Source organism: Populus trichocarpa, chromosome 3 (genome assembly GCF_000002775.5).
Source record: "Populus trichocarpa isolate Nisqually-1 chromosome 3, P.trichocarpa_v4.1, whole genome shotgun sequence".
Taxonomy (NCBI): Eukaryota; Viridiplantae; Streptophyta; class Magnoliopsida; order Malpighiales; family Salicaceae; genus Populus; species Populus trichocarpa.
The window spans coordinates 15,159,683-15,230,395 of NC_037287.2; the positions used below are offsets into that span (position 1 = coordinate 15,159,683).

General features: G+C 32.0%; 7 protein-coding genes and 2 non-coding genes across 14 annotated transcripts in view; 3 read left to right on the forward strand and 6 right to left on the reverse strand.

Annotated features, from left to right (window-relative positions):
- Positions 1-11,240: 11,240 nt before the first annotated feature.
- Positions 11,241-14,040, forward strand: LOC7458203 (reticulon-like protein B1). The gene is made up of 5 exons (XM_002303579.4): positions 11,241-11,664; positions 12,652-12,832; positions 12,915-13,056; positions 13,452-13,521; positions 13,605-14,040. Exons 1-5 carry the CDS (start codon positions 11,475-11,477, stop codon positions 13,772-13,774), a joined length of 753 nt encoding a protein of 250 aa, XP_002303615.1. The 5' UTR covers positions 11,241-11,474; the 3' UTR covers positions 13,775-14,040.
- A 4,369-nt stretch (positions 14,041-18,409) lies between these two features.
- On the reverse strand, positions 18,410-25,411 carry LOC7497813 (uncharacterized). 2 transcript variants are annotated; one of them, XM_024597877.2, is made up of 16 exons: positions 24,786-25,410; positions 23,663-23,784; positions 23,454-23,542; positions 23,312-23,344; positions 23,103-23,196; positions 22,726-22,768; positions 22,517-22,617; positions 21,952-22,016; positions 21,299-21,795; positions 21,133-21,220; positions 20,886-21,029; positions 20,128-20,696; positions 19,719-19,854; positions 19,571-19,639; positions 19,300-19,431; positions 18,411-18,697 (listed from the first exon to the last, which is right to left on the reverse strand). In XM_024597877.2, the coding sequence occupies exons 1-16, from the start codon at positions 25,007-25,009 to the stop codon at positions 18,584-18,586; spliced, it is 2,520 nt and encodes an 839-aa protein (XP_024453645.1). In that variant the 5' UTR covers positions 25,010-25,410; the 3' UTR covers positions 18,411-18,583. The 2 variants fall into 2 exon arrangements, with proteins under 2 accessions (XP_024453646.1, XP_024453645.1); XM_024597878.2 differs by lacking the exon at positions 19,571-19,639 and having other exon boundaries at positions 18,410-18,697; positions 24,786-25,411.
- A 4,925-nt stretch (positions 25,412-30,336) lies between these two features.
- TRNAL-CAA (transfer RNA leucine (anticodon CAA)) lies at positions 30,337-30,420 on the forward strand. Its single transcript has one exon. It is a non-coding gene; the product is annotated as a tRNA-Leu (tRNA).
- Positions 30,421-30,906: 486 nt separating this feature from the next.
- LOC7458205 (uncharacterized) lies at positions 30,907-34,148 on the reverse strand. The gene is made up of 4 exons (XM_002304490.4): positions 33,812-34,148; positions 33,437-33,589; positions 32,628-32,699; positions 30,907-31,985 (listed from the first exon to the last, which is right to left on the reverse strand). The coding sequence occupies exons 1-4, from the start codon at positions 33,947-33,949 to the stop codon at positions 31,317-31,319; spliced, it is 1,032 nt and encodes a 343-aa protein (XP_002304526.2). The 5' UTR covers positions 33,950-34,148; the 3' UTR covers positions 30,907-31,316.
- Positions 34,149-39,153: 5,005 nt separating this feature from the next.
- On the reverse strand, positions 39,154-44,823 carry LOC7458207 (potassium transporter 3). 3 transcript variants are annotated; one of them, XM_002304492.4, is made up of 9 exons: positions 44,600-44,822; positions 44,155-44,398; positions 43,813-44,061; positions 43,682-43,732; positions 42,783-43,043; positions 42,657-42,709; positions 42,043-42,157; positions 41,405-41,659; positions 39,154-40,700 (listed from the first exon to the last, which is right to left on the reverse strand). In XM_002304492.4, the coding sequence occupies exons 1-9, from the start codon at positions 44,600-44,602 to the stop codon at positions 39,601-39,603; spliced, it is 2,331 nt and encodes a 776-aa protein (XP_002304528.3). In that variant the 5' UTR covers positions 44,603-44,822; the 3' UTR covers positions 39,154-39,600. The 3 variants fall into 3 exon arrangements, with proteins under 3 accessions (XP_002304528.3, XP_024453636.2, XP_052307502.1); XM_024597868.2 differs by lacking the exon at positions 41,405-41,659 and having other exon boundaries at positions 44,600-44,823; XM_052451542.1 differs by lacking the exon at positions 44,155-44,398.
- Positions 44,824-48,094: 3,271 nt separating this feature from the next.
- On the reverse strand, positions 48,095-53,011 carry LOC7458208 (calcium-dependent protein kinase 1). The gene is made up of 10 exons (XM_024598251.2): positions 52,420-53,011; positions 51,366-51,652; positions 51,012-51,155; positions 50,580-50,732; positions 49,999-50,111; positions 49,652-49,819; positions 49,076-49,203; positions 48,850-48,949; positions 48,418-48,506; positions 48,095-48,320 (listed from the first exon to the last, which is right to left on the reverse strand). The coding sequence occupies exons 1-9, from the start codon at positions 52,806-52,808 to the stop codon at positions 48,423-48,425; spliced, it is 1,566 nt and encodes a 521-aa protein (XP_024454019.2). The 5' UTR covers positions 52,809-53,011; the 3' UTR covers positions 48,095-48,320; positions 48,418-48,422.
- Positions 53,012-56,346: 3,335 nt separating this feature from the next.
- TRNAG-UCC (transfer RNA glycine (anticodon UCC)) lies at positions 56,347-56,418 on the reverse strand. Its single transcript has one exon. It is a non-coding gene; the product is annotated as a tRNA-Gly (tRNA).
- A 5,489-nt stretch (positions 56,419-61,907) lies between these two features.
- Positions 61,908-65,509, forward strand: LOC7458209 (aluminum-activated malate transporter 9). 2 transcript variants are annotated; one of them, XM_002303580.4, is made up of 6 exons: positions 61,908-62,463; positions 62,787-62,927; positions 63,019-63,288; positions 63,422-63,561; positions 63,657-63,803; positions 64,683-65,509. In XM_002303580.4, exons 1-6 carry the CDS (start codon positions 62,253-62,255, stop codon positions 65,313-65,315), a joined length of 1,542 nt encoding a protein of 513 aa, XP_002303616.1. In that variant the 5' UTR covers positions 61,908-62,252; the 3' UTR covers positions 65,316-65,509. The 2 variants fall into 2 exon arrangements, with proteins under 2 accessions (XP_002303616.1, XP_024452873.1); XM_024597105.2 differs by having other exon boundaries at positions 62,315-62,463; positions 62,765-62,927.
- A 4,693-nt stretch (positions 65,510-70,202) lies between these two features.
- Positions 70,203-70,713, reverse strand: part of LOC7497814 (uncharacterized) — a 4,147-nt gene continuing 3,636 nt past the window's right edge. For both annotated transcript variants that reach the window (XM_006385718.3, XM_024596852.2), the window contains exon 2: positions 70,203-70,713. This exon is cut by the window's right edge and continues 2,202 nt beyond it. In XM_006385718.3, coding sequence (XP_006385780.1) covers positions 70,562-70,713 — 152 coding nt within the window. In that variant the 3' untranslated portion in view covers positions 70,203-70,561.

Here is a 70,713-nt window from a genome sequence, read left to right on the forward strand (position 1 = left end):
AAAAATTAAAAAGACCAAAACAACCCCGAGCAAAAGATATTATGATTTTTTATTTTAGGGTTAAATTAGTAATAATATTGTGTAATAAAAAAACAATATGACTAATTTAATTTTATATAATTTGTAAAGAATAATTGTGTCATATAATGAAAGGATCACTTTATCCCCTAATGCCTGGTTTAAATGTTTTGCAGGGAGTAATTTAGTTATCACACCATTACAATAAATAATATTCATAGTCTTGTTAAATAACAATTTTTGTAGGAGATTTTGTGTTTTTTTAATGCTCTACAAATCTTAAGGTGAAAATACTGAATTCAATGTTATCAAACTTGGCTGTGAGTTAACCCGATGACATGTCACTTGCCCATATTAGGTTTTGAATTACACAAAGTGAGAGTTGATCTAAGGCATATGATTCGATCGATCCAACAAGTCAACTTACAAATAATACTGTTTTAAATTAATCCGGGCTAACCTGTTTAAATGACTATCCAGACCCTGCATTGATAGAGGAGCTGGGCCGGTTTAGAAAATTTGTATAGTATAAAAAAAAGAGAGGAAAGGAAGCATTGACCTCTACTATTTCGCGCTAATTCCAACGTGAGTTGATGTAGTGATGCGTGGGTCCATACGGACCATGATCCATCCTCTTGACTGTTACTGATATTATAAATCAACAGATAAAGAATCACTATCTGATGGGCAATGAGAAAAGGCCTTTTTCTTCAAATAGTGGCTGAGTTTGATGGCAACCGTCCGATATCTTAACAACCCCCTACCTGTTCATAGATACGATACGGGGAACTGTTTTCATGGACCCCCAAAACTGACAAACAACCTTCCAAATCCTTCAATGGGTTGAGTCAGGACTCGAGTTTTAAGACTCGTTTATAAATTTGGTGACTCGTGTTTTGGGATTATGATCAATATAAAAAAACAAATCAAAAAAAATTGTAATTTTTTTTTTTCAATCAATTCACAGTTGAATGACGAACATGAAAAAACATTAAATTAAAAAAAAAACCACTCGAGTCAACTTGAATCAATAAGTTAGACCTACGATCATAGTCACGAGATCGAGATAACACCATAAAAAATAAAATAAAATAATCAATTAAAAAAACAGGACAAATAAAATAACCCCGGTCAACCTATGTTGACCTATTAAACTCATAATTCGAGTCATGAGACTGGGGTTACTTTTTAAATAGCAAATAAAATATTTATGTAGCTCCATTTCCAACAAACCCAATATTGAAATTATATAAAAAAAAACTGAATCTATGAGACAGAGATAACTCTACAAAAACAAATTTGAAAAAAAAATCGCAAAATTCAATTCCCTAGCAACCTAATATTGAAGGATAAAACTACAAAAAAAGAAGATTGAGTTATTAGAGGGTAAAATTAAAAAAAAAATCAATTAAAAAAGGATCTAAAAGGTGAATCAAGTCAACCTGAGTTAACCTTCCAAATCTGTAACCTGTAATCTGAGTCATGAGATCAGGATAACTTCATAGAAAGAAAAAAAATATATGAAGCCTAATTAAATAAATATTCAATTAAAAGGGACAAAAAAAATAAGCAGAGTCAATCCCGGATCAACTTGCCTAACTCGCAATCTAATTCATGGGATTAGGATGACTCCATATAAAGAAAATTAAAAAAAAACTACGAAGCTCAATTTCAAACCAATCTAATGTTGAAAAATGAAATTGAAAAAAAAAAATATATAAAAAACAACCTTAAAAAATAACATAAGTTAACTCGAGTTAACATATTAAACACGTAATATAGGTCATGAGATAGATATAAATTCATAGAAAGCAAGTAAAAAAAATCATGACGTCCCATTTCCAATAGATTTAATTTTAAGGATTGAAATTAAAGGAAAAAATATTAAATCCATGAGATCAATATATAACTCAAAAAAAAAATTGAAAAAATTACAATTTTGAAAACAATCTAATATTGAATGATAAAACTGAAAAAAAAAATAAGAAAAAATAAAATTGAGTTGATGAATGATAAAATTATAAAAAAAAACACAAAACAGTATTCAAATTATTCTAATGAGCAGTGTTACGTGGGTGTGGGTAAGATATATATCCAAACCTTTTAGTGTTTTGTTAATTATAAGAATGAATCGATAATTCATGTTAAATTTGATTTGGATTGGATAAGTCTTGATCACCAATCCCAGGTAATTTATAGACGCTCATTGTATGCCTTTTATAGAAAGGAAAAGGAAAAGGAAAAGGGAGAGGGAGAGGGTCTTCATCTCAAGCTTTCAAACTTTACTGCAGGGGAAATGCTCTTTCACAAAGTAAGTCAAAGACCCTTTATGACGGTAGGTTGCCAGGGTGCGAGCTTCGGAGCAGAATTGTGCAGACACCATTTAAGCCTTTTATTTTTATTGCATTCCAAACGCGGCTTGACAATTTGTTTCAAGAAAATCTTGTTTAAAATTAATTTTTATATATATTTTAGATCATTTATTAAAAATAATTTTAAAAAAATAAAAAAATATTTTTTAATATATTGTTTTTAAAAAAACCACTTTAAAAAACATTAAAATTCATAAAACAGCTTACCTTTCTTTTCCTTTACATGTATCATGTGCGCCACAATATTTATTTAGTTATGTTTTAAAGAGTTTATATTTGCACTAAAATAAATCCAACGTACGGTTCATATCGGGAATGGCATCTAAAATCACGTTATTAGATTAAGAGAGAGAGAGAGAGAGAGTATGTTTTAACCATTAAATTAGGATTTTAAAGTTATATGTATAAAAAAAGATGACATTTTCAACATAATCAACGATTAAAATACGCGTTTTTACATAAGAATGTGCTTATATTAGCTATTCCTATTCATGTTTATTAGATCTTAGATTAAGATGGTTTGGACTTTGGAGGTGGATATATAGACCTCGGCCTAGAGGGAAAGGCTTTTTCGCAGCTCCCTCAATTTATGAATCTTAAATGGGCATGAAATAATTTTTTTTATTTTTTTGATTAATTTTATGATTATAAAATTAATAATTATATAAATATCCAATAATCTTAAGATTTATAAGATTCGAATTAATAATTTTTAAAAATTAAATTTAAAATCTTATTAATTAAATTATATTTTTTAAAATTTACAATAATATATTTTTATTCTTAGGCTCAATACATAGTCGGATGAAAGTGATATATGATACAAATATCAAGAACACTGAATCTATCCGGATGCTCGATCAATTGTCTACTTTTCCACTGAACTGACTGAGGGCCATTTTTTGGCTTGAAACTAAATTATGAGGTGTCACGTCCATGGGTGGAGGAAGGAGTTTTAGTTTGGGAGGGTAAAATTTAAAATTTTCTACTTTTAAAATTAAAAAACTAATTTATTAAAGGAGAAGGGCTGGAAAAAAAACTTTTACCTTGAAGGGGCTCTCGCCCCTGCCAGCCCCCCTTTGATTCTGCCCCTGGTCACACCTCAAAACAATAATTTAAATGATAATCATATCTCATAAATTATTGTAACAACTAAACCAACTAGGATCCGTTTCACTGTTTATATAAAACAGTGAACCTCATCTTCATTTCCTCTCATGCTTCACTTGTTTAATTTAATTGGGTGGCATCTCCCTGTCGATTTGTTTTTTTTTTTAAATAAATAATAATGTTTTTATAGAATAAAAATCTTATAATTATAATAATTTTATAATTTTTCATGTAAAATATTTTTATTTTACACACTTTATTTTTATTCTAGATTCATTAATCAAACATTAGATTTATTAATTAAATATAATTAAATATAAAATATAAATTTTTTGTTATTAATAATAAATATATTTTACATAAATAAAATCAATGTTACACATAACTAACTGATTGACTACAGAGTATATTACTAATATTACTTGGTATTTCTCCAATAATCACGAGTTCGAGTCCTCTCGGAATGATTGAAAGTTTACATGAACATTAACTTCAGGGCTCGTAGAATTAGTTAAGATGCGTATAAGCTGACTCCGACAGCCATATTAATAAAATAAAAATAAAAAATACTGGGACTAGAACTACTAGGACTTTTTCACTACCTAATACATTGTGTGAAAATTACTGGGACTAGAACTACTAGATATTACATTTGGAGTTTGGAGTAGAATTGTTATCGGCTTAATTAAGGTTCTGGGTTTTAACTGCTTTTGGAGCAATGAGAGCTTGGGGAGTTCGAGAATCTTTGTACTGTAGATGGTGGTGCTGGGGAATCATCTGAATTGAGGTTTATCGTACCTTAATCCATTGATAACAAATGGGAGTTTTATAGAGTTAAGCCACGTGGCTGGATTGTTACAAGGTAGGTTGAATGTGGTGATGATAACTACAAATATAATAAAGTTGCTTGCGGTGCTAAACATATTAATACAATGATAGAAAAACCAAGCTATTTGGCACGATCACGAGACAAATTTTCCATCTAAGAAAAGTTAAATTACATTACATTCTTTAATATAAAAAAATTCCTTTGTCGTGGATATTTAGAGGCATGTAGGATAAAATCCGCCCCACGTTCAAGGTTTCGAGTAATGTAAATTGTACAATTCTTTTAGGAAGAACTATCTTAACGTTATACTGCAGGTGGAATTAAAAAAAAATAGATTATAGAAAATTATTTGGTGTAATTATTAAATTTAATTTAATAAATTAATCTTGAAATAGTTCATCCTGAGTTTTTATCTAACTAATATGAAAGTTGTTCAAACATGAACTTGACTAGTTGAAAGACAAATCGATTGACCTGTAGAAAAATACCAAGAATAAAATAAAATAAAAAATTGTTTTGTGAATGTTATATTTCTCTTGTAGCATGTTTGGTGTTAACCGTTAATTTTTAAAGTGTTTTTTATTTAGAAATAGATTAAAATAATATTATTTTATTTTTTAAAATTTATTTTTAACATGAACACATCAAAATAATCTAAAAATACAAAAAAAAATAATTTTCAAATAAAAAAAATATTTTTTTTAATAATATTTTTAAAACACTAAAATAAAAAAATTTCTAATTACACACACATATAAAAAAACTTCCATGAGAATCATGATGGTAATCACAACGTCGGCATTTTTCTGTGCCGCAATTACATTTCTTTTTGACGATAAAGGTCGTGCCATTATTGTCTTCTTCTCTCTTTTTTTTCTCACTTTAGTTTTTGTTTGACACCTCTCAACTTTCGTCTTTCAGTCTTGGGACCCAAGGACAATTTCGGCTCCATAATTGTTTCCTTGTACTTCTCCCTAGGTGCGTGCTTTCCTCCCTCCTTTATGGCACTACGTTGCCGATTTTGGGATTAAAAAAACATAGAAAAGGAAATGGTAAGTGATCTCAATACAAGTTGCGTATGAGATTTTAACAATACCAACAAAATGATGCATTCTCAATCAACACCTCCGAGCTAAAAAGATTGCTCATGTTTTCTCTCAACCTAATACTAGAAAGCAAGAGAGCAAGAAGACAATAGATAGATAGAGCATGGAATTTTCTATCTCAAATTGATCTTGACGTTTAAGAATTAAAGACAAAACCCCAGTCCAAACCCGATCTAAGCCGACTGTGTGCATGTGATTTCTACACAAAATCCACATTATTCAGGCCATCTCTTCTTTGTAAGCTTTTGTGTCTTTCTAGTTTATTTTTTTTTAAATAATATAAATCATATTCTCAAAACCTCATTTAACCGCTTAAGTTATTGAGTTAAAATAGTTATTTGACATGGTATCAGAGTTTTGATTACCAAGCGGTCACGAGTTCGAATCTCATCATCCCTATTTATTTAATAATAAAAAATTAAGCACGGGGTAATGTGAGTTTGTACAAGTTTCAAACCTAAAGAGCTTTCACTTGAAAGAAAATGTTAGAGAATAATATAAATTATATTCTGAAAACTTCACCTAAATTATATTTATTTTATAATTTATAATTTATAATTTTGGAGATGAATGGTTCATCATCCACCGAGAAAACTTTTATTAGTGAAATTAGCTCATAAAATGATAACATAGAACACGTCAATAACCTAAAATTAAAGAAAACCCATGGCCACGGCCTAGACTTCTAATGGACAAAAAAGTGCCAACAAATAGAAAATCTAATCTATTGGTCAATATTTGTTTTAACAAGCTGGAACCACTGCCTTGTTGGATTCTCCTCTTGCATGTAGAATCATCTCCACCGCAGATGCACTTCTTGGCTACGATATTTTCAGCAAACGAAGGCTCCAAGTGTAAGCACAGATATTTTCCCTTGTGATCTTTGGCAGCTCAGTGAAGTTTACTGGTAGGGATTGGTTCCCAAGTGCTTTCTGCTCGAGAGCAGTCTGGGGCCAGGAGTGGTAGCAGACAACCAGCAATATCTTGGGGGCACAGCCCAGTTTCCTTCAGCTTGAGTGGACCTTCATTTCCATCCTGAAGCCACCGAGACAGGGCCTTGCAAATGCCTGGACGAATCTGCTCTCCCTTCCCTTCAGCTACACAAGGACCACTTTGTGCCTTTGATTTTGGGTCGGCATGACAGAGGTTTTTTTTTTTTTTTAATTAAGAACATGAGGCACACCTCTAGTAAACAGAAAAATAGATAAATAAATAAAGTTAATAATAACTAGGGTTTCAGCAAATAAGATAGTTTCTGCGAGCGAAGTGCTAGCTTAAGAAGGCCCAGCCTCTTTTCGACTTGTCGATTTTTAAGTTGATATTCAAGACTCCAAAATATTCCTCCATGTTGATTGGATTTTGTCTAAAACAGTAACTTCCTTGAAAAGCCCACAAGGCCCAATCCAAGTCTTTATCATCAGCCCAAGTAGAAAACCAACTCAAGAATCTATCAGCAGCAGCAAGAATTAGATTTGAAGGAATGATTCCTGAAGTACGTCAAAGTCTGGCAAAAATTTAACCCTGAAGAAGCAACTATGAGTACATGAGGATTGGCCTTGGGAGCCTGTGCTGCTGCTTTCATGATGTAATAATCAAACGACAGAGTTGCATCTTGATTCTTGCCGCGTGGCTCATTGTGCAGTTAACAAACCTACAGGGTGTTCAAGATTAGTACAAGAAGACTCATATTGTGGATTAGAACAATGCATTTATGATTTTATCTTTCTACAAAAATCTCATTAGCTATGGTTCTAGAGGTAATTTTGTTTTTATATAGAGTTTATCGGTTATTATTAAATTGAAAGGGAATAATTCAATTTTTATATATATTTATAAAACACAAAGGAATTTAAAACTAGTGCTCAGGAGTTTTTTTTGGTACTTTTATAATTCTAAAGCACAGTGGAATGATTCATTTAACCTTCAAAGCAAAAACAAATTAAAACTAGAATCCAAGGGTTTTTTCATATTTTATTATTTTCTTGTTTTTTTTATTATTATTACGTTGGCTTAGGAAATATATGGTATTTAAATAAATATTAATGTATAAAAGAAAAGTTAGTGCGTGCAACGTGCTGTACAAACAGCGCGTGCAATGTCTCTTAACAACCAAAAACTTCATTCTATCATATCATTGGAAGCACCACGTTGTCCTTTTCTTGTTGGGGTGGTTCATGGTAGCTTTGGTGCTATGATTCGATTTCGACCGTGTTCTTTTTTTTCCCTCTTTTTCTCTTGTTTCTTCGAAACTCATGCTAGCCATATATAGTTTCAGAGTTACTCTTTTATTTATTATAATATTAATTTGTGTTCTTATTCTTTTGGTTTTTAATATTATTTTTGATCTTTTTATAAAATTTTGATTTGTTTTTTATTGATAAATTTATTCTTCAAGGTCCAATCCTCCTGCTCCTCTTTGTTCAGTTTGAATTGGGTAACCATTTTGTTTTGTCTGAGCTTAATTCAAGGTTAGTTCATTTCAAAACATAATTCAAGGTTAGTTCATTTCAAAACATAGCTGGCACTGAATAAAACAAAGTAATAGTCTAAGATTGAATTCATAAATAGTTGATGTTTGTTGTATTTGTTATCCTCCTGGCTCCTGGGCATGAAATAGTTCTTTTCTGTTTTTTTTGTTTGAAAATACGTTAAAATAATATTTTTTTATTTTTAAAAATTTATATTTTATGTTAGCACATTAAAACGATCCAAAAATACTAAAATAAAATTAATTTAAAGCAAAAAAATAAATATATCTGGACAAAAAAACAGATTAAAACTCAATATCAAATATCTAAAACGCACAGAAAAGATATTTTTCTTAACAAACTGGACTTGAATAACTGCATGGCTTCTTTTTGCATGAATGAAGGGCAGCTGAATGGTAGATGAGGGAATATAGTTCGTTAAACGCAATTGCTTTTTTGATGAATGCGTCGGCTGCCTGGAAGCTGGGTGGAGGGTCATGCCACGCTGCCTGATTTTTTTAAATAGCTAATCCATCCACACAGTTTTGATTCTTCTTACATCCTCGTGCTATTGTCCGTTCTTCATCATTTTATTGCCTTCGAATCTATATTGTTAGACCTCTTAACGAAACTGGTCTTAACGTGGACTGCATGTTTCTTGTCCCTGTTTTTCTGCTCGTTGCAGTTACTTTACAATTACATTAAAAATTAAAATTAAATTAAAAACTATATTCCCTGGCGAAAACACTTGTTTTTTTTTGGAGCAGCTCGTATTGCACCGTTCAAATTTGAAACCTAAACAATAATGCTGCCTTTTTTTTTCTAACTTTTCACTGTTCATGAGGCGCCTCTTTTAAAATTTTCATCCTCAAAGTTTTTAGGTTTTTACTTTTGATACCTGCTTCTTGAGTTTTTTATATTTTGGTCCGAAACTCCATTTTATTCACATTATATTCCCTGAATTTAAAAGAAAAGAGAAAAAAAATATATGAAAAACAGAGAAGAACAGACAAAGTAGATGGTTGACCACGTTTCAGCAGTAAAAAAAATTGTCATTAGTGTACAAAAGAAATTTTATTCATGTGCTTTTACCCCTTATTGTCCTTGAAAAAGCATATCAGAGTTAAGAAATATATTTTTTTATTTGATTTTGTATTTTTAAATCGATTTAAAGATGTTTTGAATTGATAAATTAATTTATTGGCATTATAATAATATTTATTATGTGAAAATAAATTTAAAATTGATTTATTGAGTCCAAAAAACCCAAGCCTGATTTTTCAGTCACCTCTCCGGTGATCAGGATCTAAACAAATAGATATCATGTTGCGTGTTGTAGTCTTTTTAAAAAAATAAAAGAGTTAAAACAATACATCATCTACTTTGTTTTTTAAGAAAAAAAATAAAAGTGACATCCACCTTGAGAAAAAAAAAACAACAATAAGAATGTTAGGTTGTTGGCAACAACCTTTTTTTTGGTCGGGCGAAGTGCGGAGACCAATCTCTTTAAATAGTCACCTCACTTTTTTTATTTTGATTAAAATGTACTATAAAAAAATCTTAACATGGTATTTATATTACTGTTTGCCTTTGTCATTATTTTTAAATAATATTATATGTTTTATGGGAATGTTAACAATTTTTTCTCTAATTATTATATACTTAATATACAAAAATAAGAAATAATAAATTTCACATTAATATTCAATAAGAATAAAATTTATGTTCTTTTTATTTCTTGATGTATTTTTTACATGATTTTATCATATTCATTATTTTTTCCTCCAATCAAATATAAAATATTAAGATATTATTTTAATGTTTTTTTTTAACTTACCTATAAGATTATGATAGGTTTTTATATAAAAACAATACTTCCAATATAAGAATTGTTTTTGTTGAAACAATAAAGAGATGTATTAATAAGAAAATAGCATTTTAATTGAAGAGATACATTTTTCTCTTATAATTTTATTCATTGTCTTTCTTGTAAATGTTTGTTTTTATAAACATTTAATTAAATAAAAAATTAATTTAGAAAATAAAGTCATGGTTGATGAGTTAACCCAATTTAATATGGGTCAATTCAAAACATCATTGTTCCAATAGTTTTTTTAAGTCAAATTAAATTTTGGCTAAATTGACTAAGCTAACAATGTATTTATTAAGTCGATTGGGCTATACCATGCCAACCCCTACCCAATATACTTGACACCAAACTTAGTTTAGAAGGAATTGATAAGTCTCCATATGGATCCAACAGGCACATAATAATGTGCGGACAATATGACAGTTAAAAAAAACAAAACTAAAGGAGAAGATGGTTTTATTCTATCCCTCCTCACATATCACCATTCACTGAAATATTGTTTTATTTTTTTATCTAATTTATATATTTTTTTAATTTCAATTCCATCATTCAACATTAGATTTATTGAAGATTGAATGTCATAATTGTTTTTCAATTTACTTCTTACGAGGTCATCCCAAACTCATGATCAGAACTGCGAGTTTAACATGCTAATTGAATTAACTCGAGTTTTTTTTTTCATCTTCTAATTGACTTTTTTTCCCTCTCAATTTCATCATTTGTAATTTGTTTTTGTTTGTTTTTTATAAGACTATCCTCATCTTATGATTCTAGTTATCGGTTTGGTATATTAACTTAATTAACTCGAGTTGTATTTTGTGTTTTTTTAATTCAATTTTTAAATATTAAATTGATTAAGAATTAAACTTAATAATTTAATATTTTTAGATCTTTAATAAATTTTTGAGGTTGCTTCTAGATCTATGAAGATCATTGAATCATTTCAAATTAATATTTAGATGATTTAAATTTTTTAAGTTATTTTTTTAATCTTACAACGTGCTAGTAATCTAGTTATTACTAATCCTCCTATGAGTGATCAATCCTTAAATGCTGCCGTCAACTGTTCTATTTGTTTGCTTAACAGCTAAGGTTTTGCATTCTCGGAAAAGACAAGTTTATATTGAAAGACGAATTAAAAGTGCTTGGTAAATTTATTATATAACCATCCATTTCTAGTTCTGGTTCAAGTTGCAAATAATTTTACTTGGTCACGGTATTAAGAAATTAAATTGATAATAGAAATCGCACGGTGCTTTTTGACTCCACGTGTCAACAAACAAGGAGTCCGGTTATGTCACCCGGTACACTCCAGCAACCCCCATGACTCTCCTTGCCGTACTCTGATTTTCAAAACTACCAAACATCCAGGTGTCCACACGTGTACAAAACTTAACGTTTCCTTACCGTCAAATTTAACACCCGTTTAGTCCTCGGACCTATAAAAAACGTCCTCATTCTGTCATTCATTTACCTCTCTTCACCAGTCCCCTCCCAAACAACTAACTTCGGTTTCCAGATCTGCCAACGGCCAAGATCAATCTAAGTATTTCAGCGGCTCAGATTAAATCTAAAAAAGCCACTCCATAAAGACACTCTCGTTCGTTTCCTATTGTTACGAAAGGTATTAAAAACGCTAACAAGCTTCATTTCCTCCTTTCAAAACGGTAGCGTATTAGGGTTTAGGTCAGGGTTTGAGAGATGGCAGAGCATGATAAGGAGGATTCAGTGATCGAGTCTGTGATGGAGAAGATCCACGACCACGATAAGTCTTCGGATTCTGATTCCGATCACGGGAAACCGAAATCGGAATCCGATTCCCTCAAATCGAAGATTTATCGCATTTTTGGCCGTGAAAAGCCCGTCCACAAGGTTTTAGGTGGTGGAAAACGTATGTTTTCTTTATTCATAACTTTCAATAGGTTTCTAGTTTATTGTGGTTCTTGTGTGCGAAATGTTTGGTTCCGAGGATAGGGAAACTTTTTCAGTGCATTTTTTAATTTTTCTAATGAATACTCTCTTGATGCTCAGTGTCTTGTTAGTGTGATTTTATCGTATGGTGTGTTTGGTTGTGAAGATAGCAAATCTTGATTGTGATCAAACAGAAAACTTCTGCCACGTCTGTGTCTGTCAGTAACCAAACACGTACCTAAAATTTGTGCTCCCCGTGGCATTTTTTTCCTGAAGTTTTTAAGTTTGATTTACTGATTTTTAACTTTATTGATGATTTTTTTTGTGGCTCACTGTTTTTCTCAAGCGTGATTTTGTTGCAAGGTCAACAAATTTTGATTTTGATAACAGAGTTAAAAGTGGGTATTCTTCTGCTGCATGGTATGAAGTTGTGGTTTCCTTTTATGATAGTTATTTGTTTTGAAGATCTAGATCTAGTTCTATGTGTGTAGCAATGTATCTGGCTTTGTCTTTTGACTATTTGGTGCACGCTAGAGGATGATAAGATAGAGAATCTATTATTGTGGTGGTTAAAGAATGTTGATGTGATTGGTTCTATCGAAGTTGTTTGAGTTCTAGAAAGTTAACTTTATGGCTTGATGCGCAAGCCCACCACAAATAAGCTAAATAAATTGTATTAGAAGCTCAAATTAATTTTCTTTCCTTTGTGGGCTTAAATAAGTTGTTGTTAAAGTAACAGTTCAAATATATAAGCGCTTCCTACTGGCTCAATTTATTAGCTTCTAGCCCTGTAAATTTTCTTATTACATAGTGAATCAAGCTTTGTAGTTGAATTGTGATTTGTTGTCCTGCTGCAATGATACTAACAGTTGATTTCTCTCGAATGAATTAGATTTCCTTTGGGATGAAACCTGACAAGTCTTTCTTCTGTGTGTCTAACGTGTGCAAATTGGTATTTGTATAATAGCTGCTGACATTTTCCTATGGAGGAACAAGAAGATATCAGCAGGAGTGCTTGGTGGTGCTACTGCTATATGGGTTTTGTTTGAACTGCTTGAATGCCATCTTCTCACTTTGGTTTGCTACTTCTTGATCCTCGCTCTTGCGTTACTGTTCTTGTGGTCTAATGCCTCAACCTTCATCAACAAGTAAGCTTGTAGTCCTGGCTTATTCACATCGTTCAAGTTTTTAAATTTGTATTTTCTAATAGCGCTTTTTTTTGGGTCTTAGGTCCCCACCACACATTCCAGAAGTTCGCATTCCTGAGGAACCAGTTCTACAGATAGCTGCTGCACTTAGGATTGAGATCAATTGGGCTTTTTCTGTCCTTCGGGATATTGCATCAGGAAGGGATCTGAAGAAGTTCCTTACTGTAAGTTGATTTCTTACATGCAATAACAGTCTTGGTGTTTCAGTACCAGAGTGTTGCCAAACTGTAGGCATATTCAATTTGGATTGCATGTTGCCTTCTACCCAAAAAGACTCTTTATTTTTTATTGTGTCGCACAATGGAGTCGAGATTGCTTTAGTCATCTCAGAGGCATAGAAAATCTGTTTTGAGTGGAAATTCATGACACGTTATATATATTCTGAAACATGATAGCAATCCCATGCGAGCTATTATATTGGGGCATGATTGTTGAAAATACATGGCACTGCACTTCTAACTGCACATCTTATAGTTCTTGTTCCTCTGATGTTTATATGGCCTCAAGTTGTAAGGATACCATGTTAAACTTGGATGGCAATGGCATTCTGTTTCATCAGGTTATTGCAGGTCTATGGGTCTTGTCTATTGTGGGGAGCTGGTGCAACTTCTTGACCTTGTTCTATATTGGTAATGAACTTGCTATTACTGGTTATATTTTCTTATGAATGTTTATGTGTTCTTGATGTGGATTTTTATTGTTTTCCGAACAGCTTTTGTATTGCTGTACACAGTACCTGTTTTCTATGAGAAGTATGAGGATCAGGTGGATGCATTTGCGGAAAAGGCAATGATTGAGATTAAGAAGCAATATGCAGTCTTCGATGCTAAAGTTCTAAGTAAGATTCCCATGGGGCCATTGAAGGGCAAGAAAAAGGATTAGAAGGTTTTCCTGTGGCTGCTAGGTTCTGACGCAAATTTGCTAGCTGGTGTTTGTTAAGTTGAACCTTGTCCAGTGTTCGTAGAATCCTTCTTCCCCCCCTCCTCCCTTTAGATCTCTGGGTTCAAATGTTAATGGATGTGGGATTCTTAATAGTTGTTTTTACACACATGGCAGCATTTCCATGGATCTATCATCTGTGAGTGGTCTTGTGCCTATGTTGTTATATTACATATTTAATTAGATGCTTGTACATTGGGGTTTTGTTATCCTTTCGCAAATTGGTTTTGTTCACGTTGAGGTATCTATGCCTGTTGTTGATGTTTGTGGAGGAACAGCGGTTATGTCAGAATGTCTGGAGAGGATTGCTATGTTAAGAATTCATCTCTGGTCATCTATACAGCTTAACTCATTATATGTGGTCTGTCTTGCCGCCGAAGAATCTCTCCACTTGTGATGAAACTTGTGCATCCTTGAAAGTTTGCCTGGCAGGGTTCTAGGGATGGGCATTTAGAGCATCTCCAATGGCAAAATCCATTTAGAAGATCTAAATTATTAATATGGCATTTTGAGGGCATCTTCAACACAATAGCCAAAACAAAAAGGAAAAAAAAAAAAAACTGTCAATTTAGCATATCATCCCTTATTTTAGTAGCGGAGTCAAAACAATTGCTAAAGAAATGCCTACATATCTTCGAAAAAAACCCAAAGAATGGAGGAGGTAGATGTAGCTGTTGGCCAACAGACTAATATCATCTCTTGTTTCTTCAAAAATCGAGCAAGAACAAGAAGCCTTCACTTCTCATAGTCGTCCTAGCGATCTTTACCTAGGAAGAACAAGAAGCCTTCACTTTGATTGTCATCGGCCTTGCTTGTCAATTAATTATCTCGAAGTCATGCCCTAACTTCTCTATCTCATAATCCAGGTAGTTATTGCTTTACCGTTTCAGTTATTTTGTTTCTACCTAGAATTGGTCCTGTTTCTATTTCTGTTATGGTTATGTTTCTATTATGCTCGCTTCAGTTATTTTGCTTCTCTACTAACACACTGATTTTAGTCATTGATATGCAAAATTGACAATTCTACTGTTTTTTTTTTTAATTATGATCTAAAACATTGATTTTTCTTACTGCCAAACCAAAAGGAACCCTAGAATGTCGTTATTTGTATATGATTTGATGCTTTACCATGATTCTTTTGCCAAAGTTGTTTAGTTGATATTATCAAGTGCAATCGGTAGTTGTTCTTGAGATTTTATCTAGTTTCCTCGGTTCTAAACAGATTGTAATGGAATGTCTTGTGTTGTTAAGATGCAAGAGAAACCAAATATTGATGAGAAGGAGGATTTAATAATTGGGACTGATATTAGAAATAAAACCGTGATTCTGTTGAAGTATTTTATTTTATGAATTGTGGTTCCTTATCTATTATTCTGTTTATAACTTCACAGTATAGAGGGTGTACTTTGTGCTTTATTTTAAGGCAATCGTTTCTATGACCTGTTTTATAGATTTTCTATATATAATAGCTTCGAAATATTCTACACCCTTTTTTTTTTATAGATGGATTAAAATTTTCCGAGCTTTCTCACCGAATTTCCTATGAACAAGTCAAAAAATATTATACATAAATCTAATTATCCTTGTAAAATAATCAATATATTTTTATGAGCGAATCAAAAAATATTATACATAAATCAAAAGATCTTAGTTAAATAATTGATTACATCAAATAATTTGATGACTCTAAGTACTCTAATTTAATTGCCCAACAGGTAAATATAGCATAAAAAATATTTTTTTTTAATTGGAGAAAGATTATTTACTTTTGTCAATATTGTTAAATACAAGCAATGATCTAATTATATGGTTGAACAACAAACGAAACAATTGTATAGGCTTGGGTGCACGCTTACTTTGTAAAAAATAAATGAAATTTGAACAATTATTTTTAAGTAAGCATCTCATCAAGAAATAAATAGAGAAGTTGTAAATTTATTGAATTTATTATTCAAATTGAAAATCTTATAATGATTGAAGAATCAAGGATAATTTTAATATTTATTTTTATGTTAAATTGTTTAATATATTTTTTATTATATTGAATTTCTCTAATCTTTTATCATATTAATTATGTTAAGTAAATATATGTTTTTTGCTTTGAAAAATAATTTTAATTTGAATATTGTTGGGTTATCTTGGAAAAAAAAACCCAAATGACAATACAATTGTGTAAGTCAACCACAACCGCAATGGTTGAACAAAAAACAAAAAGTTCATGCCATTGCAAGTCTCGCTTCATCAACTTCATCTGCACTGATTCTGATGGTTGAGAAAAAGATAGTAAATCTTTGATTTATTACTATCTTTAATTTATCAAGATAGATTAATTGTCAGAATACTCGAAAGGAAAAACTTATACATAAACAAGAAAAAGAGACGGTTAGAGAGAAAACTTTGGCAACAACAATTCAAGTATAATCTAGTTGAAATTAAAGGAAAAAAAAAGACATGAAAGTGAAAGACTTCTTGTTCTTCTTAGATAAAGATCCAAACCATAGAGAAAATTTGGTAGTTTCCAATTAATTGAGAAGCCATGGCACAAATTTGAGAATTGAAGGCTTCTTGTTCGGTTTTTGAAAAGGGAAGCAAGAGACAAGAGATGAAAGAGCCGTTGGCCAACAACAATATCTAGTTATCTACCTCCTCCATGCTTTTGGCTTTCCTCATATATATGTAGGAATAACATTTCAATGAGAGAGGAGTTTCTGCTATTGTTTTGGCTACCCAGTTGGAGCTGCTAATGATCTGCTAAATTGACAGTTTTTCCTTTTCTTTTGGATCTTGTAGATGGCCAAATTGGTAATATAATTTTTTAATAGTATAAATATATATATTTTTTTTTTTATGTATACTTCAGTGAAAGCTAATTATAAGAGCTAATTGTATTTTAATATATTTGATACATAATTATTTTAATAGCTTAATTAACCCGGTTGATTTGATGGGTCTATAAATAACCTTGATGATTTAGAATCAATCCAATATTAAAAAATCAAATTAAAAAAATAAAAATAAACCGAATCAATCCGGATGAACACTCATGATATGGATCATGAGACCAGAATAATTTCATAAAAATTAAATAAAAAATAAATTTAAAAAAATCAAAGAAAAAAATAGGAAAAAAATAAACATTATTATAATGAATAATATTTTAGTATTTTTACTCTATATATAAGAATATCATTTTTATAATAAAAAAAAAACTAAAATAACATTTTATTTAATATTTCTCTAGCATGAAAAATAAACATTAAAAAAATAAAATAATTTTTTATTTTTATTTTTAGCATTTCATTTCGCGATGGAGATGCTCTTAAGAGGGGAAATCAATAGATCTTTTGATGTCACGGTCTCACAATATAGCTAGGCATCTTAGGTGAAGTGTGCGAGGAGGGTTGAATCTGCATATCCACAACTGCATTTTAAAAGGCTACCACTTGTGGGTGATAATTTAACCACCTGGGATATTAACCCGAACAAGTGAGTTTTTTTAGAATACGTAACAAATATTGTTAAACTCAATTAGAAATAAAAATAATAATATTACCATCCGCAAATAATTATATTTGTATTGTATATACATAAAATAAAAGTGTGTGTATATATTAAATTATAAGATTATAAAAATTATAATTAAGTGATGAATATTCGAATAAATATTCAAGATTTCTTAAATAAAATATAGATATTATAATCAAGTCATTGCATTCTCTAATGTAAATGTGTGAAGGAAGGGTGTTCGAATGGGTGGGCTCGTGGTGAATTATATATAAACAGCGAGAGGAAAGAGTCAAAAACCTACAGCAGCATGTGTTGTCTGCTCAGCAGCATTCTGACTGCTTCTGTAACACGAGACCTTAATTTTCACGTCTTTTTTTTTTTGGGGAACGTGCCGTTGGTTGTATAACAAAGTAATTATTATTATTATTTTTATTATTTAGGGTGTCCGGACCAACTTGCGTGTATCTTGATTAATTTCACGGATTCTAAAATTAATGACCATGTAAGTCTCTAGTGGCAAACAACTTTGTGAGACTCGAACTAGTGACATCTAGAAAACAAACCTAGAACCTAATCAGTTAAATTACACCCCTTAAAATTTATAACAAAATAATTATTGGTTTGGCAGAAACGATATGCCCTTGCTAGATTTTACTAGTCTCTGTAACCACTCTTGCTCTAAATAATTTTTTAAAAATAAAAAAAAAATATTCAGATACAAAAACAACCAAAAAAAAATATAAAAACTGTTTATGATAAATATATAAAAATACTAATTAGAGTTAAGTTAAAATGCGATTTCTTGTCAATTCCATGATGTATTATATTATTGGAATAATCCAATTAAAAATAAAAATAATTATAATTTTTTTTAAAAAAATATATCAACGTTTTTAAACTTATAATCCGAGTAATTACATTTGAAGTATCTAATTTAGAAAAATCATGAAGTTTAATTCTAAAAAATAAATAAATATTAAAGAATAAAATTGAAAAAAAAATTAATTATACATTTTTTTTTAAAATAACAATTTTAAAAAATAAAAATAAAAATCATTATTAATAAGTAATCATTTTGGGTTTTTTTCCCATCATTTTCCTCCTGAGATTGCTCAAATTTTCTTCGCTCATCTGCTCAATTTAGTCAAAGGCCGAAAAGAGAATCTTGAGGACAGGAGAAAGCTTTCACAATCCTTCAGTTTATGGGCACAAACTTCCATGGTTGTGGGTTCTACTTCTATCATCTTATAAGAAATAGGCCAACTGCTGCTTTTTCCTTGAACCTCCTTCCCCATACAATTCATTCCACTGCTTCAATTCGTTCATTGAAGCTCCTTCTGCTGCAAAGCTAGCAGCAACCTGCATCACCAAGAGCGATATTTGTTAATGATGTTCTTAATACTAGCTATTTTGAACTATACACGCAATGAACAATGAAGAGAATCATCGCCAAACTATCCCTAAAGCATCACTCATGTTGATGTTTGAGAATGTGGTTGTGGTTGCTTTTTAAAATATTTTTATTTTAAAATATATTAAAATAATAATTTTTTATTTTTTAAAAATACTAAAAACTATTTCAAGTAAAAATAAATTAAATAAATTTTAATTTTTTTTTAAATACTTTTAAAACATAAAAATAAACAGAACTAAACCAACTCAATTAACTTCAATTTCTGCATTTGCGTTTATTATCCATCTTATCACAACGAAACACTCCAGAGGAAACGAAACTCACGAAGGCGGTTGGAAGTAACAAACAACTTTTAGCACAAAAAGAGTAGGAAAAAAGAAGAAGAAGCTGCTATGTCTTTTAATTGATCTATAAAGCAACCTAGAATCATTTAAGCTGCTGCTACAAGATCGTAGCTTCTCTTGTTTCTTCCTCATCTTTCAACCTTGAATCATTCTTGTGCTATTTCTGTCTGTGTGCTCAATATACAGAAAGAAAGCAATATTACCTGATTCTTTGCAAGCTCAAAGTCTTCCATAGTTAGTGGTCTGAGGTTAATGACTCTCTCCTCCTTTTCTTCTCCTTTTGTATCAGTAGCTTCCCCTGATTTTTGTGCTGCCTCAGCTCTTTGGTTTTTCACCTGCAAATAAAGAGAGGTGTGGAAAGAAAAGAAATTTGAATTTAATCTTCAAGCATTCTTGTAAGAGTATGGTGGTGCATAAAATTTTCATTTCTAGATACATAGAATAGTTGAAGCGATAAAAGAAAAAAACACTTACTAAATCCTTTAATATTTCTTGCTGTATCAACTCCCTGACAGGCCGATAGGCAGCAGTAGTGCATAAGTTCTGTTTTAAATAGCCATCACATGTCAATAAAGACCTGAATGATGCATCAGATACCAAAAAGACTCTAAGCAATACGCACCTTAAGATCACTTCCTGAATATCCTACTGTCATAGTAGCAAGCTTCTTGAAATCTATTCCTTCTTCCTTTTCTTTTCCCAAGAGAGTTTTCAAAATGCTTTCCCTGTGCTCCGAGGAAGGAAGCCCCACCATAATTCTGCATTTTATGTCGACACAGTCAGCGCAGACAATTATTTAGTTGTGGTATGAGATCTACATCAGATAATCTTAACATTGTATTTAGTGTATTTTATTAATCTCATAATTCAGAATATTATGATACGAGAGCTAGAAAAGTAGCAGTACTCCAAATGCTACCTCTCCGTCTCTGAGATAAAGCAAGGCAATGTGCAACCACAAAGAAATGAAGAGTGAACAACTAAAGACACAAGGATTGACAGGGCTGTAAGCTATAAATAAAGATAACCACCTCCGCTCAAAACGCCTAATCATTGCTTCATCAAGGTCAAATGGCCGGTTGGTTGCAGCGAGCACAAGTATGCGCTGACCCTGATGTGTCAAAAGTCCATCCCAATGAGTCATGAACTCATTCTTTATCTTCCTCATTGCTTCATGCTCTCCAGCTCTACTTCGCTGCCCGAGCATGCTATCAACCTCATCTACAAATATAATAGTTGGGGAAACCTTTGCTGCCAGTGTGAACAAAGCTCGGACATTCTTCTCATCTTCACCAAACCATTTGGAAGTGATGGTTGACATGGATACATTAATGAAGCTCGCTCCAGCTTCCTTAGCAATAGCTTTGGCAAGCATTGTCTTCCCAGTGCCAGGAGGACCAAACAGCAAAATTCCTCTGCAAGGCTTTAGCAATCCTCCTTTAAAGAGGTCTGGTCTTCGAAGAGGAAGCATCACTAGTTCCTGGAGAGATTCTTTGGTCTCTTCCAAGGCACCAATGTCAGTAAACGTTACATTAATCTCATTTGATGGTATAACCTCTGGCCTTATGCGTTTTTCAAATTCATTGTCAGGAGGGACTCCCTGAATTCAGATAGATATTTGTACAGTCAGAAAAAAGGAGAACTGCAGATATGAAATGGAGTGAAGAAGTCTGTCCTGAAACCAAGGGATTTTGTACATTATCCAAAACTGTGGAAATCTATATTAATGTGATTGCAGATGCACAGACATCAGATAGGTGACATTACTCAGTCACAATTGGAAACATACCCGAGCTTTTGATGCTGATAAGGAATCTTCACCATCTGCCTTGACCGCTGAAGCTTTTTTCTCTACTTCACTTTTATTTTCAGCATTTACACCTTCAGCTTTTGTTCCTGGCTTCATAGTAACAGTCTCATTCTTCCCTTTTTCCTATAATTATTCACAATAAGCAAAGCAAGCATTGGTGCTCTATTAGTTCTGTTATTTTGCAATCCCTCAAATTCACGTTGAATCACAGACGAGTGCATAATACCTTCGATGTTTCTGCCTTGGCTTCCAATTTCAATGAATCTTTTCCAGTGGACTTGCTCTCCTGGAATATACTCAATCCATGTGATAAACTGTTTCATAGCTAAAATGGTGAGTATCTGAAAATAACACTTCAAATGCATGAACACCAATCTAATTACATAAATTACCTTTTGGATGACACAAAAAGTTTTCCATTCCTGTACTCCGGATACTTGTTGTTCATTAAATGATAAGAGATTGCAGACAACACAATCTCTTCTATGTAGTTACTGAGAGCCATTGTGTCAGCCACACAGACTGAATCCAAATCATCACAATCAAGATCATTGGCTGAAAGTACTTCCATGACGTGATTTCTATTATCGCGAACCTGGATCATCTTCATATCCTCCTCCAGCCGGTTTTTAAAGCTGACAAGATGGGTTTCATCTTCAGGAGGCTTGATCTCAATGTTGTACGGGAAAAGAGCAGTAAGCCTCTCATCCACCTCTCTGGAGTCATTACTCAGATTCACTACTCGTGAACCAAGGATCAGTACTGATCCAGACAGTTTATCGAACATCTTCTGGAACAAATTGTATATCCTGTTCGATCTGAATGAGATCTTCTCTACATCCCTCAGGTACAGCACAATGGGACTAGTTTTAGACACATAAACCAGAACCTGCATGTGAAACAAAAATCAAATGGATCAAGAAGTTCTACGAGGACTGAGTGGTGACACAAGACAAACTAATCCCCAATATTGGCAACAAATATGCATAAAATGCATAGCAGCACAATGTTGCTGCTAAATATCGATAATCCAAAGTGCCAGTACCTTGTAAAGAGACTGTACAAGAAGCTTCTCGTCAAAAGACCAACTGCTCATATGCCTCGAAGGAGCTTTAAAAAAAGTGTGAAGAATTATAAGCAGCAGAAGAAATTAGATGCAAGTATGCCTAATCCTGCATAAAACGATTTCCATCATGCAGCTCCTGGTAGCACATCACCTCCACATTCATGACATGTAAGCGTGTGAAAGAAATGGTAAATTAGCATCTGGTCTCTACTACATTTTATATAAATATCATTATCAAAAAAAAAAGAAAAAGAAACGAACATACAGTCCATTGTTGGATATGCATAAACTGAAAAGTCAAAGTCAACTACATATCGAAACAAAAAGCATCTGTGACACCCCTAAACAAACCCTAGTTTTGGTAACAGCAATGCCCTAAACCTTGCTACTATATTTACACCAAAAAAGTTAGTAGATAGCCAGACACAAGAGAAGGGAAACTCTTAAATTACCAACTTTATTGCATATTGCACCCTTTAGAGGTCAATATAATTAATATCAACAAGAAAAAAATGTTGAGAATGTCAAAATCTCAAGAAAATACCTGTATTTGCAGGAGTGCTTTGTGTAATCTCATTGCTTAGATTAGCTGCAGCAGAGGAATTTCTTCTTATCTTGGGAGGATTATGAGAACTGTCTAGCCCCCTGAAGTGATGGAGTGCCACACATAACATAAGGGAAAAATATAAAGCCAATATATAAAAATGGGTCGCACATTCCACGAGATCCATCAAGAAATCTAGCCTACAGTACCTTGACGGAATATCCACACCACTGGATTGCCTACGCAGTGTGCCTACAAGATATCGACTTGGTCAGGGCTTCGGTAGAAGGTGAGAGATATAAACCACATAGAAATTGGGTTAGCTATGACAATACATTCTAACATTGCCTAAAATCATGATACCATGCATGAAGGTATCTTTAAATTGCTCTTAGCAGACTTCGACATCCTAAAAATAATCAGATGGATTTCACAAAGATATCCTTAAAGAGTTTGATAGACTGAAGGAAGGACCATTCCCCACTTTCACTAACTGTAGTTCATTAATATCAATGACGCCTTCCCTATTTGCTACTCCTTAGTCATATTTCATTTACGTGACAACAAAGACATTTTGCAAAAATACCCTTAGGCTCTTCCTTTTGTGGAAGGATTGAAAATGATCCAAAGAAACCAGACAATCGCTCTAGTGTTGTCTCTGAAGTGGATCTTCTGAACAACTGCGATAAAGATCATACAGTTAGAGAAAACTAAGTTAAGACGTTTTTCTTAAACAAGGACAAAAATCCATATGCCATACTAGAGGGTGTTCGGGATAAACTAGGGAAAGCTTACAGATTCTTTGTTTGCACCGTATTTGCTCTGAATCTGCAAGAAACCAAGATTTCGGATATTAGTACACAGAAAGAAAAGGGAAAAAAAGAAAAAAGAGAGGAGGACCATCAGACTGCTACGGAAAGCAACTGCATGAACTCGCCTTAAGAGAAAAGTCGGTTGCATCTAACAGCAGCAATTTGGCTTCAAAGAAATGTGCCAAAGCTTTGGCAAGCATTTGCTGGTAAGGTTCTTCAAGAATTAAAACAAGAAGTTGCGATTAAAATTTGTCCCATATGTTAAAGCAGGTACATGATTTTTTATTTTTTTTTCATTATAGACCAAGCAAAATATAAACTCCAGATAACCAACCTGCAGGTCCTGAAAGCAAAATGGTCCGACTTGCTGGTGAAAGGTTCCTTGTATACTTGGAAGCTTCAGCATGCTTCAAGTAGACATAGGCAGCACTTGTTAGTAATACTCTGGTCTGCTCGCTGTCATTGCAATCAGGAAAGATGTCAGAGAGCGCAAAATTAGACACCAGGTGGTACTTGAGCAACTGTAAGAGAGTTTCACTTATGAAGAGATTTCTCATTAAGCACAGTTGATAACAAAAATAGGAAAAAATTAAATAAAAAGATTTGCCATGTTGTATAATTCTCTATTCGATCTTTGGCTGGGCTTGAGCTCCTGAGAAGGGGCTTATTTCTACATTTAACACCACCAGCTCCAAGACAGGATTAGCAGGGTTATATTTAAAACGAAAGCCCGGTATCATAAGACGAATTATAACTAAATTACACTAATCAAATTATTATGTAATTATTTTTTACATTATAGGGACTAAGTAATTATTCTTTCCAAACTACAGGGACTAAGTTATTATTAACTTAAAAAACAAATAAAGGAACAGGGAATGGATGAAAATAATAAAATAATAAATGAATTTAAAAATATAAGAACTAAATATATAGTTTCTAAACTACAAGGATTAACTATATGAACTCAGTTAAAATTAATCATAACGAAATATGTTATTGCACTCTCAATTATTTCACGCGCGCGCACTTTCATTCTCAAGGCTTTGTAATGCTCGGCACACACTTGAAACTGTCTAGAATAATATCATTTTTGACCATTATTAGCTCTCAAATTAACACACACAAAAAGCTCACCATAAATTAATTAATTATGTAAACAACATCACCGACCACAATTTCGCTTTCGAAAAGCAATTTAATCAAATCTTGATGGTTGTAATTCAAAAACTTATTGTTGGTCAAGGTCATATTCTCCTTTGAACAAACTATATAAAATGTTAAAAATACCAAAAAGAAATTTACTAAGCAAGCTCAATATAACAGTACCAACAAAAAAACAAACCTTGATGTAACGAACCAAACGGAACACCAGGCAAAAAAAATTTTAAAAAGGAATACATGAAATTCGAACAGAGGACTGAGAGAGAGAGGGAGAGGAGAGAGGAGGGACCGACCTGAGGTAGTAGGGGAATTGATCGAAGGTGACCCCGCTTTCTCTTCCATCAATGACTTGCTTGAGCAATTCTTGTTCCATCGTCTCCGAATTTATACCTTTGGATGCCGAAGCGGCGTCTCCTCTCCATTTACTCACTGTTTTTCCTGACGCCAATCCTATTCCAACCCCTACCCCTACACTCAACGCCGATAACACTATATGCTTCTGCTCCATAATTATCATAAAAAGTAGAAAAATAAAAGAAAAGTGATTTTGCAAGTTTCTATTCCGAAACGAAGAGGAAGATTTTTTAGAGAAGGTTTAGAAAGAGTAGTGGATAATTTAGAATCACACAATGAATAAACGGTAATGGATTTATACGAATGAAGCTTTCCTTTTCTTTTTCTTTTTAATATATATATTTTTAAGACAGAAACCGATTTAAGCGACTCTTATTAACCGCTACTCTGTTTTTCTTCCTCTCTCTCTGTTTCTAAAAATATTTCTGTTTGGTTAGTTTTCTTCACCTAACACTAAGGAACGAAAGCAGCGGATCCTAAGACACGCAAAGTTTGCCTAGAGAAGTTTATGAGCGTACGGAAATGGTACGGCGGCGGCTGTGATGATGAGTGGTTGCCGCGGTGAAAGGAGTGTGTTTTGTATTTTGACGGCAATTATGGTTGTATTTTGAAAAAACTGTTTTTATAAAAAGTACTTTAGAGAATTGGTGAAGGAGTGCTGAGTTTTTATATAAACTTTTTTTTTTTATTTTGAACGCTGACCTTTTTTATTTCGTATTTACATTAGCTTGGGTTTAATATGTTTAGTATGTTATTGGTGTTGATCATGGTATTGGATTTATGCTTAATTTTATAAATTTGGTTTTGTTGCTGGCTCAAAATTGAGGAACCAAATTAGACGATGAAGTAAGAATGCAGGTTTTTCTTTCTAACATTGGTGTGAGGTGTTTTTTTTTTACAAATTTAGCCTTTTGGATTTTTTTTCATTTTTGATCCCTTTAATTTTTTCACGTTACACTTTTTTTTGTTGAGAAAATGGAGAGATTCACTAAAAAACAATGAAGAAGGGAAAAAGTTGTTGATTATTCATATTTCAACAATTAAAAAATTCAATTTTAGTATTAATGGGTTTCATTTGATAAGAGAAGTCGTGTTTAGGTGTTTTGACCTCTCAAAAGAGATAAGTCATGAATTTTTCTATTTGATATATTTTTTTACTAATTAAATCCTGATTAAGATTGGAAATGGGGTGTTTTTTAAGTGTTTTTGATTGAAAAATAGATTTTTTTAATCAAATTAGTCAGAACACGACTTTCTTGTCACTTATGATAGTTGAAATCAGCATGTGTAGATAATGCATTGTTTACCACTATAAGCAATGTGTCACCTACTTTATTTTTTTATTTTTTTTAAAAAATAGGACGGACTACTTATCATCTTGTCTACATTATATACATATAAGAAAATAAATCAAGCAACCATCTAGGTGGTGGTCCAGTGGTAAGAGTTTGGGACCAAGAGGTTTGCTCCCTCTGTGATCTCAGGTTCGAGCCCTGTGGTTGCTCATATGATGGCCACTGGAGGCTTACATGGTCGTTAACTTCAGGGCCCGTGAGATTAGTTGAGGTGCGCGCAAGCTGGCCTGGACACTCACGTTAAAAAAAGAAAAAAAAAACAAGTCAAGCACACAAACCTAACTTGCAGGCCCGCGCACACCTGGCTTTTTTTTTTATTAGTCTAGTCACGCTTCCCCCACCAAGCTTAGGTGACAAGGCTCTTTTTAAACAATCTTTTTTTTGTTTTTTGTTTTTAAATTTTGATTACAATTAATTATACTAAAATAATTTAATTTATATTTATGGTTTTATTCCATTAAATATCATTCAATTTTATTTTATTTTCAAATAAGTCTATAGCATCTTGTTATAATATTAGCAAATACTCTTTTTTATATAGCTACTTGCAATTATTATTTTTATCCTTAAAGTGTAGTCAAAATTCATTATGATCAAGTTATTACAATTATATTCAAGATTTTATTTAATTGGATTTTCCCCATATAATTTTCCCCGTGTATTTTTATGTGAAACATACCCGGTTGCTAACCTAAATCATAAGGCTTTTTTTATTTTTGATTGATTTGAAATCTTAATCCAAAATAAAATAATATGTTAGGAGACTCTTTATAGAATTTCAACTCGATCCAATAATTACATTGAGAGTTATATTTGATAGTATAAAACTGATCATAAAGTAATTTTACACCAAAATTCAAATTTTCTTGTTTAATTCTTTGCATAAATCATATCGATTATCCCATTAAATTCCTGAGACCTTTTTTTTATTTCAAAACATATTCATTTTAAAATTTTGTTATTCTTCGAAACTCATTACCAGTTTTTAACTAAAATTTATAATTCTTATTTTAACTTTATTAATACCTGTAAATTTAATTATGAAAGTTGTCATCTTCATTATATATTATCTTTATTATTATTTTCACCCGCAAATAATAGTACCCTCGAAATCTCATTTTAATTGATATCCGCGACTAGTCGTTTATAAATATGTATTTTTAGAATATATAATTTACATTTGAAGGATACTACTTCAATACTTCATCAAATGAAAAAAAAAAATTTCACAACCTCAAAATTATAATTACAGATCACTTCGAGAGGACAATATAATTAATGGCCTAAACTCTAAGTTCTTAAACTTTCACTCGTTCAGGTCATTTCATGTTCATACGAAATGTCCATCGCTATCCCAAGGTAAGCTCTTCTTTTTCTTGATTAGTTTAAATTTTACCAGATAATTTTAAAAAAGTCAGCTAACTATAACTAAATTAGAAAAAATCTCAAATTAGGTTCAAAAGATTATATATATATATGAATTATTATCTACTTAATTTCATATATTAATTACTTTTTTCTACTTAGTTTTAATTTAAAAGTGCAAAAATATCTATGCACCAATGTTGTTATATTGATCATTAACTTGTGATTTTTTTCTTCCCTCCCCTGTCAAAATCAATTAATTTTAGGATTATAAAATTAATTAAGGTATATATAAACACGTCTAAATATCTATGTTAATAAAAAAATAAACACGCTCCCCTATTTAATCTCTCTTCTACTACCATGGAGTTCAAGTCTCAAGTTGTAGACAAAAAGGTCATTGTTAATGTAATTCTTTCCATCCTCTAATGTCAATTATTTTTACATACAAGCATGGCAAAGTCTATACAATTCTCTTTTTTTACCTTTCATTTTTTTAAATCTTTTTAATATAGTCTGATCAGTTCTTGAGTCGTCAGTCCTATTTTTAATATTGTTTATTTTGTTAAAAAAAGATTTTGAAGTTTCACCTTTGGAAACAACACAACCTCAACAAATTATACGGGTTGCAATGTTTCCAATAGAATATGCTATTTATTTAAAAAAAATTAAGGCTTTGCTACTTCTAACATAAGAGAAACAAACAACTACACTATGAATGCGAATGGGTTTTCATTATTATGTTTTTTTAACTGAGAAACAAAAAAATATTATTTATGCTTTATAAAATAAATTAAAGAATATATAAATTAATAAATAAATTTTATATTAATTTAATACTAAAACAAGAAGTTAATCTTCAAAGTAGAAACAAATAATAGATGCACATATAAATGTTTTAAACTAGTTGTTTTTTTTTATTTTATATATTTTCATTTATTTTATTTTAAAAGCTAATTGGCGTTGCTAATAATGAAGGATTTTGGTCTCAATAAATAGTTATAGAAATACAACTAATTTATATAAATTACAAGAGAAAAAATTAAAAACAAATTAAACTAATCTCTTCAAAGCATTATAAAATAAAATAAAAAATGATAAAAGATCAATCGCTATAGTTAAACAAAACAATTTTTTTTAAAGAAGAAGAAGAGAGAGATAACGGGCATTAATTAATATTTAAATAAAAAAAATTTAATAATAAAAAAAAAGAAATTAGGCAATAATAGATTATATAAGCTAAGCTCGTGAACCTAATCTCTAATAAAAAAGCATAGGTGTGCCTGGGCTTAGAAGCCTGGGCCCACATTAGCATTGTTTTTATACTCTTTCTTTTTAAGCGGATGACGGGTTGTTCGCTTTAGTTTTTTTATATATATAACCACATGAGTTGTCCCTTTGTGGATAATTTTCTAGTCACCTATGGTGAGTGGAATACTAGGGCACAAGTTCTTGAATTTTAAAAACTTAATTTTTAATTTGTTTTCATATAAAAACATCTAAAAAATAATATAAAAATCTCAATAAACAGATTTTTAACCCCAAAATACTCTAAAATTTAAATGAATAAAAAAACTAAACGAACCTTAAGTTATTTTTTTAAACATGTATATAAGGGGAAAAACACATCTATTAAACTTCTCTTGAGAAGACAAATTCATTAATACAAATATCAGTTTTTATAGTGCTTGGAATATGGTCATCTGAACAGTTTCTCTCTTCTCAAATTTTTAAGATAACCTTTTTTGTTTATCTCTCAGGAATTGAAAAATAAAAAAAAAAGTGAAATTTTTTACCAAAACATGAATTTCCGAAACAATAGTAATTGTAAAATAGAAAAGTTGAAACTTTAGGGAAAGAATTGAAGCTTTTCGTTCAAAAATCTAAATGAAGGTGTTTTTTTGTTCTTTATCAAATATGATCCTTATTCTTTTAATTTCTATTTTCATATCTATTAAATTTTGATTTCGCAAAATCAAAACCGAAATTCATCTCCGAATATCTGCAAAAATTTAACACATACGAGATAATGCAAATTGAAAGGAATAAAAACAAAAGAAACCATTATATGGTAAATCTGGAGGATGAATTAGCTAAAATTAAAAGTTTGATGACCAAAATACAAAAAAAATTGTTTATATGAACATTTGAATCCACACTGAAATGTTTGACACCAAAATAAAACACCTATTTGTTTAAGTTATTTCTCAAATAATTAGTGAACCCCTCTCTCTCTCTCTCCATAATAAGATCCTGATTGATATAAAATAAGGGCCCGTGTTAGGGACGCTAGCTTGCAATTGGTTTTTCAAGAAACAAACCATATATTAAATTAAATTGTATTTCATAGTGTAAACATTGTATGATTTTTTTATAGTTTATATTTTTATATATTTTAAGTGTTTTTTTTTTAATTTTGTTTTATTTGTTTTATTTTTAGATTGTTTTGATATGTTGATATTAAAAATAAATTTTAAAAAATAAAAAAAATATTATTTCAATATATTTTTAAATAAAAAAATATTTTAAAAAATAATAGATGCCAAAATATCATTCAAGCTTTTAAATTTAAATTCATATTTCATCCAAATTTGAATAGTGATTTTGGTATAATAAGCTAAGATGTGACAAGATCGACGTTCAGTTTGGTTAACTATTTTCGAATAAATTCAAATGTAGTATCTTTGATCAAAATTATGGGGGCGAATTTAAGCTTAAACAGAATTTATTAGTCTAAATGATTAGTAAATAAGCAATATGAGCATCCAACGTCAGGATGGCCGAGTGGTCTAAGGCGCCAGACTCAAGTTCTGGTCCTCGTGAGAGGGCGTGGGTTCAAATCCCACTTCTGACATTTTATTATTATTTAGAAATAGAGAATTCTGATTCTTTTTTATTTTATTTTTTTGTTTCCTGCTTCAAATGCAGACACTTCTTTGTTATGTTCTCTAATTTGAATTGCCCGTTTCTTTAATGTAAAGCTCTACTTTTACTGTTTTCACTAAACCCCTTTGTTTATTTCCATTTTTAAAATCTATTTCTAGGCTTCTCCATATCCAGCACCAAACCCTGGGAGGCTGGTGACCGGTCAGACAGCATCCACAAGGGCTGGTTTCCGGTGGCACACACTGTAACATCTTGTTGAGAAGTGGTATCCAATCCTATGAGGCGGACAGTTTGGGTCTTTTAATCGCTATTCTTTTGTCCAAAGATATCCATCCTCAAATAATATTTTAAAAATCTTGCTAGTTCACAAAACCCATTTCAAATTCATTTCCTTCCTTGGCTTTACTCTCTACCGTGTCAAAGAGGAACAGGAAATTAAAAAGACCAACAAAACAAAACAAAACAAGAGAGGATCTCGTTTAGTGAGAAAGAGTAGTTTGCAACCTTAACCAGAAGGATATTGCAGGGAACAAAAGGATTATCCTTTTTTCCCTTATTGTTCCTGGTATAATTACAGGCCTGCCTGACTGAAGATGTAATGGACTAATTCTACAAACAGACACATGATAGATAGAAGCCATGAATCTCTGTCAATTAATACTACTTGCATTATGTTGGTGTGGGGCCTATATAGAAGAAGACATTGGTTGATCAACATTGCCAAAAGCATCAGTCTTCTCACGAACCCTATCCTCAATTTCCCTTTGGGGAGCATATGGCTCCACAACGTCAGCCCGCATCTATATTGCAATGGGAAGTGACCAACCGATAAATGATCTACATGTGAGGTACAAACCTAAGGAGCTATTTCATTAAATCTAAGAATACAAAGCCATTCCAGAGGCTATGAAGAAGCATAGATGGCAATAAATTTCGTGACCGTGCAAATATAACACCCATAACCACCCCAAGAAAAATAAGTGGTAGCATTCTCTGTACATTAAAATGCACTAGTGCAAAGGCAACCGAACTCACCAATATTGCACACCAGACTGGCATGTACCGAGTCAAGGATGGGAGGAGGAAACCACGGAAGACTATCTCCTCCCACACAGGAGCACACACTGAAACCACTATTGCATACAGTACCATTGCCACCGGATCCCGTGCTGCAATTGACTGCTCAACACTTGAGAGAGTGACCGGTGTAGAAGGCAGAATAGGCAATAGGCTAAGATTGAACTGTGACAGCCGGTTAACTAGTGGAAACATGAGGCAGCCAAGAGCAACGTCAAACAGCCAGTTCCCTTTCAGTCTGAATCTAAACCAATCAGATGAAAGGGGATGAAATCGAGACAGGCAACAATGAAGGATTGCAATTCCAGCAAGGCCTTCAGTCACATCAGTCACAAGGCTGAACAAAGCTTGACCTCTAAATGTTAGGGATTCCTTGTTGAAACCTGCAATGTGTGCCGCAAAAGGAATCAACCAGGACCCTATGAACCAGAATGAGACAACCCAGAGAAGCATCACCTGCATCACCAAATATTTTGCTCAGTTACTGTCCTCGCTTTCAATCTTTAATTAGTACCTATGATTTAAATTCAGTGAATATATATTCGAAACACAGGGTCCAGCTTTTAGTTCTCACTAAAGAAAATTCAAATAATTCTACTTCACTTATTTTATTCTCCACCACATCCTATAAGTTTTAGTTTCAACTTGCAAAGAAGCTTTGCATGGTAGAAGACCATTTCATTACATATTGGCATTGCTGGATAGCATCATGTATTGTTTTGTTCATTCATTTCCGTTCCTAGGAGTCATAATCTAAATAAGAATTTAGCTATTTGTTCCACAATGTGAGATCAAAACAACAATTGCCACAACAACAAAAGAAGATATTCTAGAGAACAATGTTCAAAAAGTAGGCAATGCACAAAAGCTCAACTGTTGCACCTGCTGATACAAATCGAAGATAAATCCGTGACAATGCCAGTAAAAGCCATAGAGGCAAAAACTTCGACCGTCATAAATTTATAGTTCTTGTGTACCTCATTTTCATTTTCTTAAAACTCATAGCTCTGTGTTATTTATTTGATTGCCACAAAAGCTTATTATTCAGTTTCTATTTCCCTTTGCTCCATCATAGAGTAATTAAGTGGAGAAGGTAACCTGAACTATGGTCTCTGCTGTCCATGGTACAGTCCACGAGCTCCCAAATGCCCTCAACACTACATTAGCAGCCTGAAAAATTAACAAACTAAATAATGAGATGTACAAATAGTTTGCTGGAAGCATGTATATTTATCAAGATAGCCAAAATTATATCCCTATCAAGAGCAGTAATTACATTGTTTCAATTTTCAGAAATAAGACAAACTCAGCACCCCATTTCATTATTCTGAAAGTGGAAGCTTTTCTTTCTTTATTCCTCCCTTTTCCATCAATTTTGCAGAAAAAAGATTGCAGTCTTTGGTATTAATAGGATTAATTTCAAAATGCACTCTTTGATCAAATACCAATCCCATCCTGGTGAACCAGCAATAATAACGGTCAAATCTATACTATTGATTTATGAGATGAGGTCGTTATGCAAGTCCTGGTTATCAAAATGAAGAATCTCTCCATAAATCAATTAACTCACAGACTCATCAACTGCAAAGGTATTTACTTGCCTAAGTGGGAACATAGTAGGATCTTCAGTTACCTTAAAACATGTTAAATACTATAAGATCTGAGTGGAAATCTACTACGTCTTCAAATAAATAGCAGGAAAGCCATGCATTACATGAGTCCACAACTAAAATTCACCCAGGGCACGACCATAAACTAATACAATCTTGATTTTTCCCCACTTCTCAAATCCACTACTCTAAATTCAGTTCATTCATATAAGAACATAAATAAGATTGGAATGGCATCTATCACAGCAATTAAAAGTACCATAAAATCAATCAATAAATAAAAAAATATATATGTACCTCTCGAAGACTCGATATCCAATCTCTTTTAACATTCGTAGAATTATCCAACTCAGGCTTCACCAATTCCTCAGGTACGTAACGTTCGACACTATCAGACCCGGAATTTACCTGAGAAATTTCCTCATTTCTAAAACATGAAACTCTCCATTTCTGCATCATAAACCACAAAACGAAAACAATAAACTAATCACTGCTCCATTGATGCATGGCAATTTGGATCAAATAACGGTCTTTTATTAGCTCATTTTTAAGTGCCTTCAGCTCCTAAATCAATAAAATTCCAATTTTCAAGTCCCTTAGCATTTCAAGACCTAACTACTAATCCAAAACCAAACAGCTATTTATAAAATTAGAGAAAAAAATGTAACTTACATGCTTTGGTAGCTTTGAATTGGACTCAAAGATCCGATTATTCCTCGCTGCAAAAAGAGAAGAATTTCGAGGTCGATTAAAAACCCTAAGTTTGGGTATTGAAGGGGTAAGAATGGGCTGTTGAGATAAGCTCAACATCGGGACTGAATAAAAACCCTAGTTATTTACATGTGGATTTTTATTGATTATTGATTTGAATCCAAATACACAGTTCTCGGGAAATTGGAAAATAGAAACCCTAACTCAAGGGTTATTTTTTCTTTTTCTTTTTCCTTTTTTTAAAGGGAACAGAGTGTTTTTGGCAGTTGAGAAGAGGCAGTCTGTAATTATGGATGGGGGTTTTAAAATGTAACTGTGGAGTAAGTTTCTGGACGGCGGGGTCTTTGGCGACGGCGGCTGGGTGTTACCATTATTTTTATGTTTAAAAATATTAAAAAAATAATTAATTTTATTTATTTATTTTAAAATAATATATTTTTTTTATGTTTACTGATTTTTTTACAGGTTGATAATAAAAATAAATGTTAAAAAATAAAAAAATATATTATTTTAATATATTTATAAGTAAAAATTATTTTAAAAAATAATTATTACCACAATAGTGAATGGGTTCTAAATTCAGAAGATTTTGGTATTTTGATCCTATGAAAACTAATGTGGTGAATGACCTATATTTAATTAATATTAACAAACTAGATGTGTTTTATAGTAGTAATAACTAGATTTGTGGATCGTGCTTCGCACAAAAAAAAATTAATCTAAAAAAAAATGATAAAGAAAAAAACTCTGAGACACGAGTCATTGGTTTAATTGGTAATTTAAATAATATAATTTAAAAAATATAATAACAATAAATAAACAGACAAAAAATAACAATGAAAAAATAATCAGATTATAAAACAACTTAATAACAAAGAGTGAAATTAAAAAAAAAAAAGACAACCCAAAAAAATCATAGTTAAACTACGTTAACTTTCAAACCTCGCAATCATAGATATAAGATTGAGACAATTTATAGAAAGAGACACAAGAAAAAAAAGTTTGGAGACCAATTTCTAATAAATCAAATGAGAACATGATAACTCAATAAAAAAATTAAAAAGAAAAAAAGTGTGAAACTCAATCTCTAGCAAATAAAATGTTGGAGGACAACAAATACAAAAAAAGTATAATTTTTTTTTAAAAAAAATCGATCTGAGCTCACCTAGGTCAAGATGAAAAATTATGACCTAATCGTGATACCAGGATGACTATGTTCAAAAGCAAATTGAATAATAGCATGAAGCTTAGTTATCGAACAATAATATTTAAGGACAAAAATGAAAAAATAAATTTAATTTTAAAAAAAGCAATGGAAAACAATATGAAGCAACCCGAATTACGCGTAAACCTCATGACCGCAGAAATCGTGAAATCTTTGAACTGGGTTCGATCAAGAAGCTTAATTCATAATCAATTTAATTTTGAATGATGAAATCATAAAAAAAATATCAATTTAGAAAACTTATCAAAGGAAAAAAAATAGCTATAAAAATAATAGGGATCGAATTTGATAGAAAAAAAACTCATGAAAGAAGAAATTGTAAAACAAAATGATCGGGATAACCCAATAAAAAGAAAATGAAAAAAAAATATGAAGAACAATTTCTAATAAATCAAATATTAAATGATGAAATTAAAATGATTAAAAAATCAACATATTTTAACCTTTTAAACTGATAACTCTTATCATAAACTTGAGATTAACCATATAGCAATCGAAAACAAATTTTAGTTAACTCGGGTTAACCCGTAAACTCTGTGATCATGGACGCATGACTGATATAATTCAATAGAAAGTAAATGGAAAAAAGATGGGAATATTAATTTCAAATAAATTGAACGTTAAAGGATGAAACTAAAATAGATCAATTGAAAACGACCAAAAAACAAAAGTCAACTGACATTAACATTTGAAACTGGTAACTATGGTCATGAATTTAAGACCAATCTCATAGAAGGGAAACCATAAAAAATGATACAGCAAAAATCTAGAAAAAATTTCAAAAATAAAAAACATAAGCTTTTTAAAAAAGGAAAAAACAAGCAAATAAAGACAAACATTCTAAACCCGGTCTATTTTCTAAAACTCACAACCCGTGAAATTCTTAAACCGGATTCAATCAAAAAGCTTAATTTCCAACCAATTTAAATTTGAATGATGGAATTGTGAAAAAACATCAATTTTAAAAACTTGTTAAAGAAAAGAAGATAACAATAAAAATAATGAGGATTAAATTTGAAAAACAAATCCATGGAGGATGAGATTGTAAAATAAAAAAAACAACCTAAAAAATGATCCCAAACAAAATGAATAGAAATCTTAAGAACAAGAACCAAATTTGAAAGATAAAAAAAATAAAAGAGGGTTGAAATTGAAAAAAATTGTAATTTTATATCTTATTAAAAATAAAAAATAGTAATCTAAAAAATGGAGACTAAATCCGAAAGATTAAAAAAATTAAAGGGGGTAAAATTGAAAAAAATTATAATTTCATGACTTATTCAAAATAAAAAATAGTAATAAAAAAGATAGGGATCAAATATGAAAGGGAAATAAATTGCAAGGGTTGGTCTAAATTCTTGAAGGAGCTGACATATAATTCGAGGTGGGAGAAAGAAAAGAGAAAAAAGAAACGACTATTGGCACCAAACCCAACGCGCTGCCCCATTGTGTCAGAGATTCCAAGACCTTTCAAACACCACCTTAGAAGACGATGTTTAATGACTAAACGACACTGCACGCGTCGCCTAAACAGCGTGAGGGTCATCCACACATTGGGGTATGGTACACAAAGTCAATAACTTTTTTAACTGTATTTAATCAATATAATTTATAATAACGCCCTTGAGTACCCTTAAAATTTACAATAGAGCCAATGTAAATTGAAAAAGAAAAAAAAACTCTTGGGTGAGAGTTATGTTGATTTTATCTTTAAAAGCATAAAAGTAATTATATCATTCTAAAAAAATTGAAAAGACAAAATTATTCATGGATAGCAGGCATTATATTATTGTATTTTAGAGTTAAATAAGTAATTTTACTGTTATAAAAATATGAAATTACTAATCTAACCTTATATAATTTGTAAAGGACAATTATATTATAATGAAAAAAATCACTTTGGCTCCCATGCCAAGCTCAATGGTTTTTTTTGTTAAAGGGTAATTTTATAATTATAACATTACAATAAATAGTGCCATCACTGTCATGAGTTTTAATGCATAGTAACTTTTGAGGAGAATCAGTTTTGTTTTAATGTTCACGTTAAACTATTCACCCCACTATTCATACCTATTTTTTTTCCTTTAAAGTACTTAAAGTTTTAATTATTTTCACTTTGCTTATTAGACTTTATTATTTCTATATGCTTTTTTTTTTTTGCAGTAACATCCATCCCCTTACATTAAATTATTCACCTCACCATTCATGTCCATCCTTTTAGATCCTTGAAGTTTTTCACTGTTCTTATTTTGGTCTTTAAACTTTTTTTCTTTTTATTTCAGTCCTTCCAATTTATATTGTCATGATTTTTTGTATTGGATTTTGTTTTGTATTGCATGCTCTCTCATACGTGAAGTGTCAAAGATTATTCCTACATTACATTAAAGATTCACATTACCATATACAATTATGAGGTTAGGTTAAAAAATAATTAAAAGAACAAGGTTCGATATTGACAAAGAAAAACCATCCTTTTCATTTTCATTGTTCAAATAGCATAGAATTCTACACTTTGATCCTTTTAGTTTTTTACATTTATATTTCAACCATAAAACTTTATTTGTTTTGCATTTAAATTAAGAAAAGAGAGAAATTCATTGGAAAAAAAAAAAGAGAGAGAGAGCAAGCTCTTGACTGACCGAATTCTAACCACTTACACTCTGACTTTAAACCACTTATACTCTGACTTTAATGTTTATAGATTCTTCTTCAAAATATAAATCCAATGAAGGTCGTTTTTTTATGTCAGCAAAAGCATATTAAGGTTTGAAATATTTGTTTGATTTGTTTTGATTTTGCATTTTTATACCTGTTAAATCAGTCTTTATTGTTGAAAGTGAGTGAGGTTTTAAAAGTCCATAAGATGTTTTTTCATATTTTTAGGTGAAAAAAATATTGAAATTGTAGTAAATTAAGAACTTAATTTTTTGATCATCTTTAATAATAAAAAAAACTATTATGGCAACGTCCATTACCTTTCAAAAAATAAAAAAGCATGGGCTTGTTTTTCTATGCCCTTCTTTTTTATATACATCTTTAAAATTCTATTTGTGATAAATAATTTTAATGACACTCTTTTAAAAATAATTTCAACAAGCAGTGATGAGCATCGAGGTAATAAGTTTCCAAGGTGCATATCATCGCTGTTATTTGCAGGGAAGACGATTTCCTTCATGAATGTTTGCAAACATTTGACAATCATCAGTCCAAATAAATAAAATAATAACTAACTTGATTTCCAGACCAGCGGCACAATCATGCTTTTTGGAGACCCAACTAGCTTCTCAATTGCCTCCATCGATGATCCAGTTGCCACTCGTTCATTTTTGCAAGAGTAGAAATACATTTAACAGGCAGTGACGTCAAAAAATCATCACAGCCCATTTAACAAAATGAAACACTGGAAAAAAATTACTAAATCTGATATAATAACCAAGCTTGGTTGAAACACTTCACAGAACTAAGATCCAACTAAGCAGTGGTATCTTTGCCAAGCCTGGTTGCCATGATGGTTGGGTTTTGATTGGAGATAAAGAGAGATGGCAGCTGGGTTTTGATCAAAGATGAATGAGAATGGCAATAGAGTTATTTTTGTTGGCGGTGGAGGTGACGAAGCTCAGTAAATTAGATTCATATTTTCATTAAGATTTAAACCTTGTTTTGATCCGCTATGTAAAATGCAATTTTTAAAATTTCAAAGGGAAAGTATAATCATGTAAAAACCTAGAAAGGCAAAATTTAATTTTTTTTATATTTTTAAATTATTTTTAAAATATTATTTTAATATATTTCTAATAAAAAACACCAACATTCCCCGCATTTCACATTTAAAGAAGATATTTACGCCTTTTAAAATCCAATTATTTCTATCCACAGTGTAGCAAAATGAAATCATAACGGCACGTAGTAGAAAGAGGAGGCTTTTGAAACATTGACATGCATTGCCTCCCTTGTCGTAATTTAAAACATCTAAAACGTTCTCACTTCTCCGTGTGCTTGGTAATGTGCAACGTAAGCCTTGTCACTGTTAAACTCCGAAAATGAGATCCTTGCTAGTGGAGATGACAGATCCTTGTACTTTTGGCTATAAACATTCTCAACTCCTGCAATTATTTCTTCAAACAGATATGTTGCAGCCTACAGAGGTCATTGAGAAGCAAGCAAAAAAAATTCATGTAGTTGCATAAAGAAATGCGTTCGTGGAGAAAAACAAGAGAACCATGACGTGACAAAAAAAATCTGGCTTCAGAACCGGAAGCTTGTCTAAAATCCCACTTGAATAATGAACTGGACAAGCATGACAAATCCCATTAGAATAATCAACTCGATGACTTGCTGCTCGAATGCAACCGTGTTCTTCTCTGAAGCAGGTGCAAAAGGTCCCATTCCAGGAATGCTTACAAGTCACCAACTAAAGCCAATCTGGAATCACTGAAATAAAGTGATTGCCAACGGCCCTCTAAGCAATTCATAGCAAATTTCACCAGAAAATGCATCCGAGGAGATACTTCCACAGAAGGTTGCCTTACAGATAGTAGTTCATACCCACTTCAATCAAAGATATATGAGGAATATTCAAACCAACACTAGGGGACCGACAGTTTTTGCGTAAAAAAGAGAGAAAGACATTGATCAGAAGCCTCTTCCAGAATGTTGCATTCCATTTCGCCTTAATATGAGAGTGACCTATTACATATGCTACCCCGGCATCTTTTGCTTCCAAGAGCTCTAAGATTTCTTCCTTGACACGGGAATCCTTGTATGTTGTATCCAATAACTTTAACTGGATCCGACGCCTATTGCAGAACTCTGGTGACTCCAACTCATACATGGACTTCAATTTCTGCAATGCAGCTGACCTGGAGCTACTTCCAGATGCTGGGTAGCTCCAACTGCTGCTCTCCTTATTGCCATCAGATTCTGACATCATGAATCTTTTTCCAAAATTTTCAGATGACCTCACAACTGCCAACCGACCATCCACAGAACCATCAAGAGTTCCACCACCCTCTGCTTCCAATTGGATGAACTCTGCTACACTCATCACAATAGCATTTTCAAAATCATAGTCATCATTTTCATGGACATCTTTGTATCCATATCGAACAATGCAGCGGTACATCTTGTAAGGTTTGGGGCCAATCCGGCCAATAAGATACCGTTCTTTCTGGGAAACATAAGGAATGGGAACAGTCTTAACACAGATAAATACAACCACTTGGTAAAATGTAGGCAAGTCAGTTATGAACTGGGAAAACATGGCTGGGACTCCACTTGCTAACTCAGTGTAGACAAGACCAATCCCAGGAATCCTTACAATCCCGAGATCAGAACCTAAAGTGAGGATCCATTTCATGGAAGCTTTGTTATGCAGATCATATAGATACTTCTTCCTGCTACCATAATGCCACACATACATGACAGACATAAAGACTGCAGAGAGCACAAGAGGAACCCATCCACCTTTGGGAATTCTCATGCATGAAGATGAGACGAAAATTATCTCTATTATTCCGAAGAATGAGAAGTACAAAAGAGCAACCAAGAGGTTCTTATGCCATACGAAGTCAATGATCATTGATGTCAAACATGTAGTCACAAATATCCCAGTTATGCATGCAATCCCTGAAAATGAGATTGCAGTATTAGCTTTTCTAAAGGTAGTAGCAACATCAGCTTTAAACAAATGAAATACTATTTATGTTGTTTAACCAATGAATCACATAAAACTTGTATCTGAATTCCTCATAAATATCTATTCAAAAAGATCAAGTTGATGAGTATTTGCAAAGGTAAGAACAGCTTTCCTATCTTAATGAAAATTGTAAATTGCAATCATAAACTATATCTATTTGAAATTCAGGTTGTGTTTGACATGGCTTCTATTGACTGATTTAAGTTGCTTTTTTTAACTTTGACTCATGGAAAATCGATAAACATGTTTGTTTAGAAATTATTTCTGACTTAAATCAAAAGGTTTCCTTTAGAAAAGGAAAAATAAAAATTTTACGCTTCTACTAATCAATTTTGCTAAAAATTCATTGAATCGAAGCAGTATGACAACAAAGTATGTTAAGAATATTTTCATTACATTCTTACCAAAAATATTATGACTCAAAGTCAGAAACATGTTATTAAAAATAACTTGTGATTCAAAGTCAAAAGTAACTTTTCATAAGTCAAACCAAATGCACTCTAATTACCACATCTATAGATGAATTTAATATTATAATCATATGAAACTAAGCATATCCACAAAATGAAAGATGAAGTTTTGATGTTTTCAAAATTGAATATGAAATATTTATTGAGAAAAAAAAGAGACTGACCATAAGCATTTCCTAAATGAATGGTGTCTTGAGAACCAACTGTAACTGCTAGACAGAGAATCATAAGTGCCCAATTTATCTCAGGGACGTATGTCTGGCGATGTACCCATTTTGATTTGTGTACAATCTTGATGCGAGGGAAACATCCTAATGCGTGGCATTGTTTGGCAATTGAAAATGTGGCAGAGACTACAGCTTGACTGGCAACAATCGCAGCCAAAGTTGCCATCACCGTGACAGGCCAGAACAACGAGTCTAAACCATTTGTAAAAGCATTTCCATAAACAGATAGCCAACTAGAATAACAATATAATAATGAAAAAGATAATAGTAATTATCCTGATTCCTGACTATTAAATCTCTGAAGGGAATAAATCTCAAAATGACTCTGGAAATAGTTCTTGCTCATCAATAACAGCAGTGAGAAACTGTAAATATGTAAATGAAAATTCTAGTAGCTCATAGCACAAGTGCTGAAAAAGATCTAAAACTTATCTTTCTGAGAACAACATATTAGCCATCTGAAATCTCTTTTATTTCGTTTAAGATTATCAAGCACTGAGAAAGCCTCGTGCATGTGTATAAAAATGGTGAAACAAGAGGGACTTGGAACATGTTCAAAACAAAGATCAGCTTACCAGGAATGGAAGAATGGAAGCTCGTGGATACAGAAGAAAAGTTTTGTGAAAGAAATGCAGCCTGCCCCATGTATTGAAGCACCAAACATGGGTACACAACAAATGAAAATGCAACCTGCACATAGCAACCAGTTCAAATGGTTTTAGCTGTTGCAATTTAGTGCCTATAAGAGAATAAAGATATTGAGGTAAGAACAAGATGCAATGCAGATATTAAGCATAATCTGCTATCCTAATAGCAATAAATTATTTCCCTTGTAGATCCAATAAATATCAGATTTTGGCAAATTGACTAAGCTGCGGATTTTTTACATAAGTTTTTAAAAGGCAGTGGTTGTCTGAACAACAGGAGCATCAATTCTGTGAAAAAAAATCGAGAAGACCTTTCCAAGTGAACAGATGACAAGCAGGGATATCTTGATCTACAAATATCTTAGAGGACAGTATCACAGATTATCATCAATATACTGGTAATGCTACCACTAATGTGTTGCACCAAAAGGCTTTTCTCTAACCCATTGCCAAAGAGCTCAAAAAGTTCTATCCATGGATAATATCACCCACAGAATAAGTGCATGCTCCAAATCCATAGGAGAATCATTGGTTGCACATACCCTTATTGATGAAGCTGTGAAATGGCCAAGCCCTGCAAATATAACTTCAGTTCCTGCAGTTAAGTGAAAAGCATACATGAGACAATGACAAAGCTTAATGAACTAAACTAAATTCAAATGTCATACCAGTAATACATAAAAGTATTCCGCCAAGAGAAATCCAACCATCCTTTCCTGTTTCCCCAAAGAACTTGTAGATATAATATGGAGAAAGAGCCTGGTATACTCTTGGATTCCATTTAATGATATTGTAGATACCAACAAAGGCAATGGACAGTAACCATAGAATCACTATGGGAGCAAATATGAAGGCCACCCTATGCATGCCATAGTGTTGCAATACAAAAAGGCCGATCAATAAAAACAAGGCAATGATGACCAACATACCTGTGTGTACATAAAAGTGTTAGAAACTTGAATGGTGAATGCGCCATGGAGGTCGAAGAATGTTTTATAATAGAAGAAATTCTGGCTAACCACACTCCCAATTATTCTCTCCTCAACTATTTCAGCTAAAAGGATCTAGTGGAGACAGTTAAATTGAATGCTACTTATGCCTTCTTTTCTTTATCATTAAGGAATAGCAATACAACTGAACTTAGACAAATGGTTCTCTGTTCAATAAAGACAAATGGACCAGATAAATGGAGCTAAAAACTACAGAACTACATTTTGAATCTTGAGTCTATTTTAGGGGGGCATCCAAGGTAAGCAGGCCATTCATCATTTTAACCCACATCATATTTCACACCTAATGATCATGAAAATGGTTAATCAGTCATGAAATCAGAGGATCTCATCAACCAAGATGCTATCTTTCACTAAGCTAAGCTATATCATGCATCTGAAAAAGAGCATATGAAAGTGGCTTTTTTTGAAGGTTTCAGTTCTTACAAGGTTCACTTTGAGGTCTCACCAGACACTTAATCCTTGACCTGATGAGAATTAACCCTCAAATGTCATGACAACTGAAAATTAACAGAAAAAAGCTTATTTGTTTCCTTTAGTCAGATAGTTAAACTCACCATGATGCAAATTCTTGGCTCGAACCTGCAGCCCTTCAACGGATGAAAGAACTGCAGACGACCAAATATTCATCAGCACAATAGCGCATAAAAACTACATAAAAATGCGTGACAATCATTCATCAACTCACTGGAAATTGCAGGCGTGAAGATGGCGATGGTAATAAACACGGCAGCACCAAACAAAACTAAAACAAGCAGAGCTGTTTTCATTTTCTTATGTCCCTCAACAAACTTCTTGAACCGAGATGAAACCACATTCCTATTTGAATAACCCACACTATGATATGTAGAAATCTCCTCGTCCGCCGCTTGTTGATTAGGAAGTAAACAAAACTTTGCGTGCCTACAAATAACCGAGTACAACGCAAAAATCCCTCCTGCCAATACAACCCAACATGATCACCAAATATCCAATTAAGCAAACAGAACGAAACGAAAACCACATCAACAAACTTGCATTTAACACTCACCTTCGCCATTATCATTTGCACACAACATGAATCCAACATACTTGAACAAGGAAAAAAGCGTAAGAGTCCAAAAAACCAATGAAAAGGCTCCAAAAACGGTGTCTTCATTCTGATAATGACGTAATCTCCCGGAAAATGTACATTTATAAACATATAAAGGTGGAATGCTTAAGTCACTAAACACAATCCCAAAACTCTGATATGCTAATAGTAAAACATGTTTTCGCTGATTCTTACACTCCGCCTGCTCGAAACAGAAATCAAAACGACACAATTCAATAAAATTAACATAAGCCTAACTGAATCAACTCAAGCAAGAGCAACGATCAAGACATCTTCTTTAATTGCCAATGATTGCAATTGAAGACAGATCAAACAAATGTAATTAATTACAGAAAAGCTTGATTTGTTAGGATTTCATGAAAAGAGAGTGATTAATGCGTACCATGATTTATTGGAGAGGAGAGGAGAAGCTGGTTCTGCGGCTTCACCGGCTCGTCGTTTTTAGAGTGTTTTGCGGTCGTTTAATAGAGGAAAGGAAAGAAATGGGGAGTGTTTGGTTGGGATTTAAGTTTGTTTGTAACTGTAAATTGACTCTGTTGATCTAACAAACTGATCCATATCTCTCGCGGGTTTCTTTTTTTTCTTTTTTCCCGACCATACTTGTGTTTTGGGCTCTGCAATAGCTTTTATGTTTTTGCGGTGAAAAAAACATTTTGAAAAAAAAACTTTAAAATTATTTTTTTTTGTATTTTTATATTTTTTTATTAATGTTAAAAATAATTATTTTTTAAAAAATAAATATTATTTTAATATATTTTTAAATAAAAAATATTTTGAAAAATAAATATTATTAAAATATTAAACGGGCTGTTGATAGATGTGCTCCAACATGTTCCACTTCTATACATGACTTTGTTTAAACTATATGCTAATCTTTCTTAATTATATTATAAACAAAACAAAGAGGCTTCAGTTAAACACGGTGGCATGATGCACTTTAATTTTAAAGAACTAAATTATAAAACAAAGAAATTGAGGGACCAAAGTGTAAGAAATCCTGGGGACTAAAAAAGAAGAAGAAGGTGTGTTATTTGAATGAAATTTAATTTAATTGATTTACAATAATAATTAGAGCTCTAGTAACATCAAGAAATGTCCAGTTTTTTTTTACCAAAATTAGGGACTGATTTGCACAATCAAGGGACAAGTTCATGTAATTCTTTTTTTATTTTGCTTCCCTAACTCTTTTTTTTCAATTTGATCCCTTTGTATTGGCTTTATTTGGAATTTGACTTGTTAGGTTGTTCTGGTAGTCTTGATACGAGGATAATACAGTGTTGAGGGAAATTCATGGTGTTCAGTCAATGTTTGGATTTGCAAAATAAAATAGAATTTGGCTAATTTTAAAAAATAAAAATATTAAGGAACCAAAATTAAAATTAAAACAGGTACAAGGACCGGGTAAACAAGAAGCTATAGTACACTTGGGTAAACGCATGCACCAGCGGGTGAGAGGATTTCACGATCATCAGGCAGTGCGTGAGAGAGATGTGCCATGGTGGCCAAACAACGTCTTATATGGTGTTGGAAGCGTCACAGCACACTCTTCTTGATAGTGCGGTGCGTGTTGATGGCGACGCAGTAATGAAGCTCTGATACATTTTTTTTCTTATCTTTTCTCTCTCTTTTTATCGAGAATTGCACCGACCTTCAAAATTTGAAAGGTGCCCTCTAATTTGTTCATTTTATCATATTTGATATTTATCTTGTTTGATTGCTATTTTTTAAATTTTTTTTCAATTTTATCAATTAGCATTTGATTTTTATATCAAAGTCGATCCTCAATTTTTTATTTTTATATTTTTTTTATCTTTCTTCTCAATTGAAATTATTTTTTAATTTCATCACTCATCATTTTGCTTTATTTTATTTTTATATTAAAGTTGGTCCTCATTCTTTTAATTGCTATTTTTTTTTTGCTCTAGACCCTTTTTAGAATTGATTTTTTTTTTAATTTCATCATTCAATATTAGATTTATTGGGAGTTGGGTTTTATCATTTTTTTGGTGCGATGATATGGGTCTCACAACCCGGGTCTCATATGAAATCATTTCAATCTCATGACCTAGGTCGCGTGTCCAACGAGTTTGCCAAAGTTAGTTCAAATCTTTTTTCGAATCATTTTTTTAATATTATATATTTTTTCAGCTTCTCCCATCAATATTTTTTTAAGAATTGAGCTTTATATTTTTTTGTAGTTTTTTTTCTAGTTGGTTATTTCGTTCTCATGACCCGACTCGCAAGGTTTGGCGACCTTACTCGGGTTTGCTGGTGTTTTATTTTTTAAAAGTTCTTTTTGTTAACTGATTTTGATTTATTTCATCCTTCTACTTTTAGATTGTTGGAAATTGAGTATTATTATTATTTGCATTTTATAAAGTTAATCAAACTAACTTAAGTTGACTCGTTACTTTTTCTATCTTTTTTTTTTTTTTCAATTTTTCACTTGAATATTTGATTGTCTTTGGATCTAGACTCGTTATTTTTTATTTTTGACAAGCATTTTTTTTATGCATGTCATCTTTATCATTTCCTTTTCTTTTTAGATTTGTTCTATTATTATAGTTGTTTTTTATAATATAAGTAAATAAAATTATTTTATTAGATCCAATAGGGTTTATGATTCAAGTCGTAAATTTTTTCTTTCTTCTTTAAATACACAATGCCTAAACATTGTTTTTTATGTTAAAATTCAACAATCAATTAATTTGTGTCTATTTTCTTTCTGATATACACCTACGTTAGTTCTTTCCATTAAAAGAAATGGTCTCATGCATCATTACATGTGAATTGTCTCAATAGGAATAGATGAAAGTACCTCCTTTAAATCAAAAGAAATTAATGGTCACCTACACTATATGTCACCAAATTTATCTAGATTCAAACCCTAGCAATAGCATATATTTTATTTCATATTTATTGATTTAAACAAATGTTTTTGTTAATTTATATTGAAATTATTGTATGTTGCACGTGTGATCATAAATTTTAATAAAAATAAACTAGAGGATACGATTGATTATTTTTTATATATGTAAAAGTATGATTGATGAATTATGTAAAATATAAAATTTGGTCATACATTCATAGGTTTCCTCGATTTTATATAAAAAGGTCACGAGAAAGAAAAAATTATTGCTAATGAAAATATGGTATAGAAGTCTACCTAAAACTTGATAATAAAAAAACAATTCCTAGTATGAGTGTAAAAGCTGACTCGAATACCTTAATCAATGGAATAAAAAGAACTCAAGGATTGAAAAATAGTTAAAAAGGGACTCGAAGTTGAGGAAAAAATATTTAAAACATGCAATATTTTCCTGGTTGTCTACAAAATAGAAAGAGTAGATTATAAATCAGTCCCAATAGTTTTGCATAATGAATTAAATAGTTCCTCTAGTTTAAAAAATAATTACTAAGCCCCTGTAATTAATAATACCGGTAAATCACATGGCACGACCCGCAAAGAAATGTTATTCCCAGCTCCTCCCTTTATAAAATAACTGAAATTTTAACTTTTTTAAAATAATTCTTTTAATTTGATCCCTTAATTTTTTTTTCCTCCTCCACCCCTGATTGACCCATGTTTTTTTTATTAATCACAGAGATAATACCAAGGATGGTTCTTTAAGAAAAAAATCTATAATAATAATAATAATTTGTAGATGAGCACAAAAGCCATAAAAAAACAAGAGTGGAAGGTCAAAACACACCATTAACCGGAGATTTGAGAGCTCAACTTTAAGAAGTTAAAATGTTAAAGAAGAATTCCAAGAGAGCATAACTTGCCAGTAAAAGAGAAGAACCATCATTTTCCAATCCTTTCTCCATTGATAGATGAAATGAGAATGACAAGCAGTGTTAGTTCTAAGACGACTGGAAAAAAACACAATTAAAGCGTAAATATAATGTGGGCATACAGGAAGGTTCCCAAGGACAAAATAAAAAACTTCTTATGATCGAAACCCTGATCGGTAAAGAAATATATCAAATATCTCAAGTACAAACAAGAAAAATCATCTCAAAGTGTCTGTGCAATGGCTAAATACGGCAGAAAACAATAGGTTCCAAAGAGCAGTTTTTGTTGTGAGAAGGTGGCGAAGCTGAGGTCAAACATAGATATCAGCCATGATACAACAGCATAAATAAATTAATAAATAGTTGATAAACAAATTGAAGCCAAAAGAGAGCAAAACGTACTGAGCTCATTTGCGCCGTCTGGTTGGGGCCAACTCAGGATTGCCTTTTCTCATCATGGCTACAAACTCTTCATAGTTGATCCTTCCATCCTGCAAAAGGAGTTGTGAACATATTATTCCTGCTATTGATGAAGTAATCATAGCATATGTTCGTATTCTCCCACAGCTTTACACATATTAATTAACATTATCAGGAGCGATGAAACTTCCTTTTAAGAATGATCCCCGGGAGCTTCTTATTTAATTGTGCAAGTATATTGGTTAAACAGGTCCCCGGATCCTTACAATTTTATATAAAAGTTTTGGAACCCAAATTTTCTCAGGCATGAAACATTTGTGCACCAAGTTTTGGTAAAAGAAACTATATCTTTCCGTCCCTTGACCTCAAAAAAACAAAATCAGCAGAAAAGGAAGCTTGAAATAAGAAACGCACATGGTCTGTGTCAACTTCTGCAATGATCTCTTTTATTGTTTTTGTATCACCCATATTATATTTCACAAGGGCTTGCTCCAACTCTTCCATTGTGATGTACCTATATATATAAACAAGACAGGCCGATGCTCACATACAAGTACAGGAAAAGAAATTCACAGAAATACCAAGTACAGGAAAAGAAATTCACAGAAATACAAAGTTTTAGAGAAGTAGAAGTAAATACCCGCTCTTGTCCTTGTCGAAATATTCGAAGGCCTTGTATAAATGGTCCTCTCTTTCCATTCTATTCATGTGCATGGTAGCTGTTATAAACTCAATGTAATCGATTGTTCCATTTCCATCCACATCAGCCTGAAAAAGCAGCCCATCAATTTCAGCTGAACCACAGAACAGGTCATCAAAATGAGAAACAACATGCATCTAAAATACCAGAGGTAGCCATAAAGAACTGCCTCAGAAAAATGCAGCATCTCTCTGCTGTTGCTTTGAGCTATATTCTCTTCATTCTTGAGCATTGTAATTGCATTTTAAAGGTATAAGATGAATCTAAAGATTCTATTTTTCCAATTTATCGGTGTGGGTGACGAATTTCCACATCAGTTCTGAATCCTAATGGCTTCATTCTTTAATCCTGATCTGAAACTAGAGGTTCAGTTTGGGAAGAGTTGACTGCTTAAACTGAATAAGAATTGAGAATGATAAATATTTCTGTAGGGCTACCCTAATACTGTTCTTTGTGCATGAATAGAATAAAAGAATCTGAAGGCACCATTAAGCTCAGGTGGAACAGATACATTACCGCTTCCATTAACTGCCTCACTTCAGACTCAGAAAGCTTAGTACCCAGTTTTGGAAGACCAGCTTTCAACTCTTCAAAAGTGATTGTTCCATTGTTGTCCGTGTCCATAGATTTAAACATTTCCTTCAAGCCCATAATTTCTTCTTCAGAAAGGTTTTCAGCAATTACCTAAGAAAGAAGAGACATTTATCACTACAATAAGAACAGCAAGCATTTTCTTTCCTGCTTATGCCTTTGGTTTCTTTGCATTTAGAACATGGTATCCCACCTTGACCTTTCTAATTTCAAATAATCGTACATTAAAAAATATGATACTACAATCTTCAACCAAAAAGAGAATTTCTCACCTTCAGTGCTACTTTTTTTAGTTTGTTCATTGCCCTAAATTGTTTCATTCTCGTTAAAACAGCAATATCAAGAGGCTTATCAGAGGCACCATCTTCTCGCATCCATGGATGATCTGCATGGCATTTTTAGTCTAATCAAGTCTCCTCCTTCACTTTCAAAGGAAAAGGAGATTAAAGCAAAACTTTATACAAGATGTTTTCAAAAAGTGAACTGGGGAAAGGAGGCATGATGAAAATAACATAGCAGTCCTCAATGCCAATCAAGCAAACACGTGCACACAATTGCTTTACTACACAAATAGAAGAATCTAATCTTCTTGTTAAATGGGGGATGGCTTGGACACTTGGATCAAGCGATGGCCAGTAAAGATGCCAAGTTCCAACCAACAACAATGAAAACAAGCATATGGGACTTCATGCAATCATATCTATAAACCATGAATGACACACTTTAGGGATGAAGCAGGACTAAGAGAAAATGGAGAAGAAGAAATCAGATGCAGAACTTTAGGAGTCAAGAATTGAAAACCTTCAAACCACTTTTATCTCGAAAAAGAACTTGCTTCGCCAGTGAAACTTACTTAGAACTTCAACTGCTGAAATCCGTTCCTTTGGATCAGCTCTTACCATCTGCTTCACAAGATCTTTGGCACTACTAGATATGGAAGGCCATGGATCAGAAGAGAAATCAATATGTCCCCGGAGAATAGAATCAAAGATGACCTGTTCAGTATCTGCATACGAAACAAAGAAAAAAGGTGAGAGGCAAGACCACCAACCACATCTGAGCACTGTACATTACCTATTATTCTGTTCACCATGCACTCAAAAATGGAGTAGAAATCTTAACTACATCAACTTCACTTAGAGGAACTAAATGTATAACCAGCAAAGTTTTAAGTTATGTCAAGTACATTCTTCAGAAAGGTTGCACATGTATAACATACATCAGAACAATGATAATCAGCTGTGTTTCCAAATTTTCTAATCTCAATTAAGTTCGAAAGCCACACCTCCCCAGAATGGTGGGACACCACTGAGAAGAATATATAATATGACCCCTGCACTCCAAATGTCAACCTCGGCTCCATAGTTTCGTCGCAATACTTCAGGAGCTACATAATAAGCACTTCCAACAAGGTCTTTAAACACATCTCCTGCAAACACACAGAGAATTGGAGTTAAGATGTATCACCAGCAAATCATCAAGAATAATAATATTTCTTATCATTCGTAAAATGTAACATTTAACTACATGACAAGGTGATAAGATAGATTCTTACAGTGCAATATGTAAATATAAATAATAAGTCATAACTTTAAGGCATTATAATTATAGTGCCTTCAATTAACCATAAAACAATCACCTGGCTTAAAAAATACAGAGAGCCCAAAATCAGTAGCCTTCAAAGGCGAATCCTCATGAGTACTCAAAAAGAGGAAATTCTCGGGCTTCAAGTCCCTATGAATCACTCCCATTGTATGACAATTGTGCACAACAGTCACAATTTGCCTACACAAATTGGCTGCGGCTCTCTCTGAATAATGCCCTTTTGCTATTATCCGATCAAACAACTCCCCTCCTTCACACAACTCCATTATTAAATTCACTGAATGCTGATCCTCATAAGCTCCCTTCAATTCCACTATATTCCTATTGCAAGGAAACTAAAAGATTTCAGATTCGTATTTTTAACTAATCAAGAAAATTTAAACAGCTCAGATTTGTATCTTTGATTAACCGAAGAGATAGAAAACCCAAATTTTCTGTTTTACTGAATCAACCGAACTAAAGATCAAATTTGGATATTTTGATTGACCAAAATAACTAAAAGCACAAAACGTTGCATTTCCCTAATCAACCAAAAACCTAAAAAGCAAAAAATTCGCATCTTTAACTAATCAAAGAACCAAAGAGCTGAAATTTCTAATCAATCAATATGAGAACTTAAGAATGTCTATCCTTGCAAGCCCCCCTTCAATTTTACCATATTCCTACTACATAGAAACTCAAAGAGTTTAAATTTTGCAGATTTTTAATAAATCAAATTCATAATAAGCACATATTCGCATTATGATTTGACCAACAATAAGGATCACAAATTTTGCTTTTAAAAAAAAAAAGTTAAACTAAGTCCTTAAAAGCTCAAAAAGATTTTTTTCCCCCATTAACCAGAGACAGACAGCTAAAGAGCTCAATTTTGCATTTTTAATTAACCAAAGGAACTAAATTGCTAAAAAAAAATTTCATTTTAATTAACCAAATAATAACTAAACAGATCAATTAAGCTACTCCAATCAATCGAAACGGCAAATAGAAACGTCGTTCAAACCTGCAATTTAAGTTAATTAAGCTTGATTCTGCATTTTGAGTTAATCAAATTAATAAACCGGAATGAGTCGTTTTGGATCAGTGTTGACCTGTGACCAGTAAGGTGATGCATGATCTGTACTTCACGGCGAACATCTTCAATATCATCACGGTTGATGAGCTTCCGAGACGCAATTGACTTGCAAGCGAAATGCTGTTTAGTCTCCTTGTGAGTAACCAAGTACGTGACTCCAAACTGGCCGCGACCAAGCTCGCGACCAAATATGTATGTGTTTCGTACATCCTCCCTCGGCCGGCCAAGGACTCTGCCGACTGCGGTGGATCCGGAGGCCGAGGAGTGGTGGTGGTGCTGAGATCGCGGCGGTGGAGTGGCAGTTGGAGGTAGGACTTTTATAACACCATTGGGAGGAGTGTTGTGGTGGTCGGTGGTGGTGGTGGTGGTGGAGGAGGAGGAGGGGAGGCTGTTGCAGTTTCCCATTTCGTGAGAGGCTATTTTGGTCAAATGAGAGTCAATGACGATGAACGAGAGAGCAGTTAAGAGTTAAGACAAGGGGAGGGACATGGGGGAGTCCTGTCTTGTTGATGGAGGGAGAAGGATTAAATTACCAAAAAGAGCTTGGTTTGGGTTGATTTACGGTGTAAGAGGCGTATGTTGAATTGTGTGTGCGTGGATTCCGCTGGCCAACCAGTTGAGGGTTTCCACTAAAAATATTTTGTGATGCGAATCCCAAAACATAAGTATTTAATCCTCTTAATTAATTTTGTAATTCACATCTTGATTTTTAATTAATTAGAACGGTATTTCCAGTTGATACAACTACTACGGTACTCACTTCTTATCGATTCGATCCCGCATTATGATTTATAAGGAAGACAGTGGCGTTATGAATACTGATAAAATTTGTTAATTGAGAAATAATATATATATCTACACTTAAAACAATGAATTCAAAAATATATAAAATTATAAATTATAAAAAAATATTGTAAATACTAATTAAAAACTATAATGGAAAATTCATTTTCCTAATAATAATTAAAATATAAATGCAAGTGTAGATATTTTATAAGTATAAGCTATAGAAAAACCTATTGTTATAAGAGTGAAATTAAAAGAAAAATGATCAAAATAAGAAAGACACTAAATATAGGTACCATGTTAAAAGTTATAGGAAAGATACATTTTAACTCATTAACTTTAAAAATTATGTAAATTTCAACACCTCAATTTTTTTCCAATTCAATTTTGGTACATAAGTTTATTTTTGTTATGTTTTAGTCTATGGTTGGTAGAGACAAAAGAGAGATCGTTGGATTCCAACAGTAAAGAGAGAAACGTTATTGACATTGATTTAGGCTACCAAAATGTTTGATATTTGTGTCAAATAGTTTGGTTTAATGATGAGGATTCATATTAGGTATTTATTTACCTTAAAATTTCCTGAAAAAACAGATCTAGACTCGGTAGATTTTTTATTTCGAGTTAATTTTGGTTTTTGAGGTGTTTTTTTGGTTTTTTAAAACCATGTATATGTTTATCATGATCCCTAAGGTGTTTTTGTAGGTGTTTTGGGTCAAAATAGATTGGAAAATAGGGCTTTGGATGTAAAAAAACCTCTAGCTTTAATTTTTCGACCACCACAATGGGCGAAATCTGGATATAATAGACGACACGTTGGGTGGTTTTTTTTAAAAAAAAATTGGAAGGACAACATGTTGTTCGCCCTAAATACAACAAAAAAAATAAGAGGCGAGTCATGTGAGCCTTAACAAAATAGGCTAGGTGGGCTGACTTGACTTTACAAGCCCAACAATGCCTAGTCTATTCTTTTATTTTAAATTTTTTTTATTTTTTATTTATATGCAGATTAATACCTCTTTTCTCTGTCATTTTGTTTAGAGAACCTCTTTTAAATGATAAATGTTTTTTTGGTTATGCTTTAAAATTTTGAAGAGTTTTTTTGATTTATCTATAATTGTTTTTTTTTTTTAATCTTTTGTATAGATGAAATTTATTTTTGAAAATAAAAGAATTTTCTTTTCAGATAATATTTTTAATATGTGCAACCTTGAATAATATTTTTTTTCTCTTTTTATTTTATTCAATCAATTTAATTTGTCTCTATTTCTATTATTATTTAATTGAATAAAAAAATATTTTAATAAATAAATTTAGCAAACACAACCGGGTAAATATCTCATCTTGCAAGATTAAATATTTTTTTATAAATAATTTTTTTTCTAATTCTTTTTTAAAATTAATGTTTTTTATATTGTTTTTTTCTCAATCTTTTTATTTATACGTAGATTAATACTCATTCTTTCTTTTATTTTGTTTAGAAAACCTCTTTTAAATGAGTGATATTTTTTTGGTATGAATTTAAAATTTGAAGATTTTTTCTTATTCATCTATAATTTTTTTTTTATCTTTTGTATAGATGAACTTTATTTTTGAAAAAAAATATTTTCAAATAATATTTATAATATGTGAAGCATTGAATAATATTTTTTTTATTCAATAAATTTAATTTGTATCTCTGTTTTTATTATCATTTGATTGAATAAAAAATATATTTTAATAAATTAATTTAAAAAATAAAACCTGATAAATATCTCATATTGTGAGATTAAATATCGTAATCTATATTTGTCTTTTAATTTTTCAAGTTTTATTTTTGTATATCGTTTATGAGTTTTTTTATTTATTTATTAACATAGATAGTTTTTGATTTGTTTGATTACTTGTATGCATAATGTTTTTTTATTTTCACTATTTTTTTATTTAAAAATGAAAAAAAAACATATTAATAAAATTATTTTTAATTTAATCTAACGAGATTGATTTGGTTCACAGGTCACAACCAACTCCATCCATCAAATGTGAATCGTCTGGGTTGTGGAATTATCATGGAGTTGAGCTGTTGCTTCCATTGGAGAGGTTTGGATCCTGCTGCCCATGTTTTATTTACTTCTCATTGAGTAGTCATGTTTTTAAACATTTTTTTTAAATACAAAATATTATTAAAATTAAAAAAAAAACAAAAAAAGCCTTTTGTTGCTGACCCTATTATGCACACAAATATATTTGTACCATGGATTGCACTGTACAATCTACAATGTAATTTTAATTGTTCCTAAGGTGCAAAGATTTACAGTATAGTCCCTATAGTTTTTGTTTATCATCTTTAGTCCTTGTAATCTTAATTTCATACACTTCAGTCATATAATTTTATTTCTATCATGTTTCAATCCTTCAAACTTAAAGAGGAGAGAGAAAGAAATAAGAAAGGGGGAGAAGACACATAAAAAAACTAAGGGCCATAAATAAAATTATTAATTTAATTTTAAAATTAAATAAAAAAATAACTAGGAGGCAAAGAGGTTTTTTAACTTTTTATTTCCTGTACAGTATAATAAATTTACTTGCAAATTTATTTTCTTGAACTTGCATTTAGGGAAGTTTTATTCATTTCATTATGGTTTTTTTTTATAATTATTAAATAGTCCTAGGAGCAATTGAGTATTTTAATATATATATATATATATATATATTAAAAGAAAAAATATTTGACAAGTGTAAAGAGGAGCTGCACTTTTTTGTGCGGCACGTGCGAGCTTCTGCAATAGTTAAACATTTTCTTTTGAAATTGCATCGTTATTATAACCAAGTTGTTGATTTAAGATGCTAACTTGAAGTTATTTTTTTATTTACTTTTTTTTATTATTATTTTTTATTCATATTATTAAAATTACACGAGTTAATTAAACCCAAGTCAATCATTCAATTCTCGATTTTTTTTCTTCTTTAAAAACATTTGGACTGCCTTTACATCATTTATTTATGATGGGAAAAAATTAGGTTGGTCGGCGGACCATCTATCTAGGAACTATCCATTTTAAAGCCCTATCGGATGGATTTGCTTCCGGGCCTTGTTCGCTGCGACTTGCAAGGCAAAATAGGCAACGGATAAAGGAAGAAAAGATTAGACAAACAAAATCTTGTAGAACTTCAAATTTGCGTCTGCCGGGAGTCGAACCCGGGTCTATTGCTTGGAAGGCAATTATCCTAACCGTTGGACTACAAACTCTTCTGGTTGCAATTTAATGATCTGTCAACATTATCATTATAACTACTTTCTGGAGATGAAACCAACGACAATGAATCGTGATATTGGAACATGCAGTATTTCCTTGGGAAATTCGTGTGTTTGGATTCTAATGTTCACTGTTTTTATGATTTGATTCTCCAGCGAAAGATTCATTACTTGATGTGGTCATTACAGCAACTATGAAGCTCATTATATACATCTCAATATATTTGGCAAGTAGATTTGTCTCCATCACTAGAACAAGGCAACGGTCCATGATCTACTTGATTCATGTTTATAACAAGCTTAAAAAGAGGACCATAGCGTTGCATATTGTGTTAGAATAAAAAAAAATTCACAAGTTCTTATAATTACTAACCATGTGATTCATGTTTTGTCACGAGTTGAATAAATCAACAAAAAAAAATATATATACAAGATTTTTCAATGTATTCTTGGATATAAAAAATTATCAATAATAAATTAAAATGCCTATACATATATCTAATTAAATTAATTAATATTTGATTAATAGATAATTAAGATTAATATATTTAAGCTCGCAACATAGATCATACACTTAGTTGTGTCTAATAACTTTGATTCTTAGGATATTTTTTTTGTTCAATCAAATGATGATTATGAATATCAATAAAAGGTATAAAAAGTCATCAATGAAAGAAAATTGAATAAAATTATGAATCATACCTATCAAATAACCCCTTATTGAATTATTAAATTAAAAAAAAAATATGGATCAACCTGGATTAATTTACTAATCTCACAACCAAGGGCACATGATTAAGATAGATCCATAGAGAGGAAAGTAAAAAGAAAAACACAAAGATCAATTCTAAAAAAATTATATGTTGAAAGATGAAATAAAAAAAATACTTTTTTTTAAAAGATCAAAGTCAAACTATGCTTACCTTTAAAACCTGTAATCATGGTCATTAGACCGAGACTGACCACGAAGAAGAAAAATTCAAAAATCAACGAAGTAAAATTCTCAATAAAAAAAATGCTTAACAACGAAACAAAAAACATAATTTAAAAAAGCAACGAAAAAAAAACCCGAGTCAACATAGGATCAAGTTAAACCCACAAAAAGAAAAGTGAAAAAAAAAAATTAAATTTTGAACGATGAAATTAAAAATAAATCAATTTTATAAAAGAACTTAAAAGAATAAAACTCAACTCGTGTTAATCTTTGAAACCCGTAACCTTAATCACGAGAACATAACTAACCCATAGAAGGGTAAAAAACAATGAAGAAAAATTTCAACTAAAAAAATACCAAGGGATTAAATTGGGAAAAAATGAAATAAGAAAATCATCAAAAAAAAAAATAGGGACCAAATTCGATAAAAATCAAATGTTTAGAAATGAAATTGAAAACAAAATTTAATTATTAAAATAGCATAAAAAGATTAAAAGAAATGGAAACTAAATTTGACATGAAAATCAAATTAAACTAAATGATAGGGATGAAATTGAAGAAAAAAATCAATTAAAATAAGACAAAAAAAGATATAATAATAAAAAAATAATGACTAAATTCGATATACGAAATAAATGATAGAACACATCCATACTTTGATAAGGAGAAGAGAGCGAAAAGAGGGAGGAGAAGAAAAAAATATATCGAACTTCAAAGCTCTACAACATACACGCACCACACCACCACGTAGATGATGTCAATGCGCCTCCAATGCTACCTTTGAAGGCGGTTTTTAATCGTCGAACGTCACTAGACATGCACCAATAATGTTTTTTTATTAATATTTTATATATACTAAAAGATCAAAGTATCCCTTATCCTTTTCTAGAATAACAAAAAAAGCCAAGATAAAAAGATGAAAAAGCCCTTGTAAGGAAGCTTTAATTTTTTTGATCATAGGAGTATCCAAGTAATTTTACTATATTAAAAAATAAAATTTCAATAAAGCCCCTCCACTAACCAATTATTACAAAAACAGTAACTATAAAAATATCAAAATACCCCTAACCATTAATGAAAAAGATAATTTTTTTAAAGGTAATCTAGTTATTTTACTGTGCACAAAATAAAAGAATGAAAATTTCCTGATACGACCTTCAAACATTTTGATTCCAAAGAAAGGTAATCATTTCACTTTACATAACATATTTAAAAGGATAAATATATCTTTATTAATATGGAAATAACAAATGAATCCTATAAAATTACAAAAATACCTCCAATAGCTAGGCATTTGGATGGTTTTTAGAGGGGTAAAATAGAAAAAAATACTTTAGACTATCAACATTGTTTTTCGCATGTGTTTTAGTATTTCTTAATATATACTTATAATATAATTATAATTGGTGGAGGGAATTCAAGGAGGTGGTCCATTGCAATTTTTCAGGAACAAGGAATAGTTGGTTTCAAGCTATCTTTCAATCACTTAGGCATCCAATTCCATTATATGTTTTGACAAATAACAACGACAATATTGACGGATAATATTACACCGCTACTTTTCGCCGGAAATAGCACCAGAAAATTTTATAAGTTTTGTGTGTGTACCAGAAAATTGTAGATTCCTATCAATATTTCTGTTTCCATGCTTACAAGTCAAAAAGTTTAAGTAAAGAAGCCAAGACAGATAAAAAAAAATCCATACTTTAATAGAAAAAGTTCTTGAAGGTAAGCAGTGAATTTTAATGGGATGTTATTATTTTAGTCATGATTGGCAGGGTGGGAGATCGCTAAAATTTATTTATTTATTTATTTTAATTGTTTTGATGTGTTGATGTTAAAAATAAATTTTAAAAAAATAAATATATTTTTAATGAATTTCCAGTGACATGTTTTTTCAAAAATAACTGCCTTCCGAACACCACTTCGTCTGGAACGATATTGTCATCCAGCATTAGCAGACAATGTGAAAGCAACCTGATTTTATTCCTGCGGAATAATGTCGGCTGAATTGTCTTTCTATATTGCTTAATTTACCATGATATACTTCTTGTCAGTAGTATATAGCAAATTTAATGTATGGTGACTGGTAGAGTTACTGTAGCTCGGCACTTCTGCTAAGCTATTAATGATCATAATTTTCAACATCAAACTAAAGATACAAAGCACTAGTGATTACTGCTGGCAAACCGAGTACTGAAAATGTGAACTTCTTTTTTATGGTTCGTTGTTCAAAAACTGGAACCTCACACACACAAGCACGTGAATTGAAAGATACAAAGATCGGTGTTTGCTGTTTAAGTATCCTGGAAATCGAGCGAGAGGTTAAGATACAAAGGGAAACTGAACGGGACAGATTATTTATTATAGAATATTTCCATATAGGAAATGGTGATCATTGGGAGGTTAAGATGTATGCAGGGAACTGTAAAATGGAACAAATTCTTGTGGCAGACAGAGTGATTTTTATAGGCCGATTCTGACAGGATTCCGACGAAGAAAATCTGTTTTCCCCGAGATGGAGAATAGACAGGAAAAAAAAGAGAAAGTGAGAGAGGGACTTGATCAGTGAACTCAGATTCTTAATGTGTAGGAAACAGCTTATGAAATTAGATAGTGTTGGTTTTGCTGTAAATAAAATAAAGTCACCTCTAGCATGCCATTTAAAAGCTTTAGGTTCTATCAGCCATCAACCCCATACAAGAGCAAACATTCTGAAAATCATGCAGGGGTTTGACATTTTCGAGAAGCTTGAGGACAAAGAAAATAAAGAAATACTAATCGGACCGCGCTATCATCACCTGTTGCATTGAGGTTGGGTCAGTCGTGTATGGATTCTTGTCACCATAAGCATTCTAAATTTGTTTAAGAGACTATAAAAGCCGATATATCCTTATGGCGGCAGGATCAGAATTCAGAATCATTCATCCCACATTTTTCCATGTCTTGTATCTCATTCACCATCCACTGTATGCTGGTGGAATGCATTAGTGCATCCCACAAGAATTTCTGGAAAAAGCTTATTAGATGGAACATGGTTGGCTAGTGTTATTCACGACTTAAATAACCGATCGAGGGCGGATTCTGCTGGCAAGATAATCATTGAGTTAAAAATATTTTCTGGTTCAGTTGTATTATTATAGAATATCCCTGGAATATATTCCTCATCCTAAAATTATGTTCTCATAGTTCAAGTCCTTGGCTATTTGTTCCCAAAGAATAGCCATGGAAGCTATTGATAGTTAATTTTTTTTTCAGTTAAACTAATAAAGGCTTAGCAGGTAAAAACTACAAGGATGTCAACCCTGAGGTTTTCAGTATGCAGTTCAATTGTTCCTTAATCAGGTGTAGAGTGAACATTGTTGCGCGAGCCATCAATCAAGCCAGATCGAAGAAAATTCTAAGAATCTATTCGTCTTTCTTTTCCAAAATTGTTGCCTTCAACACTGGAAAAAAGAAAGTGATGGAAGAATTGTTATAGAAGAATAATAGCATAACAACTAAATTCCTGATGTAATGAACTGATGCCTTCGGAGTTATTTTAGAGCAAAGAAAGAACATAATATGTTAACAGAAGAAAGAGGAACTGGAATAGAACAACTTGTACATAGAAAACAATTATTGGAGCTAGTTGTCTTAGTTATATTCCCACATGAAGAGAATAAAAAGGCATCTCCACATAAGGATTCCCACCAGCTTGTTCTAAATATTTTAAGCCTCTCTATCCGTTGCTTTTATGGTAATTTTAGCGATCAAGTTTATGAGAATTACCATAACCAAATGAACAGAATCTGTCACATAACAAAATCAAGATCATTTATCCATCTGAAATTTGTCAGATGACCAATTTTGTTCTTTTTGATGAATAAAAGTTGGATACTTTGTCGATGTATCTGAAATCTGCTAGAGCCATGCTTATGTATCATATATAGGATGTCTTTGAGGATGTGATGTCAAGTAATATTGTGCTTCTAGTTAAGAGTTTGAGTTTTGTAAGCATCCTTATCATCATACAAATAATCTTACTGGTTCAGGTTTTATCCATCCTACTAGTTTTGGCTGGTGGACTGGATTGACAACCTAGAAATGCATCTGTTCCTGTCAGAGAAGTGTGAAGCTAGAAAGTTCAATTTTTTCCTCATATGCAGGAAAGAGTAAATTAATTTATAAATACCAGTTAACAAAAGAAAAAAACATCATTTAGCATAATGCAAAATGCACGTATATTTTTGAGTGCCAGATTTATCAAAGTATTACACTGTTGACGTAATACATTTTTTAGTGGCCTATTTATATATTAGTCACTGTTGCCACCACCATCACCGATCTACTACATCACAATCGCCACGACAAAATCTCCCACAGTGTGATATAATGAAAGAGCAGACGTGTTTGGCGACTGAAATTGCAAGACCATGCAATTTTAAGATTCTAATTCCCCTTCCATTATCGAAGTTAAGCATCTTTACCCTGAGTTTTCATCTTCTCTTCTATCATTTCCGTATTATTCTTTTTTCTCTGTATATCATATCATGACTAAGACATACTCTCTTCCCTAGTTGCACCTCGACTTAGCATCCTTAACTCTTTAAATTGCTCTCTCCTTCTCATAAAACAACTCGTATCTAGCAACATCAAGTACTAGTGTTCTTATGAGGTCATCATTCTCATCAGAACCCTACTTTGCTTCGAAATTTTCACCCAGTTTTAAGTCTTTTTCTTGGGAAAAACAGGACCTCGAGTTACAGTACAGGAAATACAAAGCAAACTAGGCCTCATGATTTAGAAGAGTTTGTGATTCTTGATTGGAGAATGAATGGCAAAAAGGGTAGGAGACCAACATTCCACCAGCAGCTACCAAATCCAAGCAGCTTGATCCCAGCAACTTTTAAGTATGAGACCTTTCTCCTCCTGTAAAGCTTGGTTATGGAGTGTGTGGGATTTTGCCAAAGAAGATAGCAACAGAGTAAAATTCGCATTCAAAGTTGGCCTAGCTGTTCTTCTAGTGTCTTTCCTTATACTATTCCGAGCACCTTTTCATATACTTGGCACCAATATCATCTGGTCCATCCTCACTGTTGCTATCATGTTCGAATACACAGTTGGTAAGTATATGCTTACAATTATCTGAATATGTGGCAGAGCCAGGGGACCTGGAAAAAAAAAATTCATGGCTCTCATTAAACAATTTTAAATTTTAGGGCCAAAACTAGTACAATTTAAGTTTTGGCACCCCTAGAATTTTTTTTCCTAATCTTGCCCCCTACAAAAACTTCCTGGCTCCGCCCATATGCATGTTCATGTTTATCTTTGCATGCTCACATGTAAAAAGCCATTGTTTTTGTGCTATATCGAAACTGAGTAAAAACAGAAGTTGCAAAAATTTAACACAGAACTCCCTGATAGATGCGGATGTTGTTTTCTCAAGGTGCAACTTTTAATCGAGGATTCAACCGAGCTCTTGGAAGCATGCTTGCAGGAATATTGGCTATCGCAGTTGCTCAGTTAGCTCTTCAGTCTGGCCGGGTCTCCGAGCCTATCATAATTGGCATTAGCATCTTTTTGATTGGTATCGCTTCTAAATTTTTTAAATATTAGGAACTATAGAATGAGATTAAGTCGGTCTATGTCAGAAATTTTACGTGCAATATTATCTGCAGGGGCTATTGCATCATTCATGAAATTATGGCCATCACTTGTGCCATATGAGTATGGGTTCAGGGTGATACTCTTTACCTACTGCTTGATCATAGTCTCTGGGTATCGGATGGGGAATCCAATAAGGACTGCGATGGATCGACTGTACTCTATTGCCATTGGAGGGTTTGTAGCAGTCCTAGTGAATGTTCTTGTTTTTCCTATATGGGCTGGGGAGCAATTGCACAAGGAACTTGTCAATAGCTTTAACTCAGTAGCTGACTCTCTTGAAGGTGAGATAATCAGGCAGGTTTACTTTCAGCCTACGGGCCCGACACAATCAAGGATCTATACTTTATATTTATATGTAAGGAGGAACAAACAATAGATAGGAACTAATGTCAGTACTCATTTTCGAAATTTTAGAATGCGTGAAGAAATATTTAGAAGACGATGGGCTAGATCATCCAGAGTTTTCCAAGACTCTGATGGATGAATTTCCAGATGAGCCAAATTACAGGAGATGTAAAAGTACCCTGAATTCCTCAGCAAAACTTGAATCCTTGGTGCATACTTGCTAACATTTTTTCTGTCAATTTTAGCTTATTTTGATACGGAAATATCAACAATAACCATGGTTTCTGCTGGCTTCATTTGAAAGGCTATCTCGGCAAAATGGGAGCCACCGCATGGCAGGTTTCAACACTTCTTCTATCCATGGTCAGAGTACGTTAAAGTTGGAGCAGTTCTACGATATTGTGCTTATGAGGTCATGGCACTTCATGGTGTTTTACACTCTGAGATTCAGGTATTTTCCTTTCTCGCTTTTCTCTGTTTATGTCTATGCGTGTGCATCCAGTGGGCAACTTCATTGTTGCTTGTTAAGGTGTGCACACATATATTTTCAGATGGGATATTCACATTCCTCTTTAGCAACTGCGTACAAATATGCCTGCAACAAGGGAATCTTCCAAAGCTTACCTTCGTTAGATTTCTTTACGACACAAGAATACTTAATAGGACTATGAACCAAGTCACGAAGAAGAACAATAAGAAGTATTTGTTCTTTCGATTGGCTTCCATTAATGGCCGATGGCATAAGAATATGACTCGCTGAGAGATAACACACAAATGATAAATTTATATTCGCTTATTCTTTGTTCTTTGTCTCATATCAATTGCCTTGTTCCCTCAATAACAATCATACAAAGATTCCTATGACTTGGTTCACAGTTGATCATGTTAACATAACAATATGGTCTACCATATGAAATATTTATTCATTTACAATTCAATTTTTATATGCATAAAAAAGGGAAGGGGGGGGGGGGGATCGTTAGTCCACTGGGGAAGCAGATCCATGGCATGGCCATGTTGCAAAGTAACTCAGATTTTCAGAATCAAAGCAATTGATTCATTGGGAAACTGCATAGGTATCTGAGGTATGGAAACTAACTTCAATCAGCTGGAGTTTAAGCCATTCTTAGCAAGTTGGTCAACCAACTAGAAATCATAGTCGCGGGACCTGTAGTTGATTTTCAGAGAGAGAAGTTAATATCAATTTGACAAGAGGAGTAATTAAGAATGAGAAGTTAGTTAGTAAGCAATAGAAATAATATTGAACTCTTTTTTTTTTTACAAAATATCCCGAACATGATTAGTTTCGATGTTGAATTTTTATCTGTAGGCACCTTATAACCTCCGGCTCACATTCCATTCAGAGATTCACGAAGCAGCAACACACGCTGCAAAACTAGTGAGGAGCTTGGGCAAAGACATTGGTGACATGAAGCGAAGCCTCAAAACTTCACTGCTAAAGAAACTTCATGGCTCAACGGAGCGACTGCAACGAGCCATAGACATGCACTCTTATCTCCTAACATCTAATTTTGATCCTCCTGACAACTCTTCCGAACCACTCACTAAGCTCTCTCATGCCTTTTCAACCACCCTCTACGATCCGTCAAATCTCTTAACTGAGTTTGACAGCAGCGGTACAGAAAAAAACTCGAATCAGACAAACCAAAATGCGCCTTCAGGTACTCCTCCACAACAGACAGAGTCCTACCATGAGATGATGAGGAAGCAGTCAAGAAGACTGCATTCGTGGCCATCAAGGGAAGTTGAGGCTTTTGAAGAAGAAGAAGGGGGTCTTAGTATGGAATTTTTGCCAAGAATGAGAGCATTAGAGGGCACTGCAGCATTGTCACTTGCCAATTTTACTTCCTTACTCATTGAGTTTGTCGCTAGGCTTGATCACTTGGTTGAAGCGGTTGATGAGCTTTCAAAGATGGCCAAGTTCAAGCATGAGGGTGTATAGCTGGAACATATACAGAATTTGATACGTATCATTACAATCCAACAAGAAAAGGAAAATTGCAAAATTAAAAGAGGGAAAGAGAGGGAAAATATGGGCTTTAACAGGTGTTGTAATTAACTTGTAATCACCTGAAATAAATAACAACAACAATAATAATATAAAAAAAAGCCTCGTATATAGTCAAGTTTTTTTCATTGCTTTTTTCAGTTTATAAGAATCTAAAGCACGAACAGCAGCATTACTTGTGGTTTTTCTTACAACAGAGAAAGGAAGAGGGTCGATGCCACTGCATTGATCTGAACCTTAACCAACACATCAGATAGCTTCGTTCTTCCTTCCTGTATATGCATTTTAAGAGCAAAGACCTACGGGGAAACATTCGTGTCCGTCGTATTTGGGTTTTTTAGGGTGAAATTTTTGTTTTCAGGTACTATCTTCCTTGATAATACCTCGCTTATTAAGAAAACCACCTCGCTTATTAACAAAACAAGCGGGGAAAAAAAAAAAAAAAAACAAGCGGGGAAATAATCGTACAGAGAGTTTACTATGCATTGAGATAGTGAATTGACACTTTTACCTCTAAGTAAATCAGCCAGGAGACTAGTTATTAGTTAAGGGGAATTTTTTTTTTTCTCATTTTGAATTTTGATTGAGGTACCAATATCTTTTTAACTTTCTTAGAACAACAAAAAACCATCACTATTCTTAAAAGCAAAAATTAGATAATTAACTGCTGGAAGCTTTTTTTTTAGATTTTATATTTTTAGCAGAATGAATTTGCTAAATTATCCTTAGTGTCAAAATTAATTTAAGCTTGTTTTGAAGGTATTTTTATATTTTTATATAGGCTTTTTTTTTTTGTTATGATTAGATTTGTAGAGAGGTAAATTAGTCTTTTATAGTAATTACAAATATTAAAAGTTAAAACATGACAGACGCGTGTCGAATACGTGAAAGCGGGTGGAAGGAATCTACGACGCTTCGGAGACGAAAGCTTTTCTTTAATCGTGTTATTTGATTCCTTGTGGCATTTTCTTCCTCCATGGCAAGTGAGTGTTGGCTGTTTTTGAACAAATTGTCATTAACATTGTTTTCTTTCCTTCTCTTTTCTTTCTTCTCCCTCGAAATTCACGCTTGACATTTAAGATTTCAGGGCAGTCCTCTTAGTTGGACATATTTGAGTATTTGTTCTCAATTCTTTTGATTTATAATTTTTTTCTTAGCCCTTTTGTAAGTTTTTTATTTTTTTCAATTTCATCATTCAATCTAAATTTTTTATTTTTTTTCAAATTTGGTCCTATTTTTTTTTCTTGTCTCTTTTGTAAACTTTCAATTGTTTTAAATTTCATCCTCATATATAAAAAAATAATTCTTCTTAAATTTGGTGCTCATTCTTTTGGTGGTTTTTTCTTTTAATTCTTTTGTAAAATTATCTTTTTCTTTTCAATCTGGTCCTTCAATCCAAAATTATTCATCCTCTTATTTTTTTATTAGATCTTTATTTTTTTAATTGATATTTTTCTTTTGATTTTTTTTTGTGATTGATTTTTTTTTTCAATTTGGCCATTTTCTGTTTGATTTATTGAAATATATATGAGCTTCATGGTATTTTCAGATTTGGTACTTCTGATCAAATGACTCGGGTCACAGATTTTATAAGCTAACACAGGTTCACATTATTTTTTTTAGCTAATTTTATTTTTTGATCTCATTACTTGACTTTGATTTTTTTATATACAAAAACAGAATTCTTGTTTTTCTTTATTTTTTTATAGAGTTATTCCAATCTCATGATCTAACCTGGTGGTTTAACAGGTTAACTTGGATGGTCTCGCGTCTTTTTCTTGCTTTTAATTATTGTTTTTTATTTGGAACCTTTTGTGTGATTGATTTTTTTCTTAGATTTTATCATTCAATATTTTATTTATTGAGAATTGGTCTTGATGGCTTTTCTATATTTAGTGCTTCCAATCAAATGGCCCGCGACATGAATTTTATAAGCTAATAGGGGCTAGCATGGGTTCTTTTTTACTTTTTTTCCATCTCATAATTTTACATTGGTTTTCTTAAATAAAAAAAATTAGATTTCGTGGTTTTCTTTGTTTTCCTTTCTATCAGGTTTTCTTGATCTCATTATCTGACTTGTGGGTTTGGTCGGTTGACCCAGACAAGCTCGAGCCTTTCTTTGGCTTATAATTGCTTCTTCTTTTTTTAATCCTTTTTTATGTTTGATTATTTATTTTTTTTCAATTTTAGCCTTCAACATTTGATCAGTTGAAAGTTGAGCTTCAAGGTTTTTTCAAATTTGTTGTTTCTGATCAAATGACTCGGGTCACGAGATTAATGGGTTAGCATGGGTTAACATCATTTTTTTCACTTATTTTTTTTTATTTCATCATTCGACATTGATTCTTCTTCATTTAACGTTATATTTCTCTTCTTGACATTTTTATTTCAAAATTGCTTTATTTCCTAATTAAAATTCCTTACCTTACTTATTTCTCATTTATTTCTTCTACTTTTAATGAAAAAAATAAAATTAATTAATTATAAACATGATACTGTTAAAGGACTAGGTTGTAAGAGAGTTTTAAAATATAAAGCTTACATATAGTTTTTGTAACTACAGGTACCAATGAATTAATTTTATTAAACTTAAGGGACTAAGTTTCTATCATTAGGAAAACTAGAAAGAGGGTATATAGTGTTTTAATGTTCACAAACATTGTACATTAACTCTCGTTTTACTATTCATCATAAACTCAATTAAATTGTTCTTTCATTGTTTTTTTATATTTTTAAGGGTCCTTATACTTTTCAGTGATGGTGTTTTGGTACCCATATTTCATTTTCATTTCGTTTCCATTCCTAAAAATAGAGAGTGGATAGAGAAGTGATGGAAGAGAGGGGGAAGAGAAAAGTCACATCCAATCTTATTTTAACCGGTTAAACTATCGATATTCAGTATCAATTGATTCTTTCTAGTAAAAGAAGTTTATTGATAGAGGGTGTCAGTTTTGTAATAGTAGATAAAAGGAGATCAAAGCTAAAAAAAATATAAATTAGTTTTTTATTATTTAGATTTAGTTTTTTTGAGTAATTTTAATTAATTGAAATGAGTTTTAAGGTTGAAAATAAATATTTAGAAGTTTATGGAATGATTTTAAAGTATTTAGGGGTAAAAATAGAGCAAGAATTGAGTTTTAGAGACAAAACATTCTATCTTATTTTGAGTCTATTTGAGAATGCATTAAAAGTTATTTTTAATTTGTTTGAAAATATATTAAAATTATATTTTTTACATTATATTAAAGCAATTATTTAAAATTAATTTTTTTTAAAAAAATTAAAATTTTAAAAAGCATGATTATAGCACAATGGGAAATAGTGTCTACCACCAAATAGTTGATTGGAGTTAGATGACGCCCCATGCTTCTCTATCCCAGTTGCACACATATGGGCTGGGCTCGTTGAGCCCCAACGTCTCACTACCTAGGCCTAATATAGCCTGGCCCAATTGTTTCTTTTTTTGTGTTTTTGATACATTTCTACCTTTAATTTTATTTGTATTCTTAAGAATTAATTCCTATTTTTATACAACCTTAAAATATTATCTCACATGTATTTTGGCTAATGTGCATTCCTATTCTAAACACAAAATTAGGGGTCCTTGAATGATCAATCTGGCAGCAAGAATCATGTTTTTAGAATTGTGATATACGAGGAACACGTTTTAGAGAAATAATATACATTAAAAAAATACTTGAAAAATCACATTTTAAAACAAACGCTAATGCCATGTTTTCTAAAATGTATATTTTATATAAATTAATTAACATGTATCAAAAAAATAACTCAAAATTTTATGAAAAAATAATTTAATTAACATGTAAAAGAAATTAACATAAAAATTTAATGACCAAAAAATGAGATTTAAAATTCAATGACTAAACAAAAAAGATAAACTGAGATGACAGGACAGAGAAATAGAAAGTAAAAATAAGAATGAGTCATGGTAACAGATTACAGCTTTGTTTTCAGCATACTCAATGCCATTAAAAAAATCTCAACAAGATAATTTTAATCACACCTTAAAAAATTATTAAACTATAATATAATTAGTTAGGGGTTAAAGGTTTTATTTGGGTTAATTTGAGGTTAAGATTATTTAAGAGTTTTGTTTAGGGTTAATTTGGTGGTCTATCAAGATAAGATATGTTTAGAATTATCTAGTCAAAATTATCTCTGTATCAAAAACAAAACTTTGGTGTGTCACATACTTTCTTTACCTTCTTTTTCTCCTCTCTCCTAACTCGTCAACTTGTCTTCTCTCTTTCTCCGTCATTGAATTTTAAATTTCATCTCTTGACTATTTGATTATCTATCAAGATATGTTTAAAATCATCAGGTGAAAATCATCTAAATATATCAAAAATAAAACTCTTTTTCAATAGTAATCACATACTTTCTTTACCTTTTTTTTCTCCTCTCATTTCTCTCTCTTAACTAATCAATTTATCTTCTCTTTTGAATTTTATAAGATAACAATTGGTGTACAAAACCAATATTTTCAATAGTGATTGTGTTCAAAGCGTGCTATTTCTCATTTACCTTTTCAACTTGTGTTATTTTCCCAAAGCTTTTACCAAAATATCAATTAAAAAAAAAATCAACTTTGAAGGGAACCGTTTCCTGATTTGTTCAAAGCCTTACCATCCCAATAAAATTCACTCAATTTCTAATTCAGAGAATATTAAATTGGAAAGCAACTAAGGAAATTCAACGTGTAAGATGCAACTTGTTGGGCATCCACAAACAGATGATGAATTATAGCAAGCTATGCACTGAAAAACAGGCTCAACAGTAAAGCAGTTCTAACCAGCAATAAAATTCAAAACCCGAAGCACAGAAGCAGTGACATGACTCTGCTTAAAGGATTTATTATCACCAGAATGTTTGGCAAACTAACCGACCTTACAGGCTACAACCTGTGTACACCACAACCTGCTGAAAAGATGCAAATATTTACAAGAAAGAACCCCAGACCTGACTTGATGCTGACTAAACCTACTTGGTTTTCCCACACAAAGGTGTCGAGGATCTTACATGTTCTCTCCATTTGGACAAATGAACGAGAACAAATTCTAAACACCAACAGACTAAACCAAATAAATGTGAAGGGCCCAAACAGCTAAATAGTCTTTCAATTGCTAAGAACAAATCAAACACAAAGGAAAGAAGTAATCTTACATCCAGTTCTGATGAATCACATATGATTTTTTAGGCTCTGATGGATCTCCAGCTACAACTTGGTTGCTGCTTGAGCCAACACCAAAACCACCAGCAATCATTGCCATCAAACTGCCACCACGCACCCTGCCTTCTGATACAAAAACCG

Bases quoted from the DNA above. Each gene is read 5' to 3' on its own strand.
- LOC7458203 (XM_002303579.4), top strand. From the start codon at position 11,475: ATGGCAGAGCATGATAAGGAGGATTCAGTGATCGAGTCTGTGATGGAG. The intron at 12,833-12,914 runs GTAAGCTTGTAG...TTTGGGTCTTAG, and splicing joins GCCTCAACCTTCATCAACAA to GTCCCCACCACACATTCCAG. The intron at 13,057-13,451 runs GTAAGTTGATTT...CTGTTTCATCAG, and splicing joins ATCTGAAGAAGTTCCTTACT to GTTATTGCAGGTCTATGGGT.
- LOC7497813 (XM_024597877.2), bottom strand. From the start codon at position 25,009: ATGATAATTATGGAGCAGAAGCATATAGTGTTATCGGCGTTGAGTGTA. The intron at 22,769-23,102 runs GTATTTTTGCAA...GATATCTTGTAG, and splicing joins ACAAAAGGAAGAGCCTAAGG to GCACACTGCGTAGGCAATCC. The intron at 18,698-19,299 runs GTAATATTGCTT...TTGGTGATGCAG, and splicing joins TTGAGCTTGCAAAGAATCAG to GTTGCTGCTAGCTTTGCAGC.
- LOC7458205 (XM_002304490.4), bottom strand. From the start codon at position 33,949: ATGTTGAGCTTATCTCAACAGCCCATTCTTACCCCTTCAATACCCAAA. The intron at 33,590-33,811 runs GTAAGTTACATT...TTTATGATGCAG, and splicing joins ATTCAAAGCTACCAAAGCAT to AAATGGAGAGTTTCATGTTT. The intron at 32,700-33,436 runs GTACATATATAT...TTAATTTTTCAG, and splicing joins GGATATCGAGTCTTCGAGAG to GCTGCTAATGTAGTGTTGAG.
- LOC7458207 (XM_002304492.4), bottom strand. The intron at 42,158-42,656 runs GTATGTGCAACC...TGCTATGTGCAG, and splicing joins TCACAGCTTCATCAATAAGG to GTTGCATTTTCATTTGTTGT. The intron at 40,701-41,404 runs GTCAGTCTCTTT...TCTCATTTTCAG, and splicing joins TCATTTAGGAAATGCTTATG to GGATTGCATGCATAACTGGG.
- LOC7458208 (XM_024598251.2), bottom strand. From the start codon at position 52,808: ATGGGAAACTGCAACAGCCTCCCCTCCTCCTCCTCCACCACCACCACC. The intron at 51,653-52,419 runs GTCAACACTGAT...TCCTTGCAATAG, and splicing joins CATCACCTTACTGGTCACAG to GAATATAGTGGAATTGAAGG. The intron at 48,950-49,075 runs GTATTTACTTCT...TTATATATATAG, and splicing joins TTCGACAAGGACAAGAGCGG to GTACATCACAATGGAAGAGT.
- LOC7458209 (XM_002303580.4), top strand. From the start codon at position 62,253: ATGAGACCTTTCTCCTCCTGTAAAGCTTGGTTATGGAGTGTGTGGGAT. The intron at 63,289-63,421 runs GTGAGATAATCA...TCGAAATTTTAG, and splicing joins AGTAGCTGACTCTCTTGAAG to AATGCGTGAAGAAATATTTA. The intron at 63,562-63,656 runs GTGCATACTTGC...TTCATTTGAAAG, and splicing joins CAGCAAAACTTGAATCCTTG to GCTATCTCGGCAAAATGGGA.